A 61,553-nucleotide genomic window follows, 5' to 3' on the forward strand; every position below is an offset into this window, starting at 1 on the left:
CGAACCGTTTTTTTTTTTAAAAAAAACGTGTTTTTTTTCAAAAAAAACTTGGGCCAAAAAAAACACGCGTTTTTTGTTTTTTTTTCATATTTTTCTGGAAAAGTTGCAAATTTTTTACAATTTGCAGCTTAGTTTCATTACAGTGCTCTTGAAAAACATTAAACTAGTAAAATTGGTTTTATTGGTGTGCTGAAATACCTAAGTGTGTGTGCTTGGCAGCAGCATATGTTTTTTGCATAGCCCTTAGCCCTTAGCCTACGTTGTTTCACTTTCTTTTTCATTCTCAGGCATGTTTGTGGCAGTAGACCTGACAAACATTGTATTAATGCAATTTGATACATGACATAATGTAGATGAGTTAATTTCTTTTTCCTTTTATGGAAGTGCCCTTTATGGAAGGTAGCCTACGATGTTAGTATACCGGTAGGCCTACATGGTTATTTTTGTACACACTCAATGGGTTGACGAAATTTTGGGAAAAACAAGATGGCAGTATCCAGAACACACATGACCTTGTTTGTGGTAATTTACTAATGCAAGCTATTGCCAATAGCTTGTTTAAACATGTTTTTAAACTGATAGCTTAACAACGATGAATATGCTTTATAAATGTTGAAACAGAAGTATTCTTTTTATGTGTTGTAAGGTCTTAGACACTTTGTCATTGATAGTTCCTGCAGATCATTTGTGACATAATGCAAGAGATCTTATCACTGATATTTTTAGCTGTCAAAAGTAAGTGCATTTGTCAGAAAAGGTTTAGGTTAATGTTCGTTTCAAATGCCCACCACCCATGTTAACTATTGCTAGTAACTACCAACCATGAATGAAGAAAATTTCCCTTTAAAGTAGAGTTTTTCAGCACTGCTCAGTGTTCACATAGTGAATAAATGCTTCATAATACTTTTCCTGACAAGAATAAAGTTTTACCCATATTAGGTACTGCAATGCAGGATAAAGATACAAAACAAACATCAAAGATGAAAACTTATTTTATTTGGAACTACGCTGGAGTAAAAAGGACTGAGAATTGACTTCTTGTCGTTACGCACCAATAAAACCATGATGCGTAACTTTAATTTTTTTTTTTTTATTGGGTAGAGGAAAGATTGATGAAAAGTTTGGCAAAAACAGAAAAGTGCTAAAGTCTCAAGGTCCTGCAAACTACAGTAGTTCAATTTGGATGGATAAGTGCAACCATACTTCTTTTAAAAATGTCTATGCCAGCACAATGGTGTAGTTAAGGGAAAACAAACATGACTATGACATCACAAAGGAGTATTGAACCTCTTCAGGGAAAATAAAAAACATCAAAATGTTTCCATCTTTCACTACATTTAAATGTAATTTGGGCTAAAAGTTGGGGCTTTAGCACTGCACTGCTTTTGCCAAACTTTTCATCAATCTTTCCTCTACCCGATTAAAAAAAAATTTTTTAAGTTACGCATCATGGTTTTATTGGTGCGTAACGACAAGAGGTTGATTTCTTTTTATCTGAAAAAGTAGTCGCCAAAACTTGTTTTAATGTTCATAAACAGATAGCCCACCCCAGAAAACATGGGGTAGAGCTAAAAATTATCCAAATATGTTGAGCAGTTCTTGAGATATTGCCATTTTTCTATTTCTCCTTATCTATGAAGCCACCTAGTGGCTAAGGTTACTTCACTTATAACTCGAGAACCGCTTGTGTGATTTCCCGGTGTGATTTTCATCAAGTTTGCACCAAATGCACATCAACTGGAACAACCTCTTGACGTTGTACTGGAAAAGGTGTGGAATGCTGGTCAAAAGTGCTTGTGTTAAGTAGAAAAACAGGACACTGACCAGTGACCACCTGGTCCTAACATGCCCATTAACCAAAATCCCAGGTGGCTTCGAAACTGTACACGAGTGGAGTGTGGTACTGCATTTAACAACTGGCTCGACCAAATTACAGACAATAGGCTACTTGAGATGTGCCAGCCATAGGACACTGTTACTACTATTTGAGACAGTGAGAAATCTTTATGGCTCGTGTGTTGAGACTTGGGATCTACAAAATTGCAATGAAAAAATAGGCCTATACCAGACATATAGTCTAATTTAAAGTAAGTTATACAAGTTATGAGACTGTTTCTTTGTTGAAAGAGACGCTATTGCAAAGAGTTTACCCTAATTGCTGCATATTGAGACATTTAATGTCAAAATAAGTAAAAAAAAACAAAAACAACAAAAAAAACGAATAAAAAACAAAAAAAAATGATAAAAAACAAAAAAAACGAGCTCGTTTTTTTTAAAAACAAAAAAAACGTTTTTTTACATCTCTAAGTATGGGTGCTGGTTTAGCATCGGCCGCCTTGGTCAGTGACGTCTTAAAAATATGTGACGTCATGCAAAAAAACGCAACTACTTTTAGGAAGGGTGCAAAAACGCGGAATAGAAGTAAAAGCGGAATGGCTATTGATTTTTAAATATTTGTAGTGAATAGTGCCTCCAGCTTTCTCATTTCTGCTTATAGTGCCTCCAGCTTTCTCATTTCTGCTTAAATCGTTGGAAAGCACGATGCTTCATCTACCCGAATGAATTAATTACCAAGGCGATTCGATCATTGTTCATCATAAGCCGCAACCCGTTTGCTGTGATCGGTGAATAGTGCCGCCACCCGTTTGCTGTGATCGGTGAATAGTGCCTCCACCAAATATGCTGTAGCCTGTAGCTTTCTCATTTCTGCTCGGATTTTAACAACTATACTATCGTTGGATGGCATTATGCTTCATCTACCCGAATGGATTATTTGCCAATCTAAAGTAGGCATTATATTTATGTAGCGCTAACTTAAACTTTACTATTTTGTACCAATTCTCAGCAATTCATTTTTTACAATAAAAATACCAAACCAACACAAATTAAAAGAGTATGTCTTGGTTTATTCATATGTTAACTTTCACATTTATATCTAATTCACAAAACGAGCAATCGTTGTTCAAACGTAACCGCTCGACGAAGCTTTTTACCAAAACAATGCAAACACAAAGCGATCAATTTCGAGTGTTCGTTATACTCCGCCCACAATTTGATGTGATCGGTGAATACTGCCTCCACCAAATATGCTGTAGCTTTCTCATTTCTGCGCGGATTTGAGAAATTTTACCATCGTTGGAAAGCACGATACTGCATCTATCCGAATTAATTGCTGAGAATTGGTACAACATAGTAAAGTTTAAGTTAGCGCTACATAAATGTAATGTTCTGAGGGCTGGGTTGGCCCGAGACACGCAAAGGTAGAGTGCCCTGCGTTGTTCTGAACGTCGGGGGTCACCAGTGCGGGGGAGGGTCGCTACTCCTCACACCCGTTGGTCGACGTTGCCTTACATGCGAGAGTGGGAGCTCCCGATGTTGGGTTGCTCAGCGAAGGCAAGTCGACCCTTGTGTTCTATCAGAAACAACTTAGGTTTGTGGTACGTAACGAAGTACAGCAAAATCCCGAAAACGGATTTAGCTGCTTCGTGCCACAATGCCTACTTTAGACTGGCAATTAATCTATTCGGGTAGATGAAGCATCATGCCATCCAACGATAGTAAAATTGTTAAAATCCGAGCAGAAATGAGAAAGCTACAGCATATTTGGTGGAGGCAGTATTCACCGATCACATCAAATTGTGGGCGGCTTATAATGAACACTCGAAATTGATCGCTTTGTGTTTGCATTGTTTTGGTAAAAAGCTTCGTCGAGCGGTTACGTTTGAACAACGATTGCTCGTTTTGTGGATTAGATATAAATGTGAAAGTTAACATATGAATAAACCAAGACATACTCTTTTAATTTGTGTTGGTTTGGTATTTTTATTGTAAAAAATGAATTGCTGAGAATTGGTACAAAATAGAAAAGTTTAAGTTAGCGCTACATAAATATAATGTCTACTTTAGATTGGAAATTAATCCATTCGAGTAGATGAAGCATAATGCCATCCAACGATAGTAAAATTATTAAAATCCGAGCAGAAATGAGAAAGCTACAGGCTACAGCATATTTGGTGGAGGCACTATTCACCGATCACAGCAAACGGGTGGCGGCTTATGATGAACAATGATCGAATCGCCTTGGTAATTAATTCATTTGGGTAGATGAAGCATCGTGCTTTCCAACGATCTAAGCAGAAATAAGAAAGCTGAAGGCACTATAAGCAGAAATGAGAAAGCTGGAGGCACTATTCACTACAAATATTTAAAAATCAATAGCCATTCCGCTTTTACTTCTATTCCGCGTTTTTGCACCCTTCCTAAAAGTAATTGCGTTTTTTTGCATGACGTCACTGATCAAGGCGGCCGATGCTAAACCAACACCGAAAGATGAGAGTGGTAATTGCCTAATTGGTAAATGATGTTCAGGACTCCAGGTGGTAAATGTCCCACAACCGACTAACTGACAAGCAGTTTTTTGGCTGGACAGTGAAGAAAGGAAGTAAACCATGTTATTGTAAAATATGGGCTGCTTTTGTACAGCCTACTGTTCTAATAAAACAACGTTGCTTCCACATACCGGTGCTACTGAATAAAACTAATCGAGATTAAAATAGCTTTAACTGAGATTATAATAACTTTAAACTTGTATTAGCACCTTTTTTAACCTAAATAACGTCAAAAATAACCTCGCCCATGAAGGAAATTTTGAAAGATTTCCGACTGAGAAAAAAGGGATTTTTCAAGACAAAAAAGGAAATTGAAGAGGATTTATCAATTGTCAGAAGTGGAAGCACTGGCAGTATAGCCTACTCTGCTTTTTCGAGCAACTATAGTATACCCTCTGGTTTTCCAAAGAGAGCGCCTATATGCTATCCTTACTGATGCTTGACAAGGACTAACTAACTAGTTAAACCTTTGAGGACCACTGACGATGGTCAGCTACTGGATGATATTGCTAACTTGCAACCTGAAAAAATGATAGAAGGAAATTTGCGTCATGGAGAAGCAGAGGTAAGAAGAATTAGTAGACGCTTTGACATTGATGAAATGCAGTCAATCTAAGGATTAAGAGACTTTAGTCAAAAAGTTGAAATTGTGTCCAATAATTTGAAGCCTCTCTTGACAGCTATTTCAACTTTACCTTGTTTGACAGCAGAATGTGAATGTGGTTTCAGTTGAATGAACAATATTATCACAGGTTTAAGAGCATCTTTGGTCATTGATGATGTGAGCTGTTTGAAGTTGATTAATTGCAATGGACCACTTGTGCCTCAATATTCCGCTAAACAATATGTACCGGTAAGATCCTGGTTGCTAAACCACCGATCAGCTAAGGATATACTAGATCCCAAATTTGTAAAGATTATAAAGATGTAGATTCCTCTCGGCGGGCTGTTGGAATGTATATATTTATGGACAGACAAAACCAAGCAACCACACGACATTTAACATCATACAATTAGAGTGAACATAAAACTATGAACTACAGGCGTTTCCGGTCATACTCAAGTTAGCCCTTCTCAAGTAACGAAAATAACTGATTTTACAATAACAACTACATATTGAAAATAACGGATCTATACACAATGAATTGAAAAACGAAATGCACAAGAATTAAACTGCAGAGTAATGTCTCTTGCTGTAATAGCCGACTGGTTAATCTAATTTTGTAAGCAACCTTGCCTTATCAATATTACTGGGAGATCAAAGCCAGACATTGTGACCTAAGACTTGAACTAAGTTGCGCGATTAGTGTAGAAGTCCATTCATTCTTAGCGAAGAATTCACCTTTGTTACGCTGATTCGATGTCATCAATCGTTGAAGCAACGTAAAAATCGAATGCTTTCCTGCTTAACCGTATCTGTCACTGGCGTAGACCTTATGGTCTCGCCCTCTGCTAATTCAGCAATTTCACATAGAAGCAGTGACGCTAGAAACCTGAGATTTCTTGACTTTTAGTTTTTTTTCTTGCCTCAACTTTTAATCCCGATTATGTTGGTATCGGATAATTGTGAAGTTCAAAATAAACCTTTTGTCACAGCCAGTTATAAAATGCAAGAAATTTCCTGATATTCAATAGCTTGATTGACAGTTTACTATTGGCGTGCGGTTTCATTTTGTGTCTGTCAGTCATAACACGACGGCGCTAAAATTCCATTCTCTACCCAGGCAGCAAAATCCGTCATTTTTACATTGATTCAACGTCGATTTTTCTGTCTGGGTAGGGAGTTGGTCTTTGACGCGATATGAGTCACTCTTTGCTGGCAGACATCAATTAGGAAGGTAATTTATTATTTGCGCAAATTGCTTTGTAGTGCAAAAAGTGCATGGAATACTGTTTGCACAGAAACGGAAAAACAAAATTGATGAAATTCTGTGTTCTATGCAAGAGGACTTTCAAAATATAATGTGAACTGGGAAATTTGACCAAGAAATGGCAAAAACCGAGTCTTTATCACCTTTTCTACCTAAAATACACAATCACGAATATATTTTGCGAAATAAATTGATTGAAGTGATAGATAAGGCTTTTGACCAATGGCATACTTTTTCCCGTTGTTATTTGGTATAAGCCGACGGAGTAATTAGCAATAAGAGAGACGTAGACCTGATGGTCTCGGCCAGTAACTCTTGACGCCAAAAGGAAGCAGTGACAGATACGGTTAAATGGAAGCTAAGGGATACACTACAGCAGGGCTACTCAACTAATGTTAGCAAAGGTCCATTTTGACAAGTTGAATATTTTTGCAGTCCGGTGCATATTTCACATGTAACCACAAAAATTAAACAACCAGTACGAGCACCGAACACTTTTCAAGTACGGTAGTACTGTATGTAGGGGTGTTCAATTTCGATTTTCGATTCGATTTCGATTATGGTGATATTCGAAATCGTTTTTTGTATCGGACATATTCGAAATTATAGCCACCTTTTCGGCTGAACGCGGTTGAAAGTAACGCGAGTGGCGCGAAATCTGTCTTGTCGCATTTTGCAAGCGAAAAAAGACTTCGACGCATGCGCATCGTCGATGACGTGACTATCACACGCTCTCGCGGGTCCAACGGCCAGTCCGTCCTGCACCAGGGATGCCAGGTTGGCATTTTTAATGCCAAATTTCACAAATTTCTCTCAAGAATGAAGATAGCTAGGTTGTGCAATAGCAGAAAGTGTAGGCTGAGCTTTGTCGCAGTTTTATCCATTTTTACCGAATCCATAGGCGCCTAAGCCGTGGGAGCAGGGCCGTAGCCAGACCGCAGAGCAAGGGGTAGCCATACCGCAGAGCAAGGGGGGGGCAACTTTTTTAGGGGGGCCGAAAAAATTTATATGGGCAAAATCATTATTATTGTAGCTGTTGCCAGAGAATGTTGAGATTTTGCCAAGAAGGGACAAAATTTTTTTCAGGGGGGCGAGGCCCCCTCTGGCTAAAGTGAAGGGGCAACTTTTTATGCTGTATTGATACATAAAACAATAGATGAACTAGCGATCGGCAGCAGGAAAACACTTTTTGAATGCAAACCGCAACAGCTTCGCGAGAAATAATCACTAGAACGAGTTGCAAATTGCGATGCTAGAATCCAACACCAGACAACAAAATCTGTCATTTTTACGTTGATATAATGTCTGCAGACGTTGAATCAATGTAATAATGACTGATTTTGCTGCCTGAGACGTAGCAAAATTCTACCATTTTGTGTCGGTTCAATGTAATCAGATGTTGAATGCACCCAAAAACAACACAATTTGCTACGTAGACGGAGCGTGCGTTTAGCTTTATGCGCTTGCAAACATACTCAACGTCGCTTTAGAGTCGAAACCTCTGCACTCTGCAGTGAAATGTCGCGGCAGTGAATCGCTTGAAGGCAGTGAAAATGAACTTGAAGTGTTTGGGATCCCAGCGACCTCGGCTCCAGCGGAGCAATCGTTTTCAAAAGCTGGCCTGACCGTCACGAAGCTGAGATCCCGACTGACGGGTGACGATGTCGATCAGCTTGTGTTCATAAACACCAACATGGGCATGGAGCTGTAGACGTTATTTTGTGTTATTTTTTCGCAAATTTTCATGTCGTTTCTTTGAATAAAATCACATTTTGTAGTTTGGTGAATATTTGTGATATTCGAAATCGAAATTCGGAAATCGAAAATAAATTGAATTTCGATTTTCGAATATTCAAATAATCGAAATTGAACACCCCTAACTGTATGTAACACGTCTTGGATTTTTGTCTGACACAAACAAAGAAATAAAAAAGGAAAAAGTGTATTGTGTTTCTTTGTAGTGTAGCTGTGTGGATCGCACATCAAAGAAGACGACAAAGCGTTGGGGGATCTGGGGGCTTTGGATAATCACAAAAAATTGCTTTTCCCTAATGGAAATCTGTTTTAAGAGGCCTTAAAATGTGGCAATGAAGTTATTCTTCCGGAAGCCCGAGGTTCACCTTCAACACCCAGAAGGTCCGGATTCGGACCGTGGTCCGCCAGCTGAGTAGCCCTGCACTACAGGATTAACATTTTCTAGATGCACGTTAGAATGCGCTGGAAATTACGTTCTCGCAACAATTGTTAATGCTATGCAATTACCTTTAAATGGGGATTCCACCTATTTCTTCCCCAGAACACTTTGTCCCCCAATTTCGTGGACGAAATGGGGGTACGAAGTGTTCAGAGGACAAACTAGGTTGCATCCTGTTAAAGTGTTTTACCGGCAAAACATTCCATCTGTTGCAGCGACCTGCAGATTAGAAATACGCAGACGGGAAGGCAAGGAAGCCAATCTTTGTGTCCACCTTCAGGCATACCTTCAAGTATCCTGCCAAAGAGACAGCAGCATGCCCTTGAGCGGTGTCGAACTAGCGACCTATCGAACACCGAGCCAGTGCTCTCACTACTCGGCTGTGCAGCCGACTACTAGGCTACAAGACGGCTATGCAGGCTTATGGGTAATTCGACGCGACTTATGGTGCTTTTGGGTAATTCGTGGGTCCCGTTTCTACTGTAAAACTCTGACAAGCAATTTAATTTGCCAATTGCCATCAAGCATAATTAAGTTTGCCTTGAATCAAATTGAAAGCTTGCATGATTTATTATGAAAGCCTGTATTGAGGATCGCCATGATTTAAATATTCTATGCGATGCCTAGTTTCACAAATATTTTCTATTCCAACACAAAAAAGGTTTTTGCGACAACCTTTTGTTTTCACTTTCGTACCCTCATTTCGTACTCTGAAAAAATGAAGAAAAAAATTTAAAAAAGTCAAAATAGCACACAGATCGGAGTTTTTGCCTAACCCTAACCTTAACTTTGAAATTTTTGCGGAAATTCCGATTAGCGACTTCGGCTTTGTTGCGACCAGCGACTTCGGCTTTGTTCTATCGTTTCTCTCGATCTTTTCAGGGTACAAAATGAGGCTACGAATTGTTCAGGGTACAAATTAGGTTGCACCCTTTTTGTTAAAGCTGCTACAAATATAAACTCTGGCAACTTTCGTTTGGGTACTTCTGGTCTGGAAGTTATATACGGTATCTTCTGAACTGTTACATCGGAATTAATTACTACTATTCAATCCCGTAATAAAATTCGCTTAATCTGCTCAAATTATTTCGATTACGTTTGCTTAAAATGGTATCATAACCACTAGAACCTGACCAAACCATAGAATTGATAAGGAAATAAAGCATGAGCTGTAAAGAAAAAAAGTGTGGGTTTCGAAAAGGTAAACTATTACACAATTATTAAGGAAGAAAAGTATGAGCTGTAAGAAAAAAGTGTGGGTCTCGAAAACCAGAAATTAAAATTTCTTTGTCGATTCTATGGCCGGCTTTGAGTATTTACCTGCTAACTCAATGTTTTATGATGGTTGGGTTGTATAAAACACGGCTCGTTACTGACACAACTCCAAAAAAAAACACAATTTTGGGTTTGCTGCAAATATATATGACAGGAATAGCAACTTTTAGCCATTGCACAGTTGGTCATTTTAGTTAATTATGCGTATAGGAGCGGCAAAAATTCGACTCCACTTATTAAGTCCAAAATCATCTGGTCTCAGGGTGGCCGTAATAAGCGGGAACTACTGTATAAGGTTAAGTGTTTAATTTAATTTATTGTGTTCCAGGCTAAGTAAAAAATGATTAAACTTTAGGAAAAGGTATGAATGACCACCATCAATACAACGTGTTGTATAAAGTTAAACAAACAACTGCTTTATCAAATCATAGACAAGAATCAGAAAAATCACGGAATAATGATTCAGGTAAACAGTAGTTCATGTTAAATCTTAAAATATATTGTTTAGGTAATTTAATTTATTCATTTCTATACCACTGAACAATTTTTTGAGTCTGAAGTTGCTGTAATATGCTGCTTTCCCATTCTGAGTCATGTACTCCTGTTGACTTGAATGTTCTTTTCGATTTTAGTGGTATGTCTTCCCAATAATGATGCCAATTACCATTTTTATCAGCACCAAATCCAAACAGGCTAACTTGGTCACATTCATGTAATGCATATATTACTGCTAATAGCCCAGTTGATGGATACCGCCCATGATGCTGTGTCCATCTGTCATGAACATATCTAAATATAATATATAAGGCATGAGCACATGGTAATTTTCAATGCATGTCAGTATAAGCCTAGTCTATGTGTGGTATTTGCAACCATTTTTTTCAAAGGACCTTTGAAAATCGTATTTGTTAACTAAGACTTCAACAGTTCTCTTTTTTCATTAGAAACATATTTTCATACTCTTAAGCAATTAAGCATGTAATGATTTGGTGGTATTGTTGTGAATGTTGTGTGTATTAAAATTACAAAAGCGCATTTTCTGATTGCTGTTTTAATTCTAAAATGCGTCTGAACACCACTGTCATTCTGGCGGAATAATTCTGTACGATCCGCCTAATAAAATAATTTGTAAAAAACGCATGGCAGCCTAAATAATGTGATGACAGCAACAACACACAGACTCTGATAAAAGCACTTCTCGTTGACATATTTATTTTTATGCTGCTTGAAAGTCCAAATACCATTTTTAATTAGTGTAATAAAAAACGGAATTCTTTTAAAAACGTAATTTGGTTTTGTAATAAAAAACGGAATTCTTTCAAAAACGTAATTTGGAGACCAAAAAAACAAGTATATATATAAATATAATTATAATAGTTAGCACAAAAAGATAAAACTTTTATATATTATATATACCTAAGTTGTGATAACATTATTGATTAATACACTGGTAATTTTGTTTTCTGTCAAATTATTATCAATTGCAAAACATTTACAAACTTGTAAAGTGGACGCAATTATCTCGATGGTTGCAAATACACACACCAACCCTATGCTTTATAGTATGTGGATAGGCAGACATAACCTGCAATATATATTATATACTTTAGCAGATTATCAAAAAAAACTAGGTTGCTTGCTGCTGCATACAATTTTTGGCTTTGTCATATGTAGTAAAATTTTTGTAGTAATTTTAAATTTATCAATATCTACTATAGAATGTTTTCTAATGTTTCATGTTTTTTTAATCATGGTATTACGAAACCTAAACAACTGTCAGATAGTTTGTGTTGCTCTGTGGTTTGCCTACGGTTGCTTAACCAATGAGTGGTAATACCTGACGGTCACAACTGAAACACAAAAGTTTCACGGTATTGTTCAAAGTAATATTAGGGAGGGGTTAATCTGCTTTTATTTCAAATCCACTTTAGCCCTAGTTTTAGAATATAACAGGACATTTCAAGACCTCTTAAAAGTATTTTTTGAAATTTTTGTCAAAGTTTCAAAATAGAGAAATAAAACATAGTAACTTTAGCGGGTTTAGCATACTTTATTTCACACAAAATAGAACATCACGCGCAGTGTCTGGCTTTGATCTCCAAGTAATATTGATAAAGAAAGGTTGGCTACAAAATTAGAAATACGAGTAGGCTATTACAGCAAGATACAGCAAAATTTGTTAAGTTTTGGTATTACAGCAAGAAAAAGCCCAGGGAAAATTCACTTTCGCTCACATGACACGCAAGAATAAACCTTAAAAAAGCCTAGTGATGCTTTGCACAGCAGAAAATAGTAGCATTAGTGTAGAAGTTTTCCGACTTGTGCCCAGAGCATTGTGACCTGGTTTTTTTTTCGCTGAGACTTTTTAGTCATTTGTCCGAAATGACTTGAAAAAACTCGGTCATTTTTTATTTATTTTGGTCATTTTTTCTGATGAAAACATTTCCTTTCAAGTATATAGTTGATACAAACCAAAATTTGCACTTCCTGACTAGCTACAACATTAAGTTTCGCTGAGAAACGTTGTCGTGTTTTATCTGAGAAAAGTTAGAACAGACAAACGTTTCTTCAACGTTCATCAGCGAAACTCAACCAACAACACCCGGCCGCAGACATTGACTATGACTATATTTTTTTCGGACATTTTAACCGAATCGACTATATTTTTTTCGGACATTTTGCTAAAAAATCGGTCAATGACCGATAAATAACCGAAAAAAAAATACCCAGATTGTGACGCAAGAAGCCACACGACCTCGTTCGGTGGAAGTTAATAAGTTATGTGGCGTATTAAGCAGCTACTCGGCGCTTTTACTCTTCAAGCGCACGTCGTTGGTCTGATGAAAGCCTTTCAGAGTGACTTCACTGAAATTTAAAGCCTTCTAAACCGTATAGTTATAGTTCTCAAATGGCAAAGAAATATCAAGTCTCAAGATAAAGTGATTAAGCATGACGATCGATGTCAAAACTGGTGTGTCCGCCGTGAGACTTAATTTGTCCGCCGAGATAGCTGCTCAGACCGGACACGTTTGTCCGCCGTCAACAAAAAACGAATTTCGAGGCCTGTTGAATGTTTTTCTTTTGTAAGGATATGTGTAGGCTACTTAAAAATGCATACTTGTGCGGCAAAAGCTGTACAATACCCAATTACCCATGGATCAATATTAATTTAATATGGTAGCCTATTCTCTATTTCTTCAATACAGAATATATGTATTTTCGGTACGCTTTCGCGCATGCGTGCCGTGTAGTCATGCTCACAAATTAAAATGATCACTTTCCTGTGTTTTACCACAAACTAAGACCAGAAAAACTGTTTGCGACAGTCTTGCAACATCATTAACGTGTTTTGGTACAGTGGTACATAATATTTCAACTTTAAATGCCATAAACAAAAAGTGACATCAATGCAATACAAGGCAATGTTACTCGAAAAGTAATTTTCAGGGTAGGGGAGGTTTTTGGACGAATATTTCAATTTTTTCTAGAGGTCTTAGAATGTACTGTTGTATCCTAAAATCAGGGCTAAAGTTGACATTAAAATTAACTTCCCCCATAGTAATATACAACTTGCAGATTCACATACTGCATTCTTAAGATAGGTTTCATAGAACCTAATTAAAGTAGCATAAATTAATACTTTACCTTATAAATGCGGGGCTGAGAATGATGACTTTAGACACATCACAGATTAGTTTATGTGGAACATCTGCGTAGGTTCTGACATCTGCTGTTGTTATAGCACTAAGAAACCATTTCAGGTCCATTGGTTTAAATGGTGTCAATACAAAGCTTTCCCCTGAAATAAGCATTACATATTACTTTACAGCCTAAGTTCGTTGCTGATTTATAGAAAGAAACTCATTCTGGTATGTACGACCGTAGAGGTGATCATAGGTGGCATGAACGAATTATTTGCTTTTTGTTTCCAACTAATAATCATCTGCAATTATTTTTTGGTGTAACAATATTTTGATATTTGGTTATTAAAATTAACACTTGGTTACAGTAATTACAGCATTGGCATGACTGAGTGATGATGATTCTAGAATGTACACTGTGCAGCTTTAAAATTTTTACTTTTTTATAAGTTTGGACAACCAGCCATGGGGTCGTTTATCCAAATCTTTGTATTCTTTAAACCTGACCTTGAATTTGTTGAAATTTGGCTGAAACATTACTGTGTATGATCAGTTGATCACGGTAAGTATGAAGTTATTCACATCGAGGATGCTTTGAATCAGTAATTATATAATTATGTAACTGAAGTGGGTGTGTAATTAATTGTCACATGAAACATCTCAAGTAGTGCAATCATGATTCATGAATAACATTGCCATGCCAAGTTTAGCATTCCTAATTATTTTTTGGTGCTGTAGCATGTCTTGATAAAAAGAAAAAAAATGGTTGTATAGAAATTAGAAAATCTTAATCGATTATTAGTAATCTTACTTTTCAAACAGATTAAAGGATAGAAAATTTGTTGCTATTAGCAGAGTATATAAGTGCTCGATCATTGATGACTTGATAAAATTGTTGCATGTCAAAGTAGTGTTGAGTTTTGTTTGACTAGTCCTAAATTCCTACAGTCCTACCTACATCTTTTCTGTTCATAGTAATTACCGTTGGGAAGTTTTTCTAATGCGCTTTCTGGATACATGAAACGATGTGTAGTTTTTTCTCCAACATCTTTTTCAAATGAAGCAGTAGGAGCCTTGTTCATTCGAATAACAAAGTCATGTTCATCAATAATCTGTGTTTAAAAAATAGTATGGTATAGTTTTTGTATGATGATAACTTTCTAGTTAAACTTTTATGCAATATGTCTTGGTCCATGACCTGTTTTAAATGTGGTGTTCATATCAAAAATGCACTCATGTGATGCATTTGCATGCTAATATTCAGCTAACCAGTATTTTCAAGCTCAACTTTATGAAGAATTACTATGTTTGACATCCATTAATTTTTGTTTTCAGTAATTCTTGGTGTCAAACACTCAAAATGTGCCAATGTGGCATGTTAGCTTCATACTTAAATATAATAGTTAAGTATATATATATAGTATATAAGCCTTTTTTTGCACGTTTCAATGCAACATTACCGTTTAGTGTTTACAATGGCTTATAGCAGTGATTCTCAAACTGGGGACTGCAAACCCCTGGGGGCCTGTGTGGAAGTTTCAATATATGCCCATTGCCATGCAACATCTTCTAAATTTATTGACTAAAAAATTGTTTTGGTCAATTTGCCTCCCAATTAATCCATCTTTTTGGTATATACATCTTTTGGCAAGCAATCAATGTATGCCTACAAGTCGTTGTGGGTGAGCACTCCTGTTGTTTGTCCGAACGTAGTAAGTCACTTTTTGACTTTTTTCAAATGATAACTTTTCACTGAGGTTTCAAAATTAAATCAATAATAAAAAAAGTATTGACTTAGGTTGTAACATCACAGTGTCAGGCAATAGAAGAAATTCAGTCATGCTGGATATGACTACTTTATATTAACAATTGCTTAAATACAAATACAATGAACATGATTAAACTTACTTTTCCATAACCAGAGTCAAATGAATTTCCTGAGTTTCCCACCACAGCACATTTTCTGCATTGTTTCATTTCTCTGATATCTTCTCTAAGGTATGGATTACTTTTTGGAATTCCTACTTCAAACAATTTTTGAAGGTACTTTTCAGTATCCACCCCTTGGCTATTTTGTAGTGTAAGCCACCATTCGTACACATTAATGTCTAACTCAGTAGCATCTTTTGTCCATGCAGGTTGTATTTTGGAATTATATCGTGCCATAAACCACCTCTTTTTTGATGGATCCATAAAGCTTTTAAAAGAACATGCTTTGTCATCTTCTAACATACTGCTGTTTCCCACCTTATAAACCTTCTCAGCTTTTCTGAAACCGGTTTCTGAGATATCTTCATATTGGTATAGTTGCAAAAGTTTTTCTTTGGTATGAATTTTATTTAATTCATATTCTTGCATTGTTGGTGCTTTGTCGATGTATTCTATGACTGCCTTTGTGGTCCACACTATCAACCAGCTGTATGTTGCAAACACAGATAAAATAAATAGCATGGCTGCAATACGACTCTTTTTGATACTTATTATCATGTTGCACAAAATTGTAACCAATCTTTGTCAACTATATTCTGTAAGCACTTTATTGGAGTGACATCTGTATACATATCAATCACGAAATAGTGGTAAGTGAACAATCTATTGAAATTTGTTACTCATGAAATATTCATCGAGTTATGCTTCACTCACGAAACATTCACACTTACAGTAGATCTAATTTCAATTATTTTGGTGTTAATCCTGTTTTTTAGTGGACTTTCTTTCTGCTATATTTTAACGCACGACTGCAACCATAATGTTAAATCTTTTACTAAAGTGTGACATTTAATCTACTGATGCTATTCTACCAATTACAGTACCCACATTATACAGAAGTTTGTAAACTACAAAATTTGTCACCCTTTTCATTTATTAAAACTAGATTTTCACCATTTTTCTGCTTAGTTTGAATGCATTGTTGTATAAAGGTGGAAGCAACACAATATTACCGCCAACACAACATAAGACACGGGTTATAAAATCATGCGATTACTGTATATACTTGTTTTTATTTTGATGAATAGGCACCTCCTTACTGTGATAAGAAAACTGTTCTAACACTTCTCAACGCTGTTGTATGCTTCTTAATGAGTATATTGTGTGGTTGATGATTAGCGGTGGTTGTTTATTAACTGTACCAATATAAGCAGTGCAATGTTTGATTACTGGGCCGTTGGCACACAGCATGTGAGTTGGTTATAGTGGAGTAGAGTTAGTAGTTTGATAAAAAAAAGGTTTGTTTAATTTGTATTGAAAATGCTGAGCAAGTCTGCCACCACTTGCAATTTGGTTAGTGGTAGGACAGGTTAATGAATCTATGGTAAGTCAACTAATATCATTTTTCGGAAGTGTTACTAATTAGTTTTATTTTTAAAGGCTATAATGTTGCAAGCTGCACACTGCACAGTTTATTCTTTACAGTACACGAACACTTGAAAAATTGTCTTTTTTGTCAGATTAACCTATTTTAATATTTTTTGTTTATTGATTTGATCTCATTGGAAGTATTTTGTCTTTCAAATGTTTGTTCAGAATTGTAAGACTAATGTATATATTGGTTCTACAACCCATCTAACAATTCGTTTTGAAACACTTTTGTTTATTGTGAACATTAAACATAAACATATATTATCATCAGGCTTGGAAGAAGTGTCATTTGATACTTCCAATCATAAAATCACAGCAGAGTTCCATTCTTCCAGCAGCACGGACACCCAGTCATCAAGCAACGTTTTGATAATGACTCAACCGCCTGAAGAAGTGTCTCGATTAAAAGAAGTTCACTACAATCCGTTTGCACTTCCAAGGTTGTAAAAGTTATGTTTGCATAAAATTTTCAAGTTTTTAAATCTGCTTTTTATAATATGACTAACTACAACAATCCTCCGTTGTTGGTTTCCTTCCTAGGTGAAGCTAATATCTCCCTTCCACTGCTGTTTTGAAGTAGTATTTGGCTTTGGACTATGTTACACTGTATATAATATGGTTACCCAAGAGTTTGTCCAAAGTTTCATTAACTTGTTAAAACAAGGTGCATTTAATTATAACACAAGCATATTATTTACTTTCACATTTTTGTGAGTAGTTTTCTGTTTGAATAATACGTGTATGGACATTTTGCCGAAAGGACATTTTGCCGAAAGACATTTTGCCGAAAGGACATTTTGCCGATGGACAAATTGCCGAAAGGACTAAGGTTGTGAACGATAGACTAAAACACACTGTGGAGAATATCGATACATATAACACAAAAAGGAGTTTTGGAAAAATGTCCATTCAACAAAATGTCTTTCGGCAAAATGTCCTTTCGGCAAAATGTCTTTCGGCAAAATGTCCGGGTACCGAATAATATGTTTGGTTCAATGAAAACTAGCTACTTAGCTGCAGTTGCTCACTGTATGCTGGTTTTGCAATGTTCAACAAATGAACTTTAATGATACCGGTACTTTATTATCTTCCCTAGACTTTAATGTTTGACTAGCTTGGTTATTTTTGGTACCGGCAGGCGGTACTGTGTTGCAAATTTGCTAATTAAATGCAGAATCAAGTGTATGCATATTTCTGGGATTTACAATTTAAGTACTTTTTTTTACTTTTAGAAATGTTTATCATTGCATAGAAGCATACAAAAACTGAATGCTCGCTTTATCAATGCTTTTAAACTATGAATTCATATTTAATTTTGGTATTATTTTGCACAGAGCACGTATTTTAGGTGCGCACATTGTGGTGTCAGTATATTTAGGTGCGACACACTGAGGCGCCCGGTCATTTAGGTGCTATTCCCAGTACAGTCTATTTCATTAGGTGCTTTATGGTAATACTGCAGACAGTGGCGTATATATGCAAGATTTTCTCAGGGAGGGGGGGGGCTGAACAAAAGGCTTAATAAAAATCTTCATCCTTACATCTCACGCACCTGTTCAAACAAAAGAACTGGCTAAGTGGGTTTTTGCATAGTCAGGCACTGCATACTGATATGTTTCAAAGTAAAAGTCACTTTGTAACACAGCGAGAGTACTGTCGCATTATCAAGCATTTCTGATAAATGACTATGAGTGTAATTTTACACACCAAATAGCACCCAGATAACCGGGTGGCAGGCGCCGTACCTAAATGTCCTGACGCCACAGTGCGTGCACCTATTGGGCAGGCACCTAACTGTCTGCACCTAAAAGACGTGGATTGTCTTGATGAACATTTTACGAAGCTTTTTTTAAACGTAAATTCTAAGATCATTTTAATTTAGGCTCTGAATACTTTTCACAGATTCTTAAGGCATGCAGATGGTCTGTGTATAATCATCACTTCCATGGTCGTCTTCAGTGTTAGCGTCACAATTGCGTTGATTGTGCAAATATATACCGGATCTCCTCAGGTACCTGTGTAACAAGGAAGTTATGTCTTTTCTTTGAAAATTTGCTGTCGTTTATTTCTTCCCAGACAGTAAATCAACCGTTTTTTACATTGATTTAACGTCTGCAAACGTTGATTCAATGTAAAAATGGTTGATTTGCTGTGCTGATTATTTACAACCTAGATAGTAAATCAACCGTTTTTTACATTGATTCAACGTCTGCAAACGTTGATTCAATGTAAAAAATGGTTGATTTGCTGTCTAGGTTGTAAAAAAAATGATCAACCTTCACCATAATTATCTTCACCGTGGTAGGTGATCAACATATGATTAACTGACGACTGCATTGACACTCTCTGCCAAGAATGTCATTTTTCATGCGTTGTTGTCAAATTAGTTGACATTATCGTTGTAATGTATCCATGAAAATATTGTTTTGACAAGCTGCTCCGAAATATACGTTATTGATGGTACGTTTAATGGACTATAGTAGCAGCCAGGGTTGTCGGTATTTCACCCAACCCAAAAAAAAACGGGTGGTTTTTTTTTTAAAAACCCACTTAAAAAAACCCAAAAAAAAACATAAAAAACCCAGAGCATCATATTTGTCCAATTTTTATTAGAAAATTGAAAAAATTAACCAAAGTACTACAAGGTAAACTTCAAATTCAAATTAGGACTTAAGGATGTGATTGTGAAGTAAATTTCCAAAGATAAATTGAAAATACAGTGGATATTTCTGCACACAAAAATCAAGTACTGCCACTTTGTAATACACTAAAACTCATTTATGCAAGAAGGCCTCATAGTTAAACAGCCCTAGTGCATTATTTTATTGAGTTATGCCAGCATGTACTGTGAGTGAGAGGCACTTCATTGGTAAAAAGTAGTATTTGAGGTGAAACAAGCATGAATCTACCTTTTTTGCATCTTTTTTAAATAAAACCCAAAAAACCCGTTTTTTTTTTAAAAAAAACATGCGGGTTGGGCTTTTTTAAAAAAACCCGGGTTTTTCTCAACCCTGGTAGCAGCCAAATTCAAATTCTCTTCAGTTCTTGTCTACATACCATTGTATGTATCTCTGGTTTGCGTCATTCGAACGTTTGCATTTGTGATGAACGGTAGTCAGCGAGTTTGTTAAAGGAAGTAGCTGACTGCAGTTTAAAACATTGGCCAGAAATTTAAACGTTTTGTGCAGTATAGCCTACTTATGACACCAACGTTTTTTGTGTAAACGTTTCAAGACTTGTTGCAAAACATATATCATTTATGAATGTCTTTTCAGTTTCTCTTCGTCCGCCTAGTTCTAGTTTATCAAATTTTCATTTATAAAATACAACTTCTTTCATTTTATAAAATTTTGTTCAGTTTTTTCTAGACTTGCAGTGATGCTAAACTCTGTCGTGTTACATTGTTTGTATGTTGGTACTGAGACAAGGCAGACCACATTGGTCTCCGTTAAAATTAGCTTTCTGACAGGATTGACATGGACGCCATTCCTATGCAGGTTCCCCCACATGGTGGCATAGTATCGAGCGATGAATTTTGTTCAAAGATGGGTTATGATTTGCTGACATCAGGAAAAGCTTCCAGCGCTGATGCAGCAGTAATAACGGCTTTGTGCCTCTGTGTCACTCAACCTCACGCAGCAGGAATGGGAGGGTCGGTATTGTCAGATATTTTTCTATTACATCATGAATTGCTATTGTATTATCTTGTGTTCCCAACGCTAAATCAGATTGATATGCGGCTAGATTGAAAATGACTTTAAGTTTAATCTTCTTTCATGATTTGTTTCGAAGTCTTAGAGAAGGCTTAAAGCATTTCCCTCGATTGTGACACCAAGGCATTTGTTTTTACCGCTGGACTGCTTCACTGCATGCAACATTTTATGATCGCTGTTTTTTTTGCAGTGGTGGATTTGCTTTGATTCACAACCAGAAGCTGGTGGAAGATGCCACACAAATGTTTGACTTTCGCGAAATGAGCCCATCCTCTTTTTCAAACAAAACGATTAGAAATGAAAGATTTGAAGGAACATTAATGGATGGAATATCACCCATTAATTCGGTTGCTGTACCTGGCTTTATAAAAGGCTTGGAAAGTTTACACAAAAGCTATGGAAGGTTGGCGCATATAAATTTATAAACATCATGCTAACGAACAGGCGTAGTTTTGTTTTTGCAATTGACAAAATACAAAAAGTCTGCTCGTTTGTGTTAGTTTTGTTGTTAGTTTTGACTTCAACGCAACGTTGTAAATTAATAAAGATTTTTTCGTTTTGCAGAAAACCGTGGAAAGAAATTGTTGAACAGGTGGCAAATGTGGCTGAAAACGGCTTCAAAGTATCCGATGAGTTAGCTGCTGCCATCCAGTCGCTCAATGTCAGCATTGCACATCCAGAATTGAAAAGTTTGATTACAAAACCAGATGGATCAAACCTGATCGAAGGAGATACCTTAAAGCAACCGGAATTAGCCAAAACATTAAGGGTAGGTTATGTGCATGTGTTTGACATTATCACTCACCTTTGTTTATTTCATCAGTCAGCAGGAAATTTCGTGCTACAAAAATAACAGTTTTCGGAAGTGTTTTCAGTGAATTTTCCTCTCAAATCTTGTTGGATAACAATTGTCATCACACGACTTAAAAGTTAAACTAGCTAGTCATTCATTACTCATGTTATGCTTGATTCAGCTTAGTTGACACTTTGTTATTGGTGTAGGGTAGGTAAGTAGAGTGTAATCTGTAACCCTTCTGGGATGTTAATTGCTAAGCTTAAACTTTGTGGGCTATTTTTCATTGTTTGACCCTTCACTTAACGTGTTGTCCGAAAAGGTCTCAGTCTGTGCCCCAATCACCGTAGTCCGTCACATGTGCAAAATCTTTACCGCAACCCAAGGTGTTGAACCGTTGAGAGTTGTGACGATCTTTCAACATTTGAATCTGTGTTATGAGATTGAACGAATTCCTTAAATACTTGTTATAAGTATAGCTTTGGGAGAGAAGTAATTTTAGAATATCACAGACATGTGATAGACTACAGCTTAATTTGATTGAACGACATTATTCAAAAAACAACAACAAAGTAACATATTAAACTCGAACTTTTCGACAATTACTTCCTAGTGTGGGCAAAGTTTTGCTTAAAACAATCGAGTTCAATATCTTATCTTACTTTGTTTGACTTTATTGTATTGTTTTTTTGAATGTTATTCAATTCGATGAAGTTGTTGTCTATCACCTGTTATAAGAGCGGACATTTTATGAATTATTCTTCAGAAAGTTCCTACTTTATTGTGTGGCGTTAACATTGTGTCGTGCTGTACACAGGTGCTTGCTGCTAGTGGAGCTGACGCCCTTTACTCAGGAGTTTTAACTGACCCACTTGTAGAGAAAATCAACAGCAACGGAGGGCTGCTAACTGCGTCAGATATGAAAGCATATAATGTCAACAACAACTTTAATGTTAATGAGACTACGATTAGAGGTGAGCTAGCCACGTCAGGTGTGGGCTTTTTCGACGTGGTGTGATTTCTGCTTAAATCTAAGAAAAAAGACATGAAAAATTTACTGCTTTTCGAAGCAGGTTTTAATACTCGATTAAAATTGTCTTGGAGTTTATGTTGTTTGACTCGAGAGTTGGATATTAACACCGTGAGTCAATGCTTTTCAAAATACCTTCATTGTTCTCAAAGTTATTCTGCAAAAGTTTCTTTTTGATTTCAGATATGAATGTGCTTACTGCGGGTCCGCCATCGCTTGGATTTGCTCTTCATGCGGCCATGAATACAATGTCTACTTATGCAACAACCGATGATACAGCTGCCAGTGAATTTCTTCAGGTAATTGCTTGAGGAATGTTTGCTCAGCAATCGTAGCTCACAGTAACTGCTGCGAAGCTAAGTCATGCGAATATCCAAACAACGAATGTCGAGCGGACGTGTCCTAGCTAGATACCTAGAGGTGGGGTAAATATGGACACAACTTCAGCGTCCTTAGATTTCCTTCAAATCAATGAAATCTTCAGTTACTGGCTGAAATGCCGTTATCGTTTACCATACACTAGAAGGCACAAACTGTTAATGATAATGTTGTGTTTATAGCGCTGCATCCATTGCAGAGTGCGTTGCTCCTCATGGTTTTGCAAAGCAGACAGACTCTTCTGCAATAATTTGTTATTATTTACTACATTTACTACTGTTACCGTCATTATTATAACTGGAATGATAAGTAACAAGATTATTACATTTTTACCACGGTACAGTTGTTTTTTTATATAGTGATTCAGCTCATATTCTTTGTCTACAGGTGCATCGTTTAGCAGAGGTATTGAAATATAGTTTGGCGTTGCAAACGCAACTTGGCGATCCAACCCGAAGCAACTTTACTGCTCCGGATTTCTTTTCGTCTCAGAAAAAGTAAGGGTACTCACGGAATCTTCAATTTGTTTTCAGAGAAACTATTTCACCAGCCGAGATAACCTCAACGGTCCCAAGAAACTTTTTTGTGGCTTGTGAGTGCACAGTCGGTGCTTTGAACTCGGACCGAATCTTCCAAATTTTTACTATTTCTTAAATAACAACACAGTTCTGCTTTAGAGCTAGGTGTTGACTTCTGGCTGTTTAGTAGGGTGTCCCACTTTTAGGCGACTTTTCAGGAAAATTAGGTTCGGGTCAAATTCTGACTGGATTTTCGTCACTGATTTCAAAAATGACGTTATTTTTTCATTATTACGTCATCTTGATGCGCCAGCTAGCGGATTTTTGCTATTTTGGCCTTATCACAAATATGGTAAGAGCTAGAGAGTTGGAACTTGCGCCAAAATGACCGGAAGAGACAATTTCCTATTTGTTATCAATACAATATGAAACGCTAACTGCAACAGAAAAGGAGTTATTTTGAAAAAACATGTTTTTGGTCATTTTTGGACAAAAAAATGAGAAACATGGCAATTTTGCTGTAGTGACGCTTTTATATCGATTAAGTTGCTGTGCTGCGCCACATTGTTTAACAATTACGTACAGTGGTACTTGGTAGTAGTCTACTAGCCTATTGTATTTACAATTAATTACCTCAGCATTGATTTTTCCATGCATGTTGCAATTACTAATACTAGCAAACGTTAAACCCGTGGTCATTTAGTTCAAAGATCTATCAAACAAAACCACCATTCAACAACACAACACAGTTTAATGGGATTATTTATCACACCATACTGTGCAAAGCAGCACAAATGCGCAAGTCTGTTTTGGCCAAATCATCTTGGTCATCTCGAATCAAGCCGTTCACAATGCCTTTCAGTCTTCCAATGAAGCGCTCTGTTGTTGTTGTTGTCGATCATACGCCAAAACACTGATGGAGACGAAAAACATGCTATGCATGAAGCCATCTTTCTTCGGAGTAAAAATCACGTAAGTTGCCACACTTCAAAAGCGTCTGCTTGATATCAACGTTCTTGGAAAAATTTTCTGTCTTACCGCATCAGCAGCAAAAAGGCGGAGCTTCAGCGTGGGAACTTAAAGCAACGTTTTTAATGCTCAACCATTAGGATGCATGCTTAACGATGTATCAGAACAGCGTTGAATACTGGTTCATCAACATATTTATCTGCAAGTTATAAACCTCTTGTGAACAGTACAATTGAGGGACTTTCAGCAGCGGAAGGTTTAAGATGGATGACCAAAGATGCTGGCAAATGAACACAAACAATGAAAGAAACCATACGTTGAAGTTTGGGAATATCCTGAGGCTCAACACAATACCCAAACTCAGCATTCTTAAGTAACCACTCGCTGTTGTTATCCAACGCGCACGGGACACGCCTTCTTGACGATAAAAAAGTGGGGGTTTCAAGTTTCCGGGAACATCCATCAATAAATCAGCTGCCAGAGCAAGAAGACACATATGATCGCTCCGAAAAGATGAATCTTTAGCTTCTTTCTTGTGGTCAGAAAGCCATAAGATCTTGGCTTTTAAATGATTTGCGGCTATATCTGTGATGGAAACTTTACAATCTTGTCGGATTTTCAGATGTTGGGGCTTAGGTTTTGGTATTTTCTTAATTCTGTTCATCAAACCACCATCTGCCAGACAAAATTTATGAATCTTGTTTGCAAAACATCCCAAACAAAAATGATGCAACATTGCATCATTTTTATTTTAGGATGTACTGTTTATGACATAACAATCGAAATAAAAGCGTCACTATATTCTATTATTAAGCTACTACCACTGTACTTAATTTTTAAACAAGGTGGCGCAGCTTAACAATCGAAATAAAAGCATCACTGTAGCAAAACTCAAGCAAAATTGCCATGTTTCACTTTTTTGTCCAAAAATGACCAAAAACATGTTTTTTCAAATTATTTCATTTTCTGTTGCAGTTAGCGTTTCATATTGTATTGACAACAAATAGGAAATCGTCTCTTCTGGTCATTTTGGCGCAAGTTCCAACTCTCTAGCTCTTACCATATTCGTAATAGGGCCAAAATAGCAAAAATCCGCTAGCTGGCGCATCAAGATGACGTCATAATGAAAAAATAACGTCATTTTTGAAGTCAGTGACGAAAATCCAGTCAGAATTTGACCCGAACCTAATTTTCCTGAAAAGTCGCCTAAAAGTGGGACACCCTACTGTTTAGCCAAGCGTCTCATAAAAATAATTAATATATTGCAATTTAATGAAGGAAAATAAATTTAAGTCACCTCGCTGTTACATGACGTGGTGACTTGGTTTTTTGCGTGCGTTTTTTTAGAAAATAAAAATAAAAAAGTTGATATTGGATAGTTTTTAGATTAAAACTCGGTAAGGTCAAAATTTAAACAAGACGCAAAGTATAAATTACATTTGTAGTTTAGTTGGTGAACTATAATAACATATTCAAATGAGGAGCTATGTGCTTGAGTATTAACAACTTTTGGATTTTCAGCACAAGCTTGGGCGTATGGATGAGAGAAAAAATCAACGATTCTGTAGCGCGGCCAGCTGAGCAATACTTAAATGGATATCAACCTCTTCAACTTACCTCTCGCGGTCAGCAGTACGTGTCTCTGATCGGTAATGATGGATTCGCCGTTGTTATTTCAATGTGAGTTTGTATGATTTGTCAACATTCTCAGTTCGTCTTGCTAATTTTTGGACCAGTGCTAACCTTCGTCTGATGTTTGGTTTAATGAAGAAAGTCAGTAGATTGGTTAAATGACGAATGGTCTAAAATTGTCGTCAGAGAGGCTACAGTCTGAAGAGAATACTTTACCACCGATCTTATTATGTCAGAATTGTCATTTTATAGCATAATGTGCAATTGATTTTCTACTATAACATTTTTCCGTTTCAAATCAGGAGCATTGGGTCACTATTTGGTTCACAAATCATGGCATCTGGTTATATCTTAAATAATGCAATGCTCGATTTTTCTTGGAGTGGAAAGAATGTCGACACTTTTGGATTACAACCATCTGCGGTATGTCATCATGGCATGCTTAACCTTTTGTTTCTGCGACTATTTTGCAGAGTTTCACTATTGTCAATGAAACTAGAATTTAAAAAATTTACGACGATATTTTTAATCTTCTTGCATCTTTCACGTTTAAAACAATCTCCGCATCTGCATGTCACAGTCTTCATCTTTGCACATCTTCCATGTACCCACTTCCTGGAAGATATGCAAAGATGAATGCAAGACAAGAAAAATGTTTATGGCAGTCTTGCAACATATTTAATCTGTTTCAGTGCAGTACCAAATAATACTTGAACTTCAAATACTATGATCAAAAAGTGACATCTACACAAGATTAGGCAATTAAACCCGAAAAGTAATTTTCAGGGTAGGGGGAGTGGTTTTGGACGGAAATTTCAAACTTCTTTGCAGGGGTCTTAGAATGTCCTGTTTTATTCTAAAACCAGGGCTAATGTTTAATTTAAATCAAAAAGCCAATTACTCCCCCCTCCCCTCCTTATTTACAGTCGTTAAAATTGTTCTTTTTTGTTACTCTTTGTCATTCAGGCCAACTACCTTTCCGGCGGTATCAGACCGATGTCATCATTACTTCCTGTGTTAACGATTCCATCGGTTACAAAATGTGGACAATATCTGGTGCTTGGGTCGAGGCCAGGGTATCAGTCTTTGTCTGGTAGGTTTAATGCAGTTTTTCAGCATGGATTGTTCAATGGTTTAATGCGATAAATATGGTTTAGAAAAGTTATGAAAATGACATAGCTGAAAAACATACTGGATCAAAATTCTTGGTTGCAAAAGATTAAATCTGCTGTTAACTGACCACCACATGTGCATGTAAAAGAGTGTAATTTTTTTCTTACATTATTCCATGTACATTTCTTGTGTAAAAGCCAAGTGCTATCAATTTCTCATATTGCAGCTGTCGCTCAAACTCTTCTCAACAGCAGGAAGTTGGATATTGCTGCAAGCGTCAACCGTTCCCGCATCTACCAGCAGTTAGTTCCAGACCAAGTGCAAATTGAAAGTAAATAACACAGCCTACGGTTATTTTCTCATTGTAGTATATTTGCACGGTTGAATGACATGTGCGCTATAAAGTTGACATCGTGTTGCATAAATAACACATTAATATTGTGGAATGCGCAACGTTATTTAAATTGTTTTTACAGATTCATCCCCTCCAGAACTTGGCCCCTTTCTGGTCAATAGAAAGCATCAGGTCAATGTAGTAGAGAAAGATGCCCTTGGTATTGTCGATGTCGTCCAGTGGCTTGAAGCAGGCGTGAGCGTGTTTGTTGATGGCAGAGACGGTCCAGATAACGTTGGTTTTGCGTTTAACAACTAATTTTGGCTTTGAAGGCATTGTTCATTTGTATTTTGAGGTGTCCTGTCACCGTAGGCAATGTTTTGTATTTCCACGTATTGTTATTTGTCGTGAGTTTACGGCATTTTACAAAGTTACATTTATATATGCATTTGCGGCTGTACCTCCTCTGCAAATCCGCGGACTTTAAAGCTTTCAACGGAAATGCTGCTGGATGTTCTCATTAAACCTTTTGATTACCATGGGATCGTTTCAAGCAGTGTTTTTCAAATGTTTTAACTGCACTGTTATTTCTTGAATACTTTCATTCGCACCAGTCCTGTACCAACCATTTGATCAATACATACCCAGCTACGGTTTTTAACCTCATTATATCATTGTCTAAATATCTTTCATGTTAATTTATTGACTGTCCTTCCTATTGTTATATATGTCCTGTGCATTGCTAACTTAGCACTAGTGGATTATTATCAACCTTGCGTTGTTAGCATAATAAAGCCCTCCCCCCCCCCCCCTTTGGGGCACTATGGTGATTTTACTGTTGGGAATTTATTCATTTAGCCAAAACATCATCTTGATTTTTTAAGCTCGTTCAGTTGCTTGCAGTGATGCCTTGATTATCTCTGTCTTGGCACCGAAGTGGTTATATTTCATCAATGCGTGTCTTATTTTACTGTTTTTCCCATGTTTTTTTTGTCTTCATTTTCTTGACTTACTAACCACTACTTGTTTTCGAACTTCCCACATTTATCACACGTTCCTCACCTATTCGTTCAAGTTGTCACAACTATCTGAAACAACCCTTTTAGTTGTTATTATTTACTACTCCTTGAAAGGTTCCAACACGTGATCCTAAAACAACGATTACAACGTTTAGTAAATTAACTCTTAACTTTTCGATCGAAACTTCTAAGAAGGAGTTTGACAGGCTTTTGGCCTTTCATCATGCGAGCCAGCGACGACCTATTTTAGACTCAGAGACTTTCTGCTGAGACTATCATGAAGTGTATCCCATTCCATCTTAACTAACTTTGCTTCTTATGTCACATAGCGAATGCATTTAAGTGGGGTGTTTATTTTCAGCCATGCCGATTTGCTACAAGAGAAGGCGATGTGTAGCATCCGTGGTACCATTGGGTTATATTCTATGTTATATTGATATTTCCCTGTTACCATTTCCGCCGTTTTTATTTTATAACTCGTTTAAATGTAGATATAGTGAATCTGAGTTGTTTTTCATTGTCACCCTTGCTTTGTTTGACAGAATTATAAGAAATAGTTTCTTTTCACCGCCAATAGTTAAAATGCACTTTTTTAATGAGAAATAATGAAATGCAGCTTATTTCCAACTTGCACAAGCTGGTACTTGAGTTTCAAATACACAAACTGTTTATTGAACCGAAGCGATTTTGTCTAAACGATACTTTCACACGTAGCGATCACTTCGGCTTTCTCAAACTGTAAGTTGTCGCTGCTTTTATTGTGTAGCATTTTTGCACGAAGTTCTGTCGCTGCTTATTATCGCAAGCCTCCTGGCAAGTAGTATACGACGTGAAAGAGACGGCACTTTGTTGGAATGTTGTGTTTTGGTATTCACGAAATTATATTTCTTCCGAACCCAGGTCAAGGGGTTCACTCCTGTCCATGTCTCTACCTGGCTGTTGGACCGGATATACGAAGTTGAGTATGGTAGCTTACCTGGAAAATGTTGGAGTGACCTGGCAATTACTTAGTCTACAATAAAATAGAAACCGAGAATGGCTTACTATCTTTGTAGTAGATGTGCAAAAATGTAAACATGTTTCCAAACTGGTAGAATACTCGTTCGGTAAAAACCGGTCCTTTTTAACATTGGTTTACCAACTATACCCAACAAATTCTTTATCACAATGATGTTGAATCAATGTAAAAATGACCAATTTTTATGGCGGGGTGGTTCTTAAAACCTATATATCACGAATTCTTAGAAGTGAAATCCAATATTCCATCCATTTCAATGCCAACATTATGTGTTTTTTTAAACGTCTGGCGTTTTAAATTTCTAAATGAAACCTGATTTTTATTGAATTGTTTTTTTCATGTCCCTACTTTTCTATTGCACGGACACCTCTGTTGAATTTTTAAAAATCTGAAACTGTTTACCTCCAATCATTTTTTTTGTAGGATGTTATTAAAATAGTTCTGTGTGATCATGTAAAAGTTGACTTGGTTGAAGATTTCTGTCAGTGCGCTTATGGGTATTTGGTTACAACTCTACACAATTGTAAAAAGAATATTTTAAAATGCTTATAGCAAACCTAGCTAACTTTTACTGTTGAATCGTTTAGGCGTTTTTTTTGTTTTCTTTAGCGTTCGTTTCAATTGTATAGTAATGTGCGATCAATCTTCTGTGCGTGTAAAGATATTGTAAGTGAAGCACTCGTACCCATGTACACATTTATAACACGTTATAACTTATTTCACTGCAAATTAGACAACTACTATGTGTCATTTTCACGCTGATGACTGCGTTTACGTTTTGCATCACTGGTGAAGATGGGTGTCATATTTAAGATCTACTATGTTTAGGAAGTTTGTGCTGAATCTAGTTAAGATCAGTTTTGTAATGTGAAGTTTGTGCTGCTGAACTTTGATGGATTGATATCATGCCATCAGCCACAGAACAAGCTCAGCATCCTTACTTGTGAGTACTTTTCATCACGGTGACGTGGTTGTGACTATTTTCCTCAACTTATAAATAAGTTAAATGTTAATTTTTCTTGTGAGTTTGTCATCCTGGCTGAATCAAGAACTGCAGCCGTAAGAACAGCAATGTGGAGCAGATGTTGCCAAGAGAGTTTTTTAATTCTAACTGTGTTATTTGATGTGTTGATAAAAGTCCTTTCCTTCTCTGTGCATGGACTACACAGATCTTTTGTTTCCAAAAAAACATTGATAGAAGTTTTAATACCTTGACAGTGGAATTCACTAATCATAGCATCTAACATAAGTTGGTATGTCACAGGGCGCAAAGCAGTACTGGAGATGGGTCGTATATTTCGTCAAGTACCATCTTCAAACTTTTGTCCTACACATTTTTGATGATTACTTTACCTATTTCTTCATATTTTATTTCCAAGTAAGTGTTTAAACACTTGGTTTAATTAAACTCTGGTTAATCGTACCCTTCTCCTAAATGTAATTTAGCAATTGTCGATTTAACGTAAAATGCTTTGCTGTTGCTTGATGACAGGCAGCATATAGACAAGGAAACCCCAAGGTTATTCAGTGCTGCCAGTCCTTACCTATTTTTGTATCGTGTTTGAAAGGCTAATAAAATATCTCTCTATTTCTTCACTAAAGCTAACGGTGCTTAAGCTTCATTTTTTAATGTCGTTGCATATGATTGGTCCAAGTTTTGGTAAGTTTTATAATTTGATTGCTAAATATTAAGGACCTTTGGGTCTATTTAATTTTTGAACCTAAAGTTTCTATTTTTTTTCCTTGCAGAAAAGTTGTATTAGAAGATATTTTGCGCTTTTCAAAGGATGACAGCGTAATCCCGTCTGTACTTGTCACTATTATCGTGATTCATATTCTGCTTGGAGTGTTTCTTTACGCGGCATACACTGAAGAGGTCCCGTCTAAAAGAAAACAAGCATAATCTCGGATAACAGTTGTAATATTTCAAAAAACTGAACTTTTCTAAAAAACATCTTGGAGTATGAAGTCTTCGAAGGCGGTGCTGCTTTCAACAGGCCTAACAGCTGCGCTTGCAGTGGCGATTGCGTACGAACCAGCTGTTGGTGAAACTGTGCTCAATTTGTTGTCCACATTGCTGGCTTTAGTATCTGGAATTTTCCTTGGTGTTCTTGTTTTTGTATTTTTTCTCGACTATGTCGAAAATAACTTGGACAGTTTTGTTAGACAACAGCATAGCCAGAGTGGCGCTAGCGACAACCTGGTATCGCCCTCGGAAGAACCTCCTGACAGCAAAGGCCCGAGCTCCAACCGTGTTTCTTACTTGAAACAGAAATGCATGCGAGTTTACTTCACTGTAAAACTCTCATTCAACAAAGCAGTTCTTCGCTTAATTAATTCATCAATAATGCAAGACCAAATAGGAAACACGTCTCCTTCTGCGAGCTATCCAGCTAGCTCCGGTGTTTACGAAACGATTCGCCCATTTGGGCAAACGCCAGATGAAATGCTTCGTAGTCCGTACGGACCAATGGATTCCTCAGCTACCATCTGTATTTCTCAAAGCATAGATGAAAAAATGCATCGAATATTTGAATACACTTACAGAGATTATGTTGAAACATGGTAAGACTGATTTCTTGTTATGTACCACCTCACATTAGTTTGACTATCGGTGGAATCGCCTTTCTCGTGTTTCATTTCTTTTTAAAGATGTCATGAGTACAACCAGGGTTTCTCATTCGGTCTACAGCGGTTGTGTCTGCTTATTCTGGATTTCTAGGTGATCTTCCAGAAATATTTGACTGTTTTCTTTATAACCTATTCTACATTATCTTTGCTTATTCTATGGATTGTTTTGAAATAACTGCGGATAATGTTAATGTTTGAAATAACACGTCGACATAACTGCGGATAATGTTCAGCATACGTAATCGTATGTAATTTATGTGTAAAAAACATGTATTCAAAAGTTAAAGTTGTCACAGGTATGCACAAGTTAGTCGGGATCATGGCAATTTCCATAAGCTTCTCCAGGCCGACTACTGGGAAGTGGTGAAGACATTCTCTGAGCGCTTATCCAAGCTTGACACTGTCAACTTGATCATGAACCGATTTGTTACGTGCACGTTACGTCACATGGAAGAATTAAAACTTACATCAAAGTCGTGAGTTGTGTACTTGCATTTTTTAGACGCTATACAGTACAAACAATGCTAGAAAGTAGTTATATGCTTTCACATGGCTTCGGTATTATTGTCAGTCATTAGCTTGACTATTGACGAGCAGATTTTATCAGTTTCGAACGTTTTGTGACATTGTTTTGTGTTTAGAAATTCTTCCGATGAAAAGCCCTCCTTCACACTGCATCCCTGTCTGCGCAATCGCAACACAGAACTCACTTACTTGCGTCATATTTGTGATTATATATTGATTCTTACTCTGCCACCTGAATCCGCTCGAATTTCTAGTTTGCGTTACATACTCCGTGAGGTGCTAGCTGGCCTAGGTACTAAATATAGGCTTATACTGGTATTGTTATTAAGCCTGGCGATTAGGGATCAAATATTTAATATTTTCGACTAAATAGTTTCTTTGAGTGACCATTTTTCGACAAGCGAAATGCTGTTACGAGGGTCTAATGTGTTGTGCAATTTTCTAGTGGTTTCTGTATTTCAAATCTAATTTGAGCATATTCCTGGAAGTTGTGCCTTTTGACGTTGTAGCTTTCCTTCCTATGGTGGAAACACTGTGTGAGCCTGACTACATCAACCAATCAATCCTGGCGTATTTCGAATGGAAGGACGCGTCTCATGAAGACCAGTCTAGGGCGTACGCTTACGCTGCAACGTATGAAGACTTCATTAAGGTCATCAACGAATGTAAAAGTCTTTCGGTTCTTCGTCAAATAAGGTGATATATTTGTAACACACCGTGACATGGGTGTTTTGGTTTGAAAAATGAATAACATTCGAGGCCTAGTGGTAGGTGGTACCGAATTTACTGAGGCTGACGCAATAAACATTTCAGTCTGCGAATTTTCGTTCACCAAATTGCCATGAAATAGATATTGAACAAGCAAATTAAAGAGCAGTTTAGCTTTACAATTTTTTCAAGGCTATCACACCTGGATCTGTTACTAGATACCGCATCATGACTGAAATAATTCATGCCACCACGATAAGCAGTTTGAAGAAGAACCAAAGCAAAGCCGGAAAAGCAAGGAGTATGGATAAGGTACAGTTGTTTCATCTTGTACACTGTACAATGCGTTGTTCAAGCACGGTGCGAACTTGTCTATTCTGAATATTTTCTAGACAAGTATCCAACCAATGCACGTAAAACATGCAGTAGATTGACGTGACAGTTGATACCTAAAGGTTTCTGTTGGTTGTGAGAATCTTTATCCACTGACTGAATATAAACCTGCAGTGTGCAAGAGGCTGATGTAGAATTACGTCGAGATTGCTTTTAAGTCAACTTGAAATATTTATGTGTCGGGATAAAATTTTAAGACTCGTCGATGTCTTCAGTTCCCATCGAAACAAAACTTTGTGCATTTTTCCGCAGGGAGAACTCTTAATAAATCGCGACTTGAAGCGGTACATCAATCAATGCCAAGTCGCAAAGCAACAATGCGAAAAGAAAATAAGGTGATTTTCCGACAAAAACGTCTACGACCGTGGACCAAAACAATGTCAGCGATGATTGCTACTTCGGCGTAGTTTTCTCACAGGCTACAGTGTCGCTTCCTTCTTTGAAATGCTCTGTACCTTGTTCCAAGATTTTACAATGTTTTTTATTTATCAGGTTATTGGGCGGAGAAGATTATGGAGTAAAATACTCATCGACCGAGGGCAAAGGTGGTTTCATTGAAAGCCAAGTAAGTTCGATTAAACTGCTCGCAGCAAACAGTTCGATTTGACTGACATTCAAACCGCTTGCTTTGTTCCAGCTTCTCTCTTTCGAAGAAATAATGAACTCGCCCATAGCTCGAAGTTACTTTCTGCGATATTTGAGAAAAATAGGAAAAGCGCCATTGTTGAAATATTGGAATGAGGTAAGGACATTGTCTTCTGTTGATTTTCACCTTTCGTATTATACAAGAAGACGGTTAATAGAACCATGTAGGCCCCTATCAATTTAATTTCTGAAGCTTAAAATTGCCTGCAGTCAACTGTTGCTAAAAAATGGCACTTTTTGATGAAATTTAAGGTATTTTTGTCAAAATGTCATGCAGAACTGTGTTTCAAAACATATTCGTTAATTCGACGTCTGATTACGCAAATAAGTTCTTAATATTCTTATGAAATACATCGGAGCCGGAGATATTTTTCAAACAACTGGCTCCAGCTCCTGCTCCACTTGAATTTCACTTAGAGCTCCGGCTCCGTTTAAAATGCACTGCTCTGGAGCTCCGGCTCCAAAGCCCTGGGAAAGAGGTAGTTCTCCCCATTTGCAGCAGTTCTCCAAAACGAAGTGGACTGGATGCAAAGGCACGACAGTAAAACAAAACGATGTGTTTTCTTCAAAAAAATTTTTGGGGGTCTTTTAGAAAAGTTTTCGTGTCAATAACATCACCCCATGTCCTAAAGCAGGGGTGTGCAACGTGCGGCCCGCGGGCCAAATGCGGCCCGCGAAGAAAAATTGTGCGTCCCGCAACGATGTGCCAATTTTGAATTGTGTGCGGCCCGCGAAACGTCTTTATAATTTAGTTTAGTCTGGTACGTGTGAACAATTCATTGTGGAGTGGATTATTATAGATTTCGCATCTTCTGTAAACCATTTTAGAAATCTCCCATCGGCCACCGCTAATCCATTGTGTTAATTATTTGGAACGTAAAAATGTATGGTCACATAAAAGGCTTTATGAACAAATTACGACTTTGGAAAGCTCACATATAGAGATAGGAAATATTTTCCACTTTCCAACTTTGAGAGACTATGCCTATGGAATGCATCCTGAGAAGAAAACTAAATTTGAAAAATTGTTGTATGAATTTTTGGCTCGTTTCAAGGACTTCAAATCTCATGAATATTTGTTTGGTATATTCTCTTCGCCATTCGACACAGTCATTGACAAAGCACCAGCTGATATCCAACTTGAACTGATGATCTTCAAGAGAAAACGGATTTGAAAGCAAAGTATTTAGAAATGAATCTTGGCGATTTTTACGGAATACATCTCAACCAAGATGACTTTCCACATTGGAAAAAATCCATTGCTTTAAAAATGGCTCTTTTTGGCTCAACATATTTGTGCGAACAATTTTTTTCTAAAATGGGCGTCATGAAATCTCCTTATCGATCAGTTCTGACAGACGAACACTTGGAAAATGGATTTCGAATTGCGAACACTTTCATTAAAGTACGGTAAATTTGGAAAAAGCCGTCGGAAAAAGAAGCCAACTGCAAATTTCTCACTGAACTCGTTTAAAAGGACGGTGTGACAATAAATTTGAATAGCAGTTTTCTTCAGAAATTTATGCGTCTTAACTTATTATTTCTGCAAAGAGATAACCCCTAATAATGCCATAAGAATAACATGAATAACAAAAAAACTACTGTTTTGTGCCTGCAACTACTAGAAATCATATGTTAAATAAACGTGCGGCCCGCGGTTTCACCCAGTTATTTATATCTGGCCCTCTTGTAATAAAAGGTTGCACACCCCTGTCCTAAAGTACTACCAGACTTCCCTGTCTACGCTACTATTTTACAGTAACAACCAGTGGCGTAGCCAGGAATTTTGAAAGGGTGGGGGGGATTGACGACGTGTTCGCCTAAGACGACACCCAGGGGTCTGGGGGGCTTCCCCCAAAAAATTAAAAAAATTACTGAGCATTTTCAACAAAAATGTGGGTATGAATATCCCTGTAAAATAGTACTGTCCGGTGGCATAGCAAAAGGATAAGATCATGTTTTCATCGGCATTTTTCGGAAATAAAGCTGTCTCTATGTTTTCTTGTTCCTGGTCGAGATATTTGAATGTTTGTTATTGGAATAACTCGCTCTTTTAATGCAGTTTCGTTTAAAATTAGGCAAACTTTGTTTAAGAGACATAAAGAAGCATCATTCTCAATATCGTGACGTCACACGCGTGCCAAAGGGGAGGTTGAAACCCCCCTCCTGAGACTATGTTTATAAAGATTCTGGACAAAAGAAATCTGTGTTGAAAAAAATCTATGCGTCGAAATATTTGTAGTTCGAACAACTGAAACGAATAAGACGTAAAAAGCTTAAATCTAACGTATTTAAAGAACAATATGGTTATCAAAAAGTGAGGTCAATTTGGAATTCAGACGCTACCCAAGTGTATATAAGGCAGCTTGGGTTCTTTCAACATTTGGTGATGTTTCTTGGGCTTCTCTTTCGTAAGTTCTCATGAATTTGATGCAGCTTCTTGTTCTAATGCTTTCATTTCAAATCAGCGGTTTCGTCATATAAGTTTGTTTGGTAAGGGTACTTCATATCAATGTTCACAATATCACAAGTCACGGTACAACAGCTTCGTTCGAACGTCGGTTTATCATCATCGAGCGACTTACAGCCGGTTGGCCAATCAGGCTGCAGGCCGCGAGGGCGGCGGAATCGCGTCTACTGATTTACCCGGACCTCAAGTTAACCATCAACGGATTCATATATAATTGACATACAAAAAGCAGCTTTCTACTTGTGGAAACAAAATAAGAACAAAAGCTGAAATAGTAACAGTGCTGTTTGAAGTTGCACAACTTCTTCATTACTTCTTCTGAGAACATTTTCAACAAAAATGTGGGTATGAATATTCCTGTAAAATACTTTGTTTTAGAGACATAAAGAGACTGAAAGCATCATTCTCAATATCGTGACGTCACACGCGCCACACGGTGAAACCCCCAACCCCCCTCTTGGCTACGCCACTGGTACCAACCGTTATCCTTGCTCTTCCAATCGAGGTTTAAGGGTTCTTGAAGATAATCTTTTCAATTTTCATTTCATGTGTGTAAACATGTACATTGTACAACATATACTGAGCAGCGTATGGTCTTCATTCTAAAAAGTTTGTCAGTCCGCCACAGTTCAATGCTTTACACTTTTCTTCATAATTTCAGACTGAGATAATTCGAACCACTGAACTGAGCGGGAAGCAACTCGCCAAGCTGGTATCACGTCTCTATCAGACCTACGTTCTGCCTGGCTCCAGCGAACAACTGCCGCTAGACGTCGACAAATCAACAACTCAGGGCATGCAAGATTGTGTTGTAGGGAATAAATCTCCAGCAGATTTCTATGCGATACAAAAACAGGTAAAAAGTCACAATAGCACTTCGCATTTAACCCTTAAGACTAAGTGCACCACGTCCTTGTAGCCCAGTATACATAATTACATATATCTTATGGTGATTACTTTTCTTTCAGGTTTATGACGTCATGAAGAAAGACCACTACCCGTCGTTTGTAGTAAGCGACGTTTACACATACCAGCTCATGCCGGAAATTATTGATCAAAGCATCGAGAGTAATTTTGCTTCGAAGGACGTGGACCTCTCGAAAGCAGGTACGCTACCTTCCGGCACACTGCCAGTCAATCTTATGCAGATTTGCACTTCACGCAGACGGAAAATTAGTCAAAATTGTTTAAATAGAAACTTTTTCTTTTGAATTAAAACGCGATAAGTGGGCTGCATTATTTAACAATAGGCTGGCATAAAAAATGTTACTCGAGCCTACTACTGTGCTGTTGACTTTTTTTAGCATTTGGGGCCCAGCCTTCGACTAACGACTCATTGAAAACCTTGAAGCTGATTGAAAATAAACTTGAGTACAAGGCCCAAGCACTTGAGAGTTTAAAGTCGTCGGTGAAAGTCGATCCGAAGGTTTGTTCTATGTATCAAAAGAGGTTTCGTATTCATTCAATCATTTGTCTGCTACTGACCAATCGTTAACAAAGTTCACTATATTTTCAGGTGATTGAACAGTTAACTCAAGAGATACGAATTCTGCAGGACGCGAAATGTAAGCAGCAGCTATACATCGAGCGTACGACCACGTGGTGGGACAATATGGGAAAGTGGAATGCATCTATCGAGAAAGTCCACATGCCCGAAGAAGGAGGTACAAGCGATTAATGTGAATGGATTCATGAATCTATTTCCTTAGACTGAGAGTAGTTTGGTAGTTTCGCATACTTGTAAAGGCTTTGAACCACCGATTAGAATCGGTCAACGATATTAACAGGATAAAAATTTTGTTTATTGACGTGTGCTTGTAAATTATTACATCCATTAAGTGCCGCTGAGTGTAGTTTACAATTTTGGTTGAGAGGTGATTTTCTTAACCATGGACAAATAAAACCTACCAACCAGACGGCATTTAACATAATAACATGAAAATAAACTAAAAGTTACAAATGTTTTTGCCCATACTCATGGTAGCCCTTTTCAAGCAACCAACTGACCGATAATCTTTATAAATCTTGCAATCTTCGCCTCAATAGGCAGCTGTTTGCCGCAGGCGCCTCCTATCTGCTAAATGTTTTCACGTAATTTTGCGTCATTGATTTGTGTTTTTTCCTAGGCAATTTAGCGTCATGTGATTTTGCCTCTCCTCTGCCTTGCTGTTTCATGCTTATGCGTTTCTTCTATGCTTATTTTTTCGATTTTTGTGTATGTAGATCAGATCTGTAATTTCAATTTATGAAAAACGTCAGTCAGTTGGTTATTTGAAAAGGGCTAACATGAGTATGGCCGAAAACGTTTGTAATTTTTACTTTATTTTCATGTCATTACGCCGTCTGGTTGTTAGGTTTATTTGTCTATGAATGTAGTTTTGTCCTTTAAGTGCGTTGTTCGAGCCCACACCCATAGAGAGGAACCAGCGACATATACAATGATATGTACCTGGGCAAAATAAAAGCCACTTTGTTGAAAATAAGAATTTTGATCGTTTGTGATTCTGCACTTGACAGTCTCTGTGGTGGTTCCCAGGTCCAGTCACCCCCATGTACACAATCATTGTTCAATGTTCTGGGATTCCGTTTCACAAAGCTACTGATGACGTGTCTGGGTGGGTGATAGTGAGAACGCTGAACGAGTTTCATCAATTACATCACAGTTTGAAAGACGTAAGTCAATGGAAATTACTCAACTCATCGTTCACAGGCTGCTTTGCAGCGAATGACCGTAAGTGTAGTCGTGTTAAGTTTTATCTTTATTGCAGAATTCACTTCACAAAAGTGGCAGTTTTAGTTAAAAAGAAACAAATTCTTGCTCATCAGGACAGTTCGGCATGAGATATGTACTATGTAGCCTAATTGAAAATAGTTGCTTTATCTTGTAGTGCAGTCCATGGCTGAAGAAGTATTCTCTGCCAAAACTTCCAATGTTCCGTTTGAAAGGACTTAGTGACAAGTTTCTGCTCGACACTAGAGACGCGTTGGACGTGTACCTATCCAACATTTTGAAGGTGAAATTATAATGTAGTTTTGTGAAACTTAGATGTGTTGAAAAAGTTTAAGTTTGTTTCTGTAAAGACTTCATTGCTTTTGACCAGAGCTTTGCATTTTCAAAAGGAGCTGCATGTAAAATTCAGGTAAAGCCCGAGCCAGTTGTTTGATAGACAACTCCAATAAATTTCATGAGATGCTATTGGCTGATTTCGCATAATTTAACAACAACCCACTACAAAATTGAAAATTGTTGGCTGATATTTTTAAGTGTTGGATAATTGTTGGAGCTATGCTCTGATAGAAGAGAGCTCCAGAGCTGGAGCAGTTTCATTTTTATGCCGGCTCCAAAACCCTGCATTTGACTCCATGTTAAACTCAGTCTTGACAGGACTGTTTCGATATTCTGTTGTCATAACTGCCACATTATGGTTGGCGTCAAACGCCTCGTGGTTGTTTTTGACGTTTAAAAAAATGGCGTAATATATGAACATTGAAAACCTCTTGTTCAAAGTGCAATTATTCATTTTTAAGAAATCTTGCCCTTTGTCGTCTAGTCCTAGTGTATAGCCTAGTACCAGTGCGCAAAAATATTATTCGTTTGATTCTATCATTAAAACTAGCCTACTACATTGACAGGATGACACTCTGCGATGCAGTCAGATTGTGTACGGGTTTCTTAACGTTGGTCCAGACATCACGAGCCTTTCTCTGCTCGAAGAAGGGAATCGAAACAGTCACTCGACTTTTGCGGAAAACCTGGGAGAATTCTTCAAGCGGATCCCGAAAGATGTCTTGGAGTTTGGAGCTAAGCAATTGCCCGATGATGATGAGAACGATGATTTAATCGATGAAGATGACGTGAGGTGATGTCTACAACTCTACAGTCTACATGCAGTGTTTTCCCGAGTGATATTTGAGTACCTGATTGTTTTTCGCCTTGAGATTTTGTAGCTTCACCATACAGTGTCATACTGTGATTGATACACTGCGGTACTTAATTTAATCGTGACTCAGCAGCTCATTTGCAAATATTTTTCTCATGCACTACTGTAAATCAATGGTTAACTGTTCTCAACAACCACCTTACCTGTTGTTGCAGCGCCAATGCCAGAGATTCAGTGGCTGAACCACTCTACCGACTTATTAGTGAAATATTTGAGCTCCATGGATTGTTTCGGTTTCTGCGGAGAAGCCTTATTATTTTTGTGAGAGTGGCTTTTGGAAGAAGCATCAACAGGTTCGTAGCTCACCACACGTAGCCTATTCCATCGATGTAAAAAGAACGAATTGTGCTAGCTCGGTAGTTCCTGTTTGTCGTATCTATTGACTTAAACTTGACAAGATGTTATTATGATCTGCAGACAAGTTCGAGATACTTCTCAGTGGCTGGTTTCCGAGCCAATGATGGGCTTTTACTTGCAAACATTTCTCGACTCAATGTGGCCCGACGGGAAGCTTGCTAAAAACACCGAGAAACGCACAAGTGACGTAAGTGACCAGAAAAACTGCTCAGAGTGGTCAGACGTGTGTTGCTGTGCATGCAGTGACATACGCCAGAGGCCGGCCACTTTGCGCCACGGACTGGCCAACAAAGTGTGAGAGATTTAGAAAGCACAGATTGCTATTACACGAAAATTTATCACAACTTTATCCGCATGATAAGTCACTTTTTGTGTGGCCCCGTTTGTGTATTTGTACGTCGCTGCAGCAGATGGGGTGTTTTGACCGGTTGAAACTTTAATTTTTCCTATTAACCAGCTGACGGCAATCATTGTGACCCATAGCACTCAACCAGAGAGTTTATTCTTGCTTTGAACTTTGTTTGATAATCACAGAAGAAAAAAAGAGTAATGACAGTGGTGGGAAGGAACTAACGTAATCGAAATAACTACTTCCTCAAATTGCTTGGCTGCCGAAACGTTTACAGACTGCAACAGCTGATTTAAATCTTGCCTTCTAAACCTCACCTGCTAAAGAGAGAGAGAGAGATATTGTTTATTTGCCTTTCTAATACGACTCGATATAAAGAAACACAATTACATACAAATCAAAATATGGCAATAGAAAGGTCTGGCAGCACCGAACAACCTTGCGGTTAACAAGTCAAGGTGCTGCCTGTCATCAGTCATCTTACATTGCAGCATCAGACATTATAACTGTATCAATAAAACATAATGATGGATGGAACAGTAGCTTCGAAATCGAATTGAACATATAAGGTTTTGTAGAATATTGAATCAAGACCAGCTGGGAAAACATGAGCATATAATGAGTCATATCGGTTAAGAACACAAATACGAGGTTACATGAGATAAAATAATTTAACTGAACAATTTTAACGATTTAATAAGAACTTAACAAGGTAATTTTATAAAGTTTTTTAAACAAAGCAAGGTGTTTGATTTTATTACATTCATCCAATTCACTCCACAATTTAGTACCCCGATGTGTCAGAAGATTGTGTGCCACGGATTTGTTTATTTGTGGAAGAAAATACTTTATTTTATTTAGTTGTCGAGTGTTGTGCGAGTGAATATTATCAATTTTTATAAAACGATCTTGCAATACAGGCGGTAGATTATTATTGAAAACTTTATGCATAAATTTGGCAATTTCGAGTTTGTAAATATCTTCACGTTGTAAAATATTCAAAGATTTATATAAGCTAGTGACTTGACTGAATTTTGTACTTCTAGTGATTGCGCGAATAATATTATTGTGTCTTACGTCAACTTCCTTGATTAGTGTTTTACCTGCAGTACCCCATATAGTAATACCGTATTGAACACGACTATATACTAGACCAGGGATGGCGAACCACTGACCCGCGGGTCACGAAGTGACCCATCACAGATTTTCAGTGACCCACTTGTCTTTTTTAAAATAATGAATTTTAAACAAGTATTTCAGCAAAGAATACATGTTTCACTAAATATTTGTAATAAGGCCCCACCCTATTTTAATCTAGTACCGTACCGTACCTAATTGCCATATAGCAATCTGACACAACTAAAGCTAATTAAAGCGAATTGTTGGAAGAAGTACAACTTTTTTTAGCTAAAAAAAATCAAAAATATCCAGAGTTAAGCGAAAGTAGCCTACATGGTTGAATGATTTACATTTTTTCGCTGATTTCACAATGCATTACAATAAGTTAAATACTAAATTACAAGGCTGTGGAAATATTGTATTATCCATGTTTGGGCACATTAAAGCATTTGAGAAGAAACTCGCTATTTTTTCTGTAGACCTTGAACAAGGTCAGCTGAAATATTTTCCTCAGTTGTTGAAGCACTTTACCAGCACCAATTTAACTTATGAACGAAAGCAAACTGCACTCAACAAGTATGTATGTTTTACTTACGAAACAGGCCAAAATGTAATGTCAGAAAGGTTTACCCAGTTCCGAAATGCAGTTCATTTTTTTCCCGCATGCAATTCAATTTGAAAATCTTGAATTATCAAACTTCGAATGGCTTTGTCTTTACAACTTTGAAATGGAAATGATAGACTTTCAAGAAAGTGCAGTTTGAAAAACAAAATTTGTAGACTTAAATCATCTACAAAAAATTGAAATGAAAGCGGATATGGATGGTTGTGACTTTCCTGCTGTTGAAAACCATGCTGAAAATATAATTCTTACACAGTGGAACTCCCTGCCAAATTCGTTTGAAACTATGAAAAGATTTGCGGTAGCTCTGTTAACGTTGTTTGGTTCTTCATATTCGTGCGAATCTTTATTTTCGCACATGAATTTTATACAATCAAGCACACGGAATCGTCTCAGCTCAGATATGAGTGCTGCATGTGTGAAGCTAAAAACTACGGATTACTAACCAAGGATAATAAGACTTGCAGAGAAGATGCAACAGCAAGTTTCACATTAACATGTAGTTTCGCATTAACATGTAATTAAATGTATGACCCACTTTTGCTTTTTCAAGGATTAAGGTCTCTTTTGTGACCCATGCACTAAAAAAGGTTCGCCATCCCTGTACTAGACTATAATATAACATAAGCAATGTTTCCTCTAACACATAGTTACGAAGGCGGTAAAAAATTCCAGAATATCGAGCCAACTGCAGCGACAAATGTTTAATGTGTGACGACCAGGTTAGATTTTCATCGACATGGATTCCCAGGTACTTAACTGTTTTCACTCTTTCAATCACTGTTTGGTTTATACACAACCTGAAATTAGTTTCAACAGTACGCTTAGGTACTTTGTTTATTAAAATGTAGCTTGTTTTAGAGTAGTTTAAGGAGAGTTTGTTTATTCGTAGCCAAGCATCAATTTTTTGTAGTTCAGTATTGGTTTCTGTTTGTAAAGATTCCAAGTCTTCACCACGTAAAGCTAGATATGTGTCATCCGCAAAAAGTACGGTAGAAAATTTAGACATTAAAGGAAGATCGTTAATATACATTAGGAAGAGAAGGGGTCCCAATGTCGAACCCTGAGGGACTCCACAAAGGATTTTTTGCAAGCTTGAAGCAGAATTAGACAATTTGGTATATTGGTATCGATTGGTAAGATAACTTTTCATCAGCTCAAGAGCAGTGCCACGTATTCCGTAGCAATGTTGAAGTTTATTTGTCAGTATGTTGTGGTCAACTGTATCAAATGCCTTTGACAAGTCAAGGAATATGCAACAGGTATAGAAATTTTGGTTCACATTGTTTAACAGATCGTCATACAGCGTGCTTATTGCCATTGCAGTGGATGTATTTTGACGAAATCCAAATTGTTGAGCACTCAAAAGGTGGAATTTTTCTAGATATGTGTAAATTCTAGTGTGAAGAAGCTTTTCAAATATTTTACTAAAAGGAGATAGCAGTGATATTGGTCGATAGTTGGTGGAATTATGAGGATCACCTTTTTTATAAACCGGAATAACCTCAGCAATTTTTAAGGCATCAGGGAACACTCCAGTAGTGACGCACAAATTAAATAGTTTACTTAGGAAGAAAGAGATCACAGGGCTGGCATATTTTATAAATTTAGTTTCACAGTCAGATTTCCTTGTTGACTTTTTGTCTTTCAAATTAGAGATTAACTTATGTATTTCTTCTGAACTTGCGGGATCAAGAAAAAGAGAGTTTTTGACACTGGCTGGAGACGAAGTTATATTACGCTGGTCTTTTGATTGTTTAATTGATTTTGCCATGTTTGGCCCGATGTTAACAAAAAAATTATTTAGTTCCTCTGCTATGTCTGTTGGAGACGTCAGAGGTTTGCCATTTGTAGTAATTACTTTAGAGGGCATTGTTGTTTTTTTCTTTTTGATACTGGATAATTCATAAATACTTTTCCATATTTTGTTGGAATCGTTTTTGTTTTCTGTTAGGGTGTTGTGATAATATTTACGTTTAGCAGCCTCGATAGTACGGTTAAGTAGATTACGGTAAGTTTTATATCGTTCATGCATTGCATGCTCAAATTTTTTATGTAGACGCTTAAACATGGAATTTTTCGTTTTAATTGATTTTAGCAGTCCCCGACTGATCCACGGTTTAAGCTTGAGACGCTTTTCTTTACGGGTAGCTTTTCTGTAAGGGGCATGATTGTTTACTACTTCAGAGAAAATGCTTTCAAATTTATCAAAGCATTCATGCACTGAAAGATCGTTGAGATTATTATTATAATTGAGTTTTCGGTCTAATTCGTCGATGTATAGTTCAAGATTAAAGTTATGCATGTCACGAACATAAAATACATGGTCATTATTCATTGTTTTTATTGGAGTCTGTATCAGGGTAAATACAGGAAAATGATCAGAGAGATCACTCACAAGGATGCCACTTAACATCTGATTGTTTATGTCCGACGTATAAATATGATCAAGTAATGTTTTAGAGTTCGGCGTTAATCTAGTAGGTTGATTAATAAGGCACTTGCAAGAGAAACTTAAAAGCATATTTGCATACCTGCGATACGAATCGTTTGTTAATATTTGACACAAATCAATATTAAGATCACCTAATACATAAAATGGGCTTTTCTTACAAGTTAAAGTTTGAAAAATATCTGATAGAGCTTCGCAAAAGCTGTCTACATCTTGCACAGTGTACACAGGGTGACGATAAGTTACACCAATCGTTACGTGGTAATTTCCCGTTTCTACGTTTACCCACAAACTTTCAGAGTTTGGTAAGTTTGGATCAAATTGTTTGCAAATTGAAAATTCAAGAGTGTCCTTAATGTACAAACCCACTCCACCAGCTTTGGTTGAACTATCAGAGTGGATAAATGCGTAACCGCTGATTCCAATATTGGTGCAAATTTGATCTTTAGTTCGTTTCGGTGATGGCAATGATATCAGGTTGTTGTTTGAATTCAGATAAATAGTTAACCAGTTTATCAATATTTTTTTGTAGACTTCTAATATTGATGTGTAATAAAAATAAAGCATCGAATTTTTTTAGAACAAGGTTATTGTTTAATAAGTTGGTGTCCCAGTACTTGCTGTCATTAAAAAATCATCGAATTGCCCGAATTCGTTTGACGTATTGCCAGAGGAAGCAAGCGATGCGTTTAAATCGATTCTACATTCAGGATTAAGTGTGACTAAAGCGACCTGTAGATCACAAATAGCGCCGGGTGGTTGCCGAACCCTGGTATAAGCGATTGCGAAACATTTGGATTACACAAAAGCTATAATCGCAAATATAATGTACAGTAGAGGTAGGTGTGTGGTACAAGTAGCACCTTTGAACCCTGGGCAGTCGCCATGGATTGTTACACCATGGGTCTCGGGGAACACTGGTCTTGATCACACACCAAACTAACAAGTGGGTCCACGTCCCACCTCATGGGCAACAACCTCGACTGGTTGGCTAAAACTTGTTAGAAATCCTGCTGCATTGCAGGAAATACTTTTTTAAGTAAAGGCTAGGCCCACCGTCAATAACTGTGGTTAGCGTCAGGAAGGGCATCCGGCTGGAAAATCTATGCTCCAAAATATTATTTAAATGCAGCAAGATGAGAGAGACCATAGACCAAATGGCAAGGGCAAATGGAGTAAGATGGTATGGACATGTGATAAGAAGGGAGGAAGGAAGTTTTCTTAGAAAGGCACTAGATCTAAAGGTGGATGGGAAGAGGAAACGCGGTCGTCCAAGAAAAACGTGGAAACAACAAGTGAAGGATGAATTTAAAAAAGTCGGACTGAAGGAGGAAGATGCAAGGGACAGGGTGAAATGGAGAAGAGGGATAAAAACATGTCTGCGCGGAAACAATCGGCCACCCCCACTAGTGGGGAACAAACCGACGATGGATTATGATGATGATGATGAGTAGAATTCGCCTATAACGACTTCGTTTATAACGTCAATTCGCCTATTACGTCACATTTCGCTCGGTCCCGGCAGAATTCCTATCTTTTACGTACATTGTAGTTCGGCTACAACAGCATCGCCTGTAACGTCAATTCGCATGTAACAGCACCCTTTATTGGTCCCCAGACGTCTTTTGTTCGTTTATAACATCACTTTAAGCCATCACCTTCACCACGAACGGTCAGTCTTTTAATCCAGTTAGCGCTGCTGCTTGCAAAATGTCTTCCCTTTATTTTGCTACGTCGTTCGCAGCAGGGACTTTAATTAACTGAATTAACTTTTTTACCGCGTGAAAACTATCACGTGCAAAAAGCAGCTCTACAGCTGACCTTTAAACAACTCAAAGCAACAGTTGCACGTGCAGTACTGTATAAACTAGAAGCCGCAGTGTTACACAGTACTAATGTATGTAACGAGCTGTATTGCTCAAGTTTCCTGTACCTTTCACTGTAGGTTATTTTTTTTAAACAATTTCTTTGTTTACTGTATTTTCTGCGTGACTTTTGTCAGTTTGGTGGTACACAGCAAACCTGACTGGATTATACACCTCTTCCTTTTATCAAAAAACAGTTTTGGAATAGTTTGCGGTAATTCGTCTATAACGTCAATTCGGCTATAACGTCACTTTTTGCAATCCCCTAGAGGTGCCGTTATAGGCGAATTCTACTGTAATATCGACTCATAATTTATGGAATATTTATCATGACGAAAATCACTTTAATGACATTGTCCCCGCCCTGAATGTTGCAGGAGAAACTTCAGACTAAGTTGGAATTGCAAGTGAAGCTCCTGCAGAACATTCCAGAAGCATTGAACGGGCTGGTGGGACAGGAAAATGCAAAACGTGGAGTTTTGAAAGTATTCTATGCACTGCAGGATAAGAAAGCCAACAAACATCTATTTTACGTAAGTGCATCGTAAAATGATCTTTCACTTTAATCATGCTCTAAATGCGCAGCAAGTGTTCACAGTATTCATGCGTGCAGAGTTTGTTGGCGGAAGGAATGGAAGAGCTATTTCCGGAAATCGTTGCAGCCGCCACCGGGTGAAGCGCAGATCGATGGCAAGAAGTCACGAAACCTTCATTTTGTGTTCGCTTCTCATCGGTTGGATCCAGTTCAGGAAGATACAAAGAAGATGATCGATGAGGACTACAACCCACCAAATCTTGCCTAGAAAAGAAGTTGTTTTAGTGATTACTTCCATGAAATTACATACTAACAAAGCATACCTTTTTTATATTGATTCAACGTCTGTACACGTTGAGCCAAAATAAAAAAAGTCATGTGTTAACTGGAATGTAATGAATTGCGGGACTCACCTATTACTGGACCGCAACGTAGAAGTTTCGATAGACGTACTTTTAACGTCAGTGCTGGTTGCTTCATCGTCGCGTCATATACCTTCTCTGTTCGGCAGGCCACCTACAAAACAATTCCAAAACCTGTGTCGTTTGATCGCGCGATAATCTGTTTGTCTTATATAACACATCTGATTCATATCGACATGCTGTGTACTCCACATAGATTTTTTTTCTTGTTTAGCTTACATTTTTTGTTAAATGCCGTTCATTTAAATGCATTACATTTTTTCCAGTGAGAATAAACATCATATGAGAATGGGAGTTGAGACGTTTCAGTCGCCAATCTATTTGTTCTCACTTTACCTTTGGCCAAGTATACAAAGGCGCGACCCTTTTGTGTATATCCGACTTCGGTGACGTTTGACCATTCTTAACATTTCCAATGACTCTTTTTAAGACTCCAATCAAACCTGCAGCACTTGGCTCAGCTAAGTGGATCACATCCGGAGGCAAGACCTCAGGTATACCACCAACGCTAAATTAAACGAAAAAGTTTCAGGTATCCCGCGATAATCACGTTTTCGTCTTGTTCGATGCCTGTGGTGACTTACAACTGCGTGAAACGGAATCATTTGAACTGTAAAGGCTTTGATTTCCCGCTGAATTTCCATTTATTGCTAGTAACGTTTGATTGTTGAAATAGTAACAAGCATGAAAATACGACGTCATAGACACTTTTTCTCTAGCAAGGAAGGCATACTGGCATAGTCCTGAACGATGTGGCCGCTCACAGCTTTGCAGGCCGCTCAAAATCCCGTCGCGGGCCGTATGTTGCCCGCCCCTGTTGTATAAGCTATATTAATTCTTAATTTCGATGTCCTCCCAACAGAGGCGTTGACAGGGGGGTCTAGGTGGTACTTGTGGACCCGGGCCCGGAATATTTAAGGGGCTCGGATTAAAAGATTCCCGGCGACTTCAAACATTATCAAGATCTTAATATAATCAGATCAAAAGGAATTGTCATCAGAGGTTAAAACTGCCACTTCAGCCGTCAGATGGTAAAGTACCAGTCCAGGCCCCCTTCTGGGTATCGGACCGACTTCAGCTCTCTGGTCGTAAAATAGCCACTTCAGCCACCAAACAATAAAATTATAATTTAGTCTAGTAGGTCTATAGTGATTTTCCTAACCACCACTATTTAGTGAAATAACCCGAAACACGATAGTCAAAATAAACAGGCTAATGTTTGTATAAACTCAAAAACTGAAATGGCACACGTAAGAAAATTGCTATCCCTATTTCTGCCCTAAAAATTAGACATTAAAAATTAAAACCGCTTTTCAGATTGCAGCATTCAGCAAATGTTTGACCAAGGCCCAAAAACCTTTCCCAAATCAAATTGAAAACTTTCTGACCGTCTGCACTAACTTTGCTGTAAATTCTCTTCTGGTGAGTTTAGAATGACCAGTCAAACATCAATGAAATCGGGAATTAATACTCTAGCGCCATGCGACAAATAAAAGTTCAAAAAAGCAACTCCTAGATTAAGATAGTAAGTTTTGCGGTTCGGAAAATTGTAAGATTGCGCAAGATTTGTTAAACGGCAATGCTTAAACAACATCAATAAAAGTGTGTACACAGCCTTTATTGTTCATAACATTGTCGATGAAGGGGGCCCGAAAATAAATTGGTACCGGGCCCGAGAAATCCTGTCAACGGCCCTGCCTCCCAATGCAAACTAAAGCTTTCAATTGCTACCTGTATTCTTATCAAGAAAACACTTTTTTACTTTGTGCTTACAACTTGCAGTCCACAACAGGCAGCTTCAACGATAGCCATGCAGAACGTTTCTGTGAGTGATGTGTTGAGAAAGATATCGCCCTTCCGTAAAACCTCTGGAACCCTACATAACATAGACGTTAAACTTTGTTCATTTTTTTTATGGAGTGTAAAGAATAATCATAACAATGTCAATTTATTAAGAATTACATTTTGTGTTTGACAGTTCCAAGTAAAGATACCCGATGATGAAGTTGGTGGTTTTCACATAACTCATCAAACAGCAACCGCTTAGGTCCGTCGCCTCCGATCACAAAATCAATGTCATCATATTTTTCACAGACAATCGGAATGATGGCTGCCAACAAATCCATCCCTGCGATTTAAATAACGCTCGATTGATTAATACTGTACACTAGAAACAGAATAAAAAAAGGCAGGAGTGGGATACTTGTTAAACTCAAAAATTCAAGTACAATAGAGGAGGCTACTATCAACAGCTAGTGAAAAAACGGAAATATGACGTAAAACATTGCAAAAATTTGAATGTGGATTAAAAAAAGTCTTAGCAGTGTCTGTAACGTGTTAAAGATAGGCTACGCTACAGAATATGGCAGGGATAAACAAAGGTCCAGTTTGACTTGGAATATTTTCAGTGGTCCGGTGAAGATGTTATTTCACACGCAACCACGAAAGCTAAACTATCAGTACCGAACCGTTTTGTTTAGATAAAATATAACTCGATTTGGATTTTCAACAAAGTGTTGGGGTTCTGGGGGGGCTCCGCCCCCAATCACACAAAAAATAACTTTCTCCCGGCAGAAATATGTTTAAAGAGCCCCTGAAATGTGGCAATCAGGTAATTCTTCCAGAAACTCGAGGTCTACCGTCAACACCCAGAAGTACGTATTCGGACGGCAGTCCTCTAGTTAAGTAGTAAGTACCCCTGGAATATGGTATCAAGATCAAACAGACAACGTGATTATTCAACAAAATAAGTTTTGGGCAACAATGATTACACGTGTATGAATCATGGTATGAATAATACCTTATTGATTGAATTTTTATCCTCGGACTATAAAAGCCTTTTTGGAAGCTTAATCCTGGCAGTTTTTCATACGTAGCTCGGCATATGTCATTAATGTTTTCTGACGCCACTCATAATTGATTCTGGCATCTGTGCAATCCTGCAGGCTTATAGTTCATTCTTGTGTCAAGTTGATTTTTGTTACCATAATAACTAGGCTACTACGTAAGAGTATAGACATTGTCCTCAGATCATCCCACCAGTAGGCTCAGGTTGTTGCTGCACCAACTGCAGCTGTGTATTGACGGATTACTATCAACAGTGCCGCTACACCCACTCGCGGAGGCTTTGAATCACTGACGCAGGCCCGGTCACCAAGATTGACAGAGTGAAGTTTCTGATTGTTAAAGTTGCAAGCTATTCATCGATAGGAGAAATAATAAATACCTTTTCTGTACACCAATCGACTCATCACAACGATGGTAATTCGATTGCTTTCTGTGGAAGCGAACGAAGGTGAAAAAGTCTTCGGATCAATCGCATTTGGTATCACAAAAACTCCTTCTGGATTGATCTTTCCCCGAACAACCGTGTTTTCCTATTAAGTTTATAAATCGTCACTCCCGAAGCAAGCCTTAAAGCAGCCGGCGGCCATCGCGGCAATGGCCGCTAAGTAGTGCTTGAATGACCGCCTGTGCTACCTCCTCCGTCGGCCAAGTTTGGCCGCCGGTTTCTTCTAGCCAATTATTTAATTTCGCAATAGAATGATCGTGGATTAAATGTCGAAAATATGTAGTATCAAAGAGTGATGCAAAATTAGGTCAGTGCGTCATAATCACTGCTGTTGTATTGAATATATCCAGCTGCGATCACCAGCGCTGTAAGTCTTGTTTGCAATTCCCCATGTTTATTTTAACGAAGTGTTAATCCAAAGTGCTAATTTACATCGGCTGGCAATATTGTCGTTTTTATATCGATTCAATGTTGTCAGATATTGAATTGTTGTTAAAAAGGAGAACTAGGTTAGTTGACATCCGTGGGTAAAACACGTGTCTTCATAGTTGAGAACGCTGTGGGATAGTGACTTCACACCCTCAATGGTGACATCATAACGGAATAAATGGTCAGGTTTTATGAAAGGCGGTATGCAGTTGAAACAATTTACTGAGCTGCGAGCAGTTAAAGCAATTTAGGGTCGTCAGATGGTCCCGCAATACCGGATTACAATCCCGATAAAGCATTTAATGCGTGGTACAACGATTCTATTGCAGGACGTCGCCCAGACTTCAACAACGCTAAGTGATCATTTTAACATTGTTGCAAGTTTAATGCTATTTACTTGTGCAATCGTTATTGTATTTTGGCCTCCAAGCACGCAGATTTGGCCGCCGAGAAGGAGCTCTCGGTAGGCCACGATGGCTGCCGGAAAAAAACACTAGTTTTAAGGCTTGCGAAGTACCCCGTCCAGGCAACAATCAGTTAGGGCAGGGGTAATGGCGCACCGTGAAGAGCAACTTACGCCATCTTGGTGCTGAGAGTGGGGTGCGTTATGCAAAAGCGTTGCCAGATCTTTTGTAAATTTGCAGACAAAATGAAACTTTTAAGCACATATGGGTGGCTCAGAAATAAACAATGCTTCCAGTCGAAAACACTCCTGTATCATAAAACTAAAAAATTGTGTGTCTGACATAAAGTAGTAACAAGCTCGATACACAGTACAAGCCATACCTTGCTGGTGTGAGATACACAAATCACATGGTTTGCATTAGCTAGGGAAAGTTCCAACAGCTTATTTGTTAGAATTGAGCTGCCATCGGCAAAACCAAACAACGAATGGTCCGTAAAGACTGTTCGAATCCCCAGTGTTTTCGCATGAAACATCGCTTCATGCGCAAGGGTAGAAAAAGATGAATGTCCATGAACTATTGTGATGTTTTCAGAAAGCAGTATGATCCTGAAAATATCAATGTCTTATTTGTATGATTTTTTTTTGTTTGCATTGAGGCCTTGTGTCTGGTAGTTGAAGATTAAGTGGGGAGGTAAGGAGGCCAGTCTTCTTGGCCACATTTAGGCAGATCATCAAGCATCCTGCCAAAGACACAAGCACATGCTCTTGAACAGTGTCAACCCGGCGTCCTTAAAAATTTGGCGTCAGGGTTCTCGCCACCCGGCTATGCAGCCGACAGTTCATCAGCTGGTACTGATGGAAAAACTTGCATACAGATTTTAAATGATTTCTAGTTGGTACAAAAAAATCTTATAAAAAGCATTACACATTAAAGGACACCACAGAGTTTATGCAGGTGATTTTCCACCGAAAGCACTTAACAATTCTTCAATAGTTTTGCAGTTGGAGACGTCATGATTTTGTACAAGCTATTTCAATGTTTAGTAAGATGGGTGTGATACAAGATAAAACATTCCATAAGATCTTTCTTGCTTGCACATTCAACAACCGCTTTCGGGATTTAGCCGCAAATGTAAAGAACTTATTGCTATTCAATTCTTTTTATCTAAACCCTGATGAGGCTCCCGTTGACATACAGCCAAGAGCTTCTCTCCGAAGCCGACAGCAATCACTTTTTCTCATGCCTTTTACCAGCAGCTGGATAAAAACAAATTTCCAGAAATGCGCAAGTTTGCAAAGAAAATGTTGAGCTTGTGCGGTTCATCGTATTCGTGTGAGCAGACGTTCTCGTTATGCACTCGAACGAGAATCGCTAGAGATCAATACTGAGCGACTCCCACCTACGAAATATTTTATGCTTGTCTTGTTCTGTTATGTGTACGAAATGCAGGAAGTGGGTGCACGGAAGATGAAGAGAGTGACATGCAGATCTGGGGGTGGTTTTGAATGTGAAAGATGCAAGCAGATTGAAGAAAGAATGGTTCCTGTTGAAAAGCTGAATGACGAAGTTGAATCAGTGAATGCCTTTTGCTATCTAGGAGATAGATTAAATGCCAGTGGTGGTTGTGAAGCGGCAATGACTGCAAGAGTAAGATTTGGTTGGGTGACATTCAGAGAGTGTCCAGAGTTGTTATGTGGTAGAAGATTTCTGTTGAGAATGAGAGGAAGAATTTATTCGAGTTGTGTGAGTTCTGCAATGCTGTACGGAAGTGAGACATGGTGATCATTGGAAAACGAATTGGCAATTTTAAGAACTGAGAGAGCGATGGTGAGAGCAATGTGTGGTGTGAAGCTGACGGACAAAAGGAATACCGAAGAACTTTTGAACTTGCTTGAGTTGAATGTGAATGTTGATAAGTCGGCGAAGGCGAATAGAGTGAAGTGGTATGGACATGTTTTGAGAATGGATGAAGATGATGTTTTGCAAAGAGTGGAGGGGCAGAGAAAACAAGGAAAACCCAAGAAACTGCAAGTTGAGGAGGAAAGCAGCAAGGTGGGTTTGACAAGAAAGAATGCGTTATACAGTTTAGGTCATCATCATAGCTGTTTCAATGAAATTTCAAATGAACATAAAATATAACCATCATCATTGTCAGCCATTGTTGTTCCACTGCAGGATGAAGGCCTTCCCCATATCTTTATAATTTTGTCTGTCTTTGCACGTTTGTGTCCAGTGTTTGTCGAATTGGTAGAGTTTGTCTCGCCATCTTGTTTTCTGTTTCCCTCTTTTGCGTTTATTGTCAAGCGGTATCCAGTCAGTAGCTCTTCTTGTCCATCTGTTGTCAGTTGTTCGCATGATATGTCCTGCTCAATTCCACTTTATAAACTTTTTATTGTTTGAATGATATCTTTGATTTGTGTTTGTTGTCGTATCCATTTGGCTGGTTTCCTGTCTTTCCATGTAATGCCTAAGAGTACTTTTTCATGTGATCTTTGTGCAGTGCGTAGTTTGAGTGTCAGTGCTTTCGTTAAGTTTCATGTTTCTGCTCCGTATGTCATTGTTGGGAGAATGCATTGATTATATATATACTTTTGACTTTGACTTTTATAAAGTATATAAAGTATAATATATGCATGCAAATCAGCATTTAATTTTGTAGTTCAACTCACCTAATCAAAGGAAGTATAGGTAAAAGAGTTGGTAAAATACACTGATTATAAACGATTATTAATGGTAAATAATAAACTCGTAACATTCCAGTAAAATGACGAAGTCCAACTTTGTCTTCATATGAATGAGTTATGACAATAACCTAAAAAGAAAAAGTTTGTACATAAAACTTAACACACGTGTATTAGGCCATAAAATCCATCATAACTTTGACAATCCCGCAAAGGGTGAAACAGGAGCAGTAAAAGTTACTTCAATAATACTGTAGTGATTCAATTTACTTCAATACAAGAAAGAAATAGAAACCTTATTGACCAAACAGATCACAAAATGACAAATATCAAGCCCCAAAAAAGAGCATTTCTAATAATGAGTAAAATGCAATTAGAACCAGCAAAACAATATGGAACATCCAATCCAGCTATGTCCTTAGTTCAATTTATCATGATAGCCTACTAACCTAAGAAGTTTTCTTTTTTAGGAAAATATTCCTAACTTAGTTAACTAAATGTCTACTGTTAATCTTCTGAAAACAAACCAATTTTCTTACCTTATGCCCTCGGCATATAAGATTTTGTGCCAATTGAAAAATATGATTTTCAACTCCACCAACATTTGGATAAAAAAAATCTGACACCAATGCAATATTGTGCTTCATGATTATGACGATTGTTACACATTAAACCCTTTGAAAGCCTATGAAACAACATTTCCTTATTAACTTGACACAATCAAAAGTAACAAAATTGATACAAGTCCATGCACTTTGCCTTTGAGTTTCACCAAAAGAAGACTGACAGTGATCTGGACCAATAGAAATAGGGAGATATACTTGCATCATAGCCAAGACTGCAAAGAAAAAATTACATACTCTCAGTCTCATTCTTCATAAGCATTTTATGGATAAGATATGATAAGTTGTAGTAGCCTGCAGAGGAAAAAGTGATCTATGGACATTGGACAATGCCCCCCTATTTTTATTATGTTCTTGCGGGGGTAACTTCAGTATTTTCATATAAAATATTTTTCCAAGTGGCTATTTTTACACACTTGTTGCCATGCCTACAATCAGATGTTGCCAGCATTAGGATTAAAGTTAGGAAGAGTTAAGGTAAGGGTTAGAGTTAGGAATAACGTTAAAGTTTTGATTTTTGCCCAGGACTAAAAAAAAATTCCAAAATACAAGTTTTTGTTTTCAACTGCTTTAAAATTTTCTCAATTTAGGGCAGAATTCTTTATCTGGCACTGCTATTAAGGCTGTTATTACGCTATATGATATAGCGTAAATATAGCCACAGCCAATCTTTTATGTGAGTTATCAGTTGACTTGCAGCATAAATTTCAGGTGGACTCACACCAAAACAATCTTTAAGCATTCCCTTACAAGCGCCCACTTTTTTTTCAAATTGCAAATTTTTTTAAAGGCATACTAAATGAAATTTTCAAACGGGAATTAAGCATTAAAATGCGTAAACTGAACATTCAAGAATACATTTCAAAAAAAAAATTACCGAAAAAATTTTGTTTTCAATGGCACTGGCAAGGCCCTAAGTCTAATGTTTCTTTTATTTTTAATTTTTTCAAAATGACCAAAAAGTGGAAATACAGCATGAGAATATGTCAATATCGACAGCAATAACAAAAGCCACGTTACCACATCTGATGTTTTGAGCAAACTGTCTGATGTTTTCATGTTGAAATCTGATATTTTGATGAACATACACAGTGGCAGCTCGTGCCATGGGGCTGCAGCCCCACCTGAAAGAACGAGAAGAGGGAAAATATGTTTTTCTCTGTGTTTGTTCGACCCGGTTACTTTTTTCACTTACGAATTGCGGATCAAAAATTAAAATATTAAAACTTTTGTTTGGCAACACCGATATTGGGCAAGCTGCTCTGCAGTCCGAGATTCTGGATTTTAAGCGCTCTGATTGGCTAAAAATTATCCTTGAAGCTCCACCTCTTTTGGTATTTTACAGCAATTTTTGAATCTGTTGGGGCTGCATGGAAAACAGCCCTACTTAACCGAATAACTTTACATACTTTTTAAAGTTAGTTTTTATTTCGCCGAGTAGCAATGAGCCATGAATGTAGAAGTGTTAGCTGTAGAGTTAGGGTATTCAACAGGTTATAGGAAGTGCTAGTCCAGCTTAGGGCATCTCAAAATCACTTAAACCTTGTATGCAACGGCTAGGCTAGTCAAGACTAAGCTCAATAGGCCTACTACTAGTAAAGTTTGTCGCCAATGTAATAGCCTACTGTTAGTTTTTTCAAATTATAGCTTAGGAATACATCAACTTTTTAATAAAATTTGAATGCATTTTTTCAAAATTTGGGGTAAAAACATGCTCAGAACTCACCAAATTCAATGTAATTTTTTTTTGGGGGGAGGGGCTTTTCTGGGGGGACGCCTTCGGCAAACTCAGTGAAGGGTTTCGCTCCCTGGACTTTCATTGCAGCCCCAATGCTCACAAACACCACCAGCGGCCACTGTACAGTGTACATACATACCGTACATAGCCTACAGTTAAATCGCCCTCAGCAACAACTAATTACTCGATCAGCTGATTGCTTGTCCTTAGTGACGTAGACTGTACAGTCGCACGCTTCGCTGCTCACGCGCATTCTCGTTTTGAAAGCTCTGACAAAAGCACGCGCGGAATGCTGATCAGACCGCAATGGGGCAAAATTATACTGAAAATCGTTTTATGGTAGCATGTTAAACACAAAGAACGTGTACAATCAGGTTTTTCCTTTACTACCCCTTTAACTTAGCTAGTAATAACTTATTTATTTTAACTTAATTAAAGTTAATACTTATTTACTTCACCTATTTTTATGACAAGTTTTTATCAACAACAACTTTGAAATTTTCACCAATTAAAACAGAATTCTTTTTCTGGCAACACTGACTTTCAACTTTTATTTTAAAATTTGCTGGGAAATTTTGCTTGTTTTGCCCTTTCGATTCGTTTGTCTCTTTGAGCTCATGGAGTTTGCTGTGATAAAAGTAAAAACAAAACTTTTTGAAAAAAAGATGCACACGCACATTTAATTTTTCATTGGAAATGATATATGCTTTAAGTTGCACTTTTAGTTTGGATTTTGAGACAAATCTTTTTTTTAATTTATTTGTATTTGCATCAGACTCAAAATGGTTCCTACTACAATCACACATAAAAAATAAAAACAAAGCAAATGCTCAACTCCGAAGAGCTGAGTCATAGTGTATCATATACAATGATTGATAGTAACAGTCCGTTCGTATTAGTTCATAAGTCCATTGGTTGGATGTCAACTGACAAGTGACAACATGCTACAAAGTACAAACTGATATACTGTAATAATAAATCTGCATTTAAAGAGCATTTTGTAGAACGTATTGTGGCTAACGTGGTTGCGAAAAGTTGCCTTTTACATTGGGTATAGATTATCACATTTATATCATACTTTTTCAAACATGCTTTAAAGATATTTTATTTTTGTTAAATTTGGCAAGATGCATCATCATAACATTTGCCTCTGGGTGGCGAAATTGAGCATTAAGCAGCAAGCTGGACTGTTGCTAAGACCATAGATGCTAAGACCTCCTCTCTGCTCTAGTCTGTAGTTTGTGTGCGCAATTGACTGCAATACGCAATGTGTGCAACCGGGTGTAGGCTGGGACTTTCGGCAATTTCACTTGCTAAATTTCAGGATAGAGCTAATAAAAAAAGACCACAACCAATTTAGTGTTAGGTATTTGGCATGTAAAGTAATTTATGATGCAGATGAGAGATCTAAGAGATGAAACTTGATAGCTTCACAGTCATAATAATAGTTTAAATTTACTGCCTTGGTCCAGCTATTATTCAATGAAATTGCCAAGTTAAGGTTACTTATTTCTAGCATTCTTTAGTTCTTTTCTTCTGCAACATGTGAAAACAAAGCAGCTGGATATGTCTGATAGCCTACCGTAGCAAAATAAATAGCAAAATAAATAGTAGGCTACATATTTTGCCGAGTGTTAAAATAGTTAGTAATTATCGAAAGATTGTTATGAACCTGGGTTTATTTTGTTCTGACGTTAGCTTCTGAAGAGAGTCAGATGAAAACCTGCAGCTTCAAGCTATGTGCAACCTTTTACTCGCAATTTTTGTGAAATTAAAAATAAGTGTTTGTTAAAGAAAAATGGTATTAATGTATATTGAGGAAGTTTAGTAGCCTATTTTGCCTGATTTCAAAAAGAAAATTGATTTAACATTTCATGCATGGTAGCTCTTAACATCAACAGTAGCCTTATTATAACCAAGTTGTTAGCCTACTATGTTTCATACAAGTAAACAAACTATTTTGAATTTGCTAAAGAATAATACTACACCAGGTAACTTGAATAAAATGTTTGTGTAGGCTATTAGAGATGCATTTTTTTTTCAATGTAACTAAACTGTAATTTACAAATTATTAATGCTAGTGAAACAATGCTGAAAACAAAAAATAATACATCCCAATTTGACACCAACAAAATATAGCCTAAACATGGCCACTTCAAAATATGAGTTAAAACATTTAAAAATAAATCTTTGATATAAACCTTAACTTGCACAGTCACCAAACCTGGTCATTTTGTTATAACTTGCACAGTCACCTGGTCACTTACAGTTGCCAACATTTAGTTAGCGCAATCAGTCATTTCCTCATTGACACTTAACTTTATAAAACTGACTTTAATGTCAAATTGGTTAGGTTAAGTGAATGATTTTGATAACTAAAATGTATGAGAAAAACACTTTGCTGTAATTTATTTAAAAAAACATTGGTCAATTCCATTTCGGAAATTAATATTTTTTAGGATAGGCCTACTTCAATTCTGTGGTTTGTTGACAAATAATTTACATGCAAGCTTTCTACAGTTTTTCACATTTTTAAAAAGCAAAGCTCGCAAAAGTCAGCTCCAGTTAACATTGTGGTTTCATTCATGCATTAAATCATTTCAAATTAGTGTTGACTTTACATTGAATAAAGCAGGATCAAGTAAGCAATTGAAGCTGAAAGGCTCACAAAGTCTTTGTTTTTAAGAACTTGCAAAAAACATATCTTACAGTGTAGTTCTGAAAACTGTAGTACATTGCAATAAGTGACGTCGCAAATTATAAAAGCCAATGAAAAGTTTTTTTCTGCATATCATATCAATGTAAACTTATTTAAATAGACAAATATCTAAATAGATGAAAAAAGAATACGAAGCAACAGATGTTAAGTACATTGCAAGAATGAACTTACTATCATAATTTTCTTTACTGCTTAATTGTCATGTTTTTCTCAATCCATGTATGTACCGGTAACACAAAAATAAGAAATGATAGGCCTGCAGTCCCTTTTACAGCCTATTTGACTAGCTTCATTTTTAAAACAGATTTTGTGGACTTGCGCTTTTTAAAGGAATGCACAGTTTGTTTCATTGCACGAAAAAACAAATTGGCCATGCTCATTGCCACATTGATATAACAATTTTAATAGATCAAATTATGTTAGGCCTATTTGTTACGAGTATGGTTAAAACTTCATTCTTAATTATTAGTTGATTTCAAACCACCTTTGTGAATGAAAATAGTTAAATAAAATTCATTGGTTTATCATTTCTTTGTTGAAATTTTAGTATTGTAGCATAAACAATGGTTATGGTTCTATTACCAAGCTCTAGAGTAAAACAAAGAAATTCCTTTGTATATAATATTATTTAGTTGTAATATTTTTCAAGGTTAAGTGTATGTTTAGAATTATGAGCTTTATATCATAATAATGCTGCTTATTTTTCAATTATGCACAGTTGCACACTTGTTCTTACTGTATTTGTTATCACAGTATAATAACTTATATACCTAGGCTAATCAACTGTATTGAAATAACGTTGCAATTACACTTTTTAAGTAGTCGTGTGATACTGCTTGTTTGAGATACCGTGAATTAGCATACTGTTAATGTGAAAGGTTATGAAGACACTAAGCATTTCTCAGTCTTAAGGGCTGTATATTGAACTTTTGTAGACAATGTCTGTAAAGCTAGTGGGATCAAATGATTAACACTTGAAATATGGCATATTTAGCTCATGTGTTGGTTTGCACATATTTTCTAGCACCAGTGTTTATTTGTGTTGACATTTAAGCTTCTTCCTAACCAAATCAAGATGTTATACTTTTTACATATTGGTTATCTGAACTAGATTTCAGGGTAAATGCTTTGTGTTGCTTTGTCATCCAGTTGACACAAGTTAGCCACCTGTTTGATATGCAGTATTGGTATATTTGTAACTGATACATTGGATAATTCAGTCCATGCTTTTTTTATGTTGCATTTACAGATTGGAAAAACTTATTTGTGAGTATTTCATTAAATTTATTTGATACTGGAAAGTAGTAAGCAGTTGAGGCATTTCCATAACCCAGGCCTTCTTTGGCTGCAATAACACACATTTAAACATATCCTTGAACTTGTG

At 37.3% G+C, this 61,553-nt stretch overlaps 4 protein-coding genes across 4 annotated transcripts; 2 read left to right on the plus strand and 2 right to left on the minus strand.

Annotated features, from left to right (window-relative positions):
• Positions 1-9,864: 9,864 nt before the first annotated feature.
• LOC145780061 (CMP-N-acetylneuraminate-beta-galactosamide-alpha-2,3-sialyltransferase 2-like) lies at positions 9,865-15,856 on the minus strand. The gene is made up of 4 exons (XM_082591773.1): positions 15,278-15,856; positions 14,352-14,481; positions 13,374-13,527; positions 9,865-10,517 (listed from the first exon to the last, which is right to left on the minus strand). The coding sequence occupies exons 1-4, from the start codon at positions 15,854-15,856 to the stop codon at positions 10,247-10,249; spliced, it is 1,134 nt and encodes a 377-aa protein (XP_082447899.1). The 3' UTR covers positions 9,865-10,246.
• LOC145780197 (glutathione hydrolase 7-like) lies at positions 10,092-30,077 on the plus strand. Its single transcript, XM_082591903.1, has 14 exons — positions 10,092-10,194; positions 17,001-17,169; positions 18,632-18,740; positions 20,227-20,381; positions 20,633-20,845; positions 21,007-21,211; positions 22,053-22,209; positions 22,449-22,564; positions 23,031-23,140; positions 25,652-25,810; positions 26,065-26,185; positions 26,729-26,855; positions 27,102-27,206; positions 27,352-30,077. Exons 1-14 carry the CDS (start codon positions 10,092-10,094, stop codon positions 27,525-27,527), a joined length of 2,025 nt encoding a protein of 674 aa, XP_082448029.1. The 3' UTR covers positions 27,528-30,077.
• On the plus strand, positions 30,074-48,574 carry LOC145780059 (sorting nexin-25-like). Its single transcript, XM_082591770.1, has 21 exons — positions 30,074-30,189; positions 30,511-30,624; positions 30,996-31,811; positions 32,174-32,353; positions 32,519-32,694; positions 32,912-33,098; positions 33,329-33,422; positions 33,756-33,838; positions 33,996-34,068; positions 34,141-34,245; positions 37,280-37,474; positions 37,587-37,725; positions 37,923-38,044; positions 38,135-38,282; positions 39,155-39,291; positions 39,507-39,632; positions 40,252-40,478; positions 40,715-40,852; positions 40,977-41,103; positions 47,701-47,856; positions 47,937-48,574. Exons 3-21 carry the CDS (start codon positions 31,210-31,212, stop codon positions 47,997-47,999), a joined length of 3,078 nt encoding a protein of 1,025 aa, XP_082447896.1. The 5' UTR covers positions 30,074-30,189; positions 30,511-30,624; positions 30,996-31,209; the 3' UTR covers positions 48,000-48,574.
• LOC145780060 (phosphatidylinositol N-acetylglucosaminyltransferase subunit A-like) lies at positions 47,985-55,769 on the minus strand. Its single transcript, XM_082591772.1, has 9 exons — positions 55,629-55,769; positions 55,078-55,220; positions 52,788-53,013; positions 51,507-51,657; positions 50,243-50,408; positions 50,043-50,156; positions 48,617-48,788; positions 48,272-48,374; positions 47,985-48,122 (listed from the first exon to the last, which is right to left on the minus strand). The coding sequence occupies exons 1-9, from the start codon at positions 55,734-55,736 to the stop codon at positions 48,022-48,024; spliced, it is 1,284 nt and encodes a 427-aa protein (XP_082447898.1). The 5' UTR covers positions 55,737-55,769; the 3' UTR covers positions 47,985-48,021.
• Positions 55,770-61,553: the final 5,784 nt, after the last annotated feature.

This window comes from Aplidium turbinatum, chromosome 11, assembly GCF_918807975.1.
Source record: "Aplidium turbinatum chromosome 11, kaAplTurb1.1, whole genome shotgun sequence".
In the NCBI taxonomy this organism is placed as follows: domain Eukaryota; kingdom Metazoa; phylum Chordata; class Ascidiacea; order Aplousobranchia; family Polyclinidae; genus Aplidium; species Aplidium turbinatum.

Excerpts from the sequence above, each read along its gene's own strand:
- LOC145780197 (XM_082591903.1), top strand. The coding sequence starts at position 10,092 with ATGAATGACCACCATCAATACAACGTGTTGTATAAAGTTAAACAAACA. Across the intron at positions 20,382-20,632 it reads CACGCAGCAGGAATGGGAGG|TGGTGGATTTGCTTTGATTC; the intron begins GTCGGTATTGTC and ends TTTTTTTTGCAG. Across the intron at positions 23,141-25,651 it reads TTCTTTTCGTCTCAGAAAAA|CACAAGCTTGGGCGTATGGA; the intron begins GTAAGGGTACTC and ends TTGGATTTTCAG.
- LOC145780061 (XM_082591773.1), bottom strand. The coding sequence starts at position 15,856 with ATGATAATAAGTATCAAAAAGAGTCGTATTGCAGCCATGCTATTTATT. Across the intron at positions 13,528-14,351 it reads ATTAGAAAAACTTCCCAACG|GGGAAAGCTTTGTATTGACA; the intron begins GTAATTACTATG and ends TGCTTATTTCAG. Across the intron at positions 10,518-13,373 it reads CTCAGCCCCGCATTTATAAG|ATATGTTCATGACAGATGGA; the intron begins GTAAAGTATTAA and ends TATTATATTTAG.
- LOC145780059 (XM_082591770.1), top strand. The coding sequence starts at position 31,210 with ATGAAGTCTTCGAAGGCGGTGCTGCTTTCAACAGGCCTAACAGCTGCG. Across the intron at positions 37,475-37,586 it reads TCTATGCGATACAAAAACAG|GTTTATGACGTCATGAAGAA; the intron begins GTAAAAAGTCAC and ends CTTTTCTTTCAG. Across the intron at positions 38,045-38,134 it reads CGGTGAAAGTCGATCCGAAG|GTGATTGAACAGTTAACTCA; the intron begins GTTTGTTCTATG and ends CTATATTTTCAG.
- LOC145780060 (XM_082591772.1), bottom strand. The coding sequence starts at position 55,736 with ATGAAGCACAATATTGCATTGGTGTCAGATTTTTTTTATCCAAATGTT. Across the intron at positions 53,014-55,077 it reads CCTATACTTCCTTTGATTAG|GATCATACTGCTTTCTGAAA; the intron begins GTGAGTTGAACT and ends TGATATTTTCAG. Across the intron at positions 48,123-48,271 it reads ACGTTGCGGTCCAGTAATAG|GCAAGATTTGGTGGGTTGTA; the intron begins GTGAGTCCCGCA and ends CTTCTTTTCTAG.